At 42.5% G+C, this 70,553-nt stretch overlaps 6 protein-coding genes across 8 annotated transcripts in view; 3 read left to right on the forward strand and 3 right to left on the reverse strand.

Annotated features, from left to right (window-relative positions):
• Positions 1-1,199: 1,199 nt before the first annotated feature.
• LOC133964536 (E3 ubiquitin-protein ligase RNF19A-like) lies at positions 1,200-21,746 on the forward strand. Its single transcript, XM_062398690.1, has 9 exons — positions 1,200-2,199; positions 14,286-14,494; positions 14,578-14,722; positions 16,034-16,196; positions 17,401-17,515; positions 17,752-17,913; positions 18,238-18,451; positions 18,545-18,688; positions 19,167-21,746. Exons 1-9 carry the CDS (start codon positions 1,478-1,480, stop codon positions 19,951-19,953), a joined length of 2,661 nt encoding a protein of 886 aa, XP_062254674.1. The 5' UTR covers positions 1,200-1,477; the 3' UTR covers positions 19,954-21,746.
• A 97-nt stretch (positions 21,747-21,843) lies between these two features.
• On the reverse strand, positions 21,844-31,242 carry LOC133964538 (sperm-associated antigen 1A-like). Its single transcript, XM_062398691.1, has 9 exons — positions 30,780-31,242; positions 28,429-28,528; positions 27,800-27,952; positions 26,988-27,145; positions 25,632-25,773; positions 24,816-24,942; positions 24,463-24,621; positions 23,434-23,757; positions 21,844-23,269 (listed from the first exon to the last, which is right to left on the reverse strand). The coding sequence occupies exons 1-9, from the start codon at positions 31,162-31,164 to the stop codon at positions 23,141-23,143; spliced, it is 1,677 nt and encodes a 558-aa protein (XP_062254675.1). The 5' UTR covers positions 31,165-31,242; the 3' UTR covers positions 21,844-23,140.
• Positions 31,243-41,317: 10,075 nt separating this feature from the next.
• Positions 41,318-45,155, reverse strand: LOC133964430 (uncharacterized). 2 transcript variants are annotated; one of them, XM_062398507.1, is made up of 8 exons: positions 44,956-45,155; positions 44,198-44,231; positions 43,169-43,845; positions 43,019-43,064; positions 42,846-42,937; positions 42,425-42,535; positions 41,876-42,122; positions 41,318-41,673 (listed from the first exon to the last, which is right to left on the reverse strand). In XM_062398507.1, the coding sequence occupies exons 1-8, from the start codon at positions 44,961-44,963 to the stop codon at positions 41,473-41,475; spliced, it is 1,416 nt and encodes a 471-aa protein (XP_062254491.1). In that variant the 5' UTR covers positions 44,964-45,155; the 3' UTR covers positions 41,318-41,472. The 2 variants fall into 2 exon arrangements, with proteins under 2 accessions (XP_062254491.1, XP_062254490.1); XM_062398506.1 differs by having other exon boundaries at positions 43,160-43,845.
• Positions 45,156-45,511: 356 nt separating this feature from the next.
• fbxo43 (F-box protein 43) lies at positions 45,512-50,610 on the forward strand. 2 transcript variants are annotated; one of them, XM_062398512.1, is made up of 6 exons: positions 45,512-45,673; positions 46,642-47,489; positions 47,640-48,368; positions 48,826-48,928; positions 49,131-49,325; positions 49,951-50,610. In XM_062398512.1, the coding sequence occupies exons 2-6, from the start codon at positions 46,693-46,695 to the stop codon at positions 50,197-50,199; spliced, it is 2,073 nt and encodes a 690-aa protein (XP_062254496.1). In that variant the 5' UTR covers positions 45,512-45,673; positions 46,642-46,692; the 3' UTR covers positions 50,200-50,610. The 2 variants fall into 2 exon arrangements, with proteins under 2 accessions (XP_062254496.1, XP_062254495.1); XM_062398511.1 differs by having other exon boundaries at positions 45,513-45,673; positions 46,642-47,498; positions 49,951-50,608.
• A 301-nt stretch (positions 50,611-50,911) lies between these two features.
• LOC133964681 (regulator of G-protein signaling 22) lies at positions 50,912-68,624 on the forward strand. Its single transcript, XM_062398907.1, is given in 23 exon segments — positions 50,912-51,047; positions 51,128-51,156; positions 51,257-51,319; positions 51,415-51,597; positions 51,706-51,791; positions 52,222-52,431; positions 52,487-53,245; positions 53,435-53,596; positions 53,815-54,001; positions 54,342-54,464; positions 54,640-54,741; positions 55,310-55,504; positions 55,906-55,998; positions 56,344-56,528; positions 56,696-56,858; positions 64,142-64,306; positions 65,306-65,374; positions 65,745-65,903; positions 66,152-66,331; positions 66,426-66,602; positions 66,687-66,839; positions 67,079-67,178; positions 67,734-68,624. Coding segments are annotated over 23 exon segments (3,675 nt in total). The 5' UTR covers positions 50,912-51,025; the 3' UTR covers positions 67,844-68,624.
• Positions 68,188-70,553, reverse strand: part of LOC133965264 (intermembrane lipid transfer protein VPS13B-like) — a 304,206-nt gene continuing 301,840 nt past the window's right edge. The window contains 3 exon segments of the mRNA XM_062399726.1: positions 68,188-69,029; positions 69,689-69,769; positions 69,888-70,056. Of these exon segments, the coding sequence (XP_062255710.1) occupies positions 68,781-69,029; positions 69,689-69,769; positions 69,888-70,056 (499 nt within the window). The 3' untranslated portion in view covers positions 68,188-68,780.

The following is a 70,553-nucleotide window of genomic DNA, read 5'->3' on the forward strand; positions in this document are numbered from 1 at the left end:
TCATGCCACCCTCATGGAGACAGTTTCTGACAGTTTGGTCAGAAACTAAATGTCAGTAACTTGCTGGAGGTCATTTTGTAGGACTCCGGCAGTAGTCCTCCTGTTCCTCATAAGGCAAAAGACCGATACCGGTCCTGCTGCTGGGTCGATGCCCTTTTAAGGCCCAGTCCAGCTCTCCTTTTGGAACGGCCGGTCTCCTGGTATCTCCTCCATGCTCTTGAGACTGTGCTGGGAGACGCAGCAAACCTTCTTGGCACTGCCTGAACGTGTGGCCTCGGAAAAAAAATAAAACCAAAGAGTTTTAAAACCAAAAAAAAATAATACAATTCTATATGCCATCCTGGAGCAGCTGGACTACCTGTGCATCCTGATTGGGTTGCAGGTAAAGCCTCATGAATACCAGTAGTGACAGGGACACTCACAGAATACAAAACTAGAGAAGAATCATTATGGAAGGATAAGAAGAGAAACAATTGTCTGTGGTCACCACATATAAAACTGTTCCCTTTTTGGGGGTTGTCTGGTTTAAGCCTGTCCATTGCACCTGTTGTCACTTTCATTTACACCAAAGCAGATGAAATTGATTCACGATCACTAGTCCTTCTTAAATGGACAGAATGATATCCCTGAAGTCTACCTGACTTGGTGTTATACTGTGACGTTTAAGTGTTCACATACATTTTTGGAGCAGTGTCCTTTGTCATAGATTTCTTTGTATTATCTTATATTTCCATTTCTACCCAACTATCCTTGATCTATCACACATATTTGTGTCTGATTACTTGCCTGTACTCGACAGGCACTTTTTTCCGAATCCCACTTCAGCACTATGCAGTTAATGCAAGTAATGTTAGCTGTTAAACCTGTCGCAATGTTATTGTTACAATGGATACAGCTTGCTTGTTTATCCTGATTTGGGAAGTGTGAAGTGTGTAAATGACCTTAAAAAGGAATTGTTGTGAATAGGCTATGGGTAGATTGTTTCATTTTTGCAAACATCTCCCTTAACAAACAATGTATGTTGCTCTTTCTTCAACTGATAGCTTCATTTAACTTTGAAGAATGCCCATGTGTCCAACTAAATAATTGCATCGTATTTCTGTTCAAACGCAATCATACTATGACTGAATTATTAAAATATATATGATATATACAAATATTTTGTTCACACTTTGCTTGTCTTCCTCTCTCCAGGTTCTGTTGCATTACTTTCACAACAGGTGACCCCCACCCCTCCGCCAAAATCCGGCTATTAGATGTGACCACGAGGTTGATAAGGCGAAGCCACCATGTCTTAAACACAGACGGGCCCTCTGGAGCCCTATCTCCCCACCCTGGCCAATCTTCCTCCTCCCTCCTCCACCACCTTACCCCTTCCCCAATCCCCATCCCTTTCCCAGACTTCCGTGGACATGTGAGGGACAGGTTACCTAACCCTGGCTCCCCACTGGCACATCCCTCCCCTCCCTCCGGAGAAATGACCCTGCAGAAGCACCAGCCGCTGAGAGGTGGTAGTGGTGGGGTGATGGGTTCAGACCGGGACCTGAACTCCACTACTTCCTCCATCTCCCTGTCCTCTGGGAAAAAGGCCCCCAAGAAGAGGCGCCTCTCTTTGGCGTCTCTTTTCAGACCGCGAGGATGGGAGCCCAAATCAGGGCGCCAAAGGTCCCGAGAGCTCCAGCAACCTGGACCTAGTAGCCTTGGAGGGGTCGGTGGCATCGCCAGCATCGAGAGCATCCACTCTGAGATGAGTAATGACAAGAACTCCGCCTTCTTCTATGTGGCTGGGACCGGAGCTGCCTCTGCCTCTGCTGCTGCTGCTACTACCACCTCATCTGCCTCAGGGTCTTCTTCCTCTACCTCCTCCTCTTCCTCCTCCTCAAGGGGAGGGGTCGGTGTGGTAGCAGAGCTACTGGAGTGCCCGCTGTGCCTTCTGCGCCACTCAAGGGAGAACTTCCCTGACATCATGACCTGTCACCACCGGTCCTGCATCGACTGCCTGCGCCAATACCTGCGCATTGAAATCTCAGAGTCACGGGTCAACATCAGCTGCCCAGAGTGCTCAGAGCGCTTCAACCCGCACGACATCCGCATGATATTGAGTGATCGGGCACTCATGGAGAAATATGAGGAGTTCATGCTGAGGAGGTGGCTTGTGGCTGACCCAGACTGCCGCTGGTGCCCTGCACCGGACTGTGGGTAAGCATACAAATAGACAAGAGTGTTCTCTAGAATGTTTGGCTGTAATGACATATGTGAGGGTCACCTTCATTAGCTGATCAGCACACCAGTAGTACGAAACTAATGATTTAATTGACACTTGTGATTTGGTAAAAGAGGTTTTCTCAAAACTTTAGATGGGAATAGGTCCAGTTATATTTATTATACTGTATATCTTTAATGTTTTATCAAATGGGATCACAGGACTATGTGTCAAAAATAGCCAAGGAAAACAAAACTTGAAAGTCAGCTATTTCTTCTCAGATAGACTGATATACAGGCACGTGCACAGACATTTTTGGGGGCAGGTGCTCAAACCCCCAAAAGGGCACCCATCGCTAAAACTATTTATGAAATTAAAAATAATAATAATAAATAAATAAAAAACAAAGTAGGATATTTTCAACTTATATATATTTATTTTTGTTAAACTAACTCAAATTATCAATTTGAATAAATATATGAATAACAGGCAAAAACTGACAAAACAAGGCCATATTGAATAACCAAATAATATGTTAGGGTCATGGATGTGATGGGCTCCTCAGAATCAGAATTATTTTTATTGCCATGTATATTTGCACATACAGGAAATTGCCTTAGTGTGGTTGGTGCACTTTACAAACAACAAATTAAAAACAACAATATATACAGTTAAAGAGTTACGTGCGGTTTTAAGGTGCAGAGATTGGTAATAGTGCCAGTAATATAGGGTTATAAATTATGTGCAAGGGTGGGGGAGGGGGGCAGAGTCAGTGTGATGCGGCGTCAGTGTGATGCAGGGGGCTTGTTTGTGAGCCCCACTGCCATGGGGAAAAAACTTTTCAGGTGACGCAAGGTTTTAGTCCTGATGGCCGGGAACCTTTTTCCAGACGGGAGTCTCTGGAACAGGTGGTGAGCGGGATGGGAAGGATCAGCGATGATCTTGCCTGCTCTCTTACTGGTCCTGGAGTGGAAAAGATGACAGCCGGCAGGTCACAGCCGATGACCTTCTCAGCTGACCGGATGATCCGCTGCAGTCTGCCCTTGTCCTTGGTAGTGGAGGCAGCGAACCAGACGGTGATGGATGGACTCAATGATGGCTGTGTAGAAGTCAACCATCACTTTCGGAGGCATGCTGAATTTCCTCAGTTGCCGCAGGAAGAACATCCTCTGCTGGGCCTTCTTGATGATAGAGGTGATGTACTCCGCCCATCTCAGGTCCTGTGCAATGATCGTCCCCAGGAATCTGAAAGACACAACTGTTTTAACAGGGGAGTTGCACATGGTGAGAGGGACGGTTTGAGCTGGGCTCCTCCTGAAATCTGCTACCATCTCTACAGTTTTTAAAGTGTTCAGCTCCAGATGGTTCTGGCTGCACCAGGAAGCCAGGCTGTTTACTTCCTCTCTGTAGGCGGCCTCGTCCCCATTGGAAATTAATCCAATAAGGGTGGTGTCGTCAGCAAACTTCAGAAGTTTTACAGAGGGATGGCTGGAGGTGCAGTTGTTGGTGTAGAGGGAGAAGAGAAGAGGAGAGGAGAGAGCACACAACCCTGTGGGGCTCCAGGGCTGATGGTCCGCGCTGCTTCCTGTCGGTCAGGAAGTTAGTGATCCACCTGCAGGTGGGCTCAGGCACGCTCAGCTGTGTCAGCTTGTCCTGGAGAAGAGCTGGGGAGATGGTGTTGAATGCGGAGCTGAAGTCCACAAACAGGATCCTGGCGTAGGTGCCAGGGGAGTCGAGGTGCTGGAGGATGAAGTGGAGTCCCATGTTGACTGCGTCATCTACGGACCTGTTGGCTCTGTAGGCAAACTGCAGCGGGTCGAGGAGGTGGTTTGTTATGGTCTTGAGGTGGTTCAGCACGAGGCGCTCAAAGGTCTTCATCACTACGGAGGTCAGGGCGACTGGTCTGTAGTCATAAGGCCTGTGATCCTCTGCTTCTTGGGAACGGGGATGATGGTGGATGTTTTAAGGCAGGCGGGTACAACACATTCAGCCAGGGAGGTGTTGAAGATGTCCGTGAATATTGGAGACAGCTGATCCGCACAGTGCCTTAAGGCCTCAGTATGCTTCTCCGAGTCCGTTGCGGACTGACGGGACGGACGGATCGGATGGACCCTTTTTGATTTATAGTTCTACAAGCCTTTTTGTTGTGAAAACAATTCACCGCCAGAACAGTAGAAGGCGCAACGGAAGTCGAGCTTAGAGAAGCCTACCTCATGAGGTATATAGAAGAAGTCCACGCTGGTTTATTTACGTCCTCCCAGCTCCTCACACACAGTGAACGATGGCAACTAACAGAAAAAGGCTGTTGATGATGCGACAGTTTTTGCTGAATAAAGTGACTCAGCGGGTCAAAATGCTTGTGTTATCGTGTCTTAACGCAGCGGTTCCCGGTCTTGTTTCCAAACTGCGTTGCTAATTCAACAGCTGCAACAGCTTGAAGCTACACGGAGGCAGCTAGCTTCCCCCCAGCTTCCACACACAGTCAGCACGGACACCCAATACTAACTACTACCAAGTGTTTGCTTCTAACCTGACGGTGTTTGAGAAACAGTGTCATGACAGCCGTGGCATTAAAGTCAGCGGGTTTTTGCGCTGTTCCCACCCGTGTTAGCATGGTGGCTAGCCCCATTATGAAAGTTTGTTATAACCGTATGTGACCGTACACACATGCTGTAAGTGGTCTAGCCACTTAACACGCTGGCTTAACACGCTTGTCACATTAATCATAGAGTCGTAGTTGTGATTGTAGTTTATTGTGATGTAGGGAATGGAACAGGAAGTTTCCATTCCGAAATGCTGGCGTTAGCGGACCAATCACAGCCAAGGGCTATCCGTGGGCTCTCCGCCATTTCGACGTGTAGTTAGAAAAATGAGAGCTGCACGAAAATCTCTCCGAGGAGCCGCGGAGAGGCCCGGAGAGGGTGTTCCACGTTGGAGAAGGCGGTCCTATCTGTCCGTGTCCGTCAAAACGGAGAAGCATCCATTGGCCTTTAGTGTTGAGGGGGAGACAGCGTCTGGTCCAGCTGCCTTACAGGGGTTCAGTCTCTTCAGGAGCTTATTTACATCTCTCTCCTGAATTGAGAGAGGTGTGATGGGGGGTATGGATGTGTGATGGGGGGGATGGAGGGGATGGGGCAGTCTGGGGCCATTTTGTGGGGGGGGGGGCTATTGTCTTTGTCCAGGCTGGGGAGAAGAGGTGTGATAAATGCGGGGGGGGGTTGAGAGTGTCTATCGAATCTACAGTAGAAGTCGTTCAGTTCGTTTGCAAGTCTCAGGTCTTCCACAGAGTGGGGGGATTTGATTTTGCAACCAGTGATCACACAAAGGCTTTTCCAGACAGACGAGGAGTCGTTGGCTGCAAACTGTTGTTCCAGCTTCTTTGAATACTGTCGTTTGGCCTCCTTAATCTCCTTGCCAAACAAGTATTTAATCAGTCTGCACCTATCCATGTCCCCACTCTTGAAGGCCACCTCCTTCTCCAAACAAAGCTGTTTGAGCTTTGCTGTGAACCAGGGCTTGTCGTTGTTGTTATATACCCTGGTGCGTGTCGGAATACATTTGTCTTCTGAGCACCTGAGAGCTTTTGATTTGTCGGGGCCGGTGAAAAAGTAATTTCCTTAAAGTTCAGAACTGCAGTGATCCCGTGGTCCGAGTTGACTTTTTAGGGGGTGACATATAAAAATGTGGCTGTAATGTCACCTATAATCCACGTGACTGTTTTTTCCTAATTCAGTGGCGGTGAGGGTTTTGTTTAAAACTGGGTATTGGGCTGGATTTATACATGATAAGGGGATGGACGCTCCATTAGTTTTAAAAGGTCACTATGGGGTCTAATTTGGGGGTATAACGTGACCTTCTGTGGACACTGGGCAACTTCATTGGTCATAGCCGTTGCCGTGTTCCCCGGCGGCAGATGGCATCTGGTGTGGGTGCGGGCGGCCTCGTCCTGGGGGTCCTCCGCGATTGGGGCCTTGCCCTCTGTAGGGGTTAGGGTTAGGATTTGGTGGTGGTCCCTCATAATGGCAGTCTCAGACCCAATGTTCAGATTGGCCGCATATGTAGCATCCAGTATTGGAGTTTCCTCTTGTTTGACCTCTATACTGACCACAGCCGTACCCCCCTCTTGGTCTGAAGGGAGGGGGTTGAACGAATGGAGGCATGGTTTGATTGTCTCTTTCGATGTTCCTAGCCTGCACTACTGCGCCTGCTATTTCCAAATGTAATCCTAATACGGCAGCCATCTGATTAAGGGGCTCTTCCCCTGACCAACGACTCTGCAGCTCTTGGAGTTCTCTCCGAACCTCCAGTCGTGATTTTTCCACTTCTCTGAGGTTGTTGCTTAGCTCAGCCACCTCCTCCTCACACTGTCGCTTCATACTGATTCTTTCGGTGTCTGCACTTCGCAGACTTTCTCTCAGTTGGGTGTTTGATTGGCTGAGAGTGTCCCGCTCTTTGCTGAGGTTGCGTTGCAGCTCCATACTCTCTTTCCTATGGTTTTCTGCTGCGTCCTGAGTTTGGTTGGGCTGGCGTTTGCCGTTCATCACATCCTGTCTCAGTTGGTCTCTACTCTCCTCATTCGCTGTGAAAGAAGCTCTGCACTGGTGCAACTGTGCGAGAGCAATATCAGCATGTGACTGAAGGTCGATACTTATCTCTCGTAGACTCTAGATTTGACGTTCGTCCTCGCAGGCTGCGTCTTCCAGCTGAGAGAGAAGCTGCAGCAGGGTGGTGGGGGTCTGGACAGGGGCGGCGGCCATCTTTCGGGATAAAACACATTGGTTTTGACAGGACATTATTTATTTTTCTTTAGCCTGTTAATAATAATACCTCCAGAACAGCACACCCATCAGTATTCCAAGCAGAAGGGACAGACTCAGAATAAACCAGATCCGCTACCTCAGCCACTCAATGTTTTTGTAGCGCTGTGACATGTCGATGAATGTGTGTGTATTTTGGTTGGTCGGTATTGGTCGTGGTGGTATGTCAGGGGTGTGTATCTCTGTCTGTAAAAAGTTAAAATCAGAATCAAAATGCTAATTCAAAATCTAAATCTAATTCAAAATTAAAAACAATAACAAAGACAAAAATGAAACAAAACCAAAATCAATTAAATATTAAATAAAACCTAATTTAATATACAATTAAACAGTTGTAACCTGAGCTTTAACATCTTTAGGTTTCCCCAGGTGTAATACCCTTTACCAGCAACCAGTTGGTGTATAGAGGCCAAAATGGCAAAAGTATTAATTCAAAAGGTCAAAATTTTAGTATTTTGATAATTTCAGGCAGCACAGAATTAAGTTTAAAGTTTAGGTTGAATTTCTCATCCTCATATGACTGATTTGGTTCATCGCAAGCACATGAATGACTTCAGCTCTAAAAAATTAAAATAAAAAGTCAGTATTAGAGCATTTCAACAAGACTCAAACATTAATCCCTTTTTTGAATCAATTATCCTTTGCTTTCAGTTGATATGAAACAGTTGTTAGATTATGCTCACAGATATAATCAATGATTGTTTCAACATAAATTGTTGTGAAATAAAAATAAAAATAAAAGGGGTGGAGTATGGATTTATATTCCAAAGAAAAGAGATAGATTTTCCCTTCTCATCAAACTCGAGCAGAACAAAGCAGACCAGCTCTGTCTAGCTTCACAGGGCTCATTACATCAGAGAATCAAGTTCTCCATACTAAAAACAAAAACAATTATTGTTTCATTGTCACACAACCACAGTTGAGGATGACACTTTTCAAGGGTGTAAATGGCTAATAAATATCAAAAAACAAAGAAAGAAAATTCAAAAAACATTAAATTTTAACTGTACTCAGAGATGGACTTTTAAAGGACACATTAATGTGATTTTGTAAGGTTGGTTAATAACTCATCCTTGAAGTTATATTACGAATCAAATCAATAAATTGTGAAGTATTAAACTGGTGTCTACTATTATCCCTGCTGTCGGGTAAAAAATAAGATATTAAATGATCTGATTTTATGTAGAAATTTGGAGGCCTAAACCTTTTCTCCTTTCCTGTAATGGATTTGGATATATTTGAAAAATCTGAAACCACAAATTTCTGCCAAAAAAGTATTGAAATCCTAACACTTCACAGAAGCTGATGTAGGACGTCGCAGCATCTGTATATTCGTCCAGGCTGTTAGAAGCAGGTAGACCAGGTAGGGTTACTGATTCTCCCTCATGTGTTTTACAAGTTGATGGCCTGATCCAAGATAAAAGAGAGCTGCTACCCAGAGCTGCTTGCTGCAGTTCCCTGTCCTTCTGCTTTTGGAGTCTCTTATCTTTGCATTATGCTGCAAAATGTTCACAAATATACCACAATTTGTGAGCGCCGCGGAGCATGTCGCGCGAAATTCTCACAAGAACTCAAATAAATGCCCCGTCAGATCTCAAAACACATTTGGGGGGAATTGATGACAGAGAGAGTAATTTTTATTCTTAAATATTGATGAATGAAGAAAAAATTGGGCTCCAGCAGAAGGGCACTTTTCTCGTCCAGGACAAAAGGGCCAGTGCTTGAGCACAACTAGGGATCTATTTATATGTAGATTGACAAAAACTTGTTTGCTGTACCACTGCAGTACACAGTGTTTTTATCAGCCACAGCCTTGCTGCCTTTCACATCTATGTTTGTTAGACAAGAAAGCATGTATGTGTTTCTTGTGTAATAACAGGTTTTTTTTGGTTTCTGAGGAAACTACAGTGTCCTTTTTAGTTTTTCCTATTCTCTGCTCTATCCTTTCCTCCTGTTCTGAATCCAGTAGATATGATTGTGGGATATGTTGCTGAAATATTGTCATTTGTGTTATTCAGGGAATCGCAGGGTCTTGACAATTATTATATATATATATTAAGTCTATATATCAATTTAGGGAAAATCAAGACCCTTAAGAAGTATTAATCAGTTTTCATATGATGAACCGGAGTGAACGTCACGTTCATAGCGTACACAGAGCCGGGGCTCCGCCCCGCACCCTGCTCTCTCGCTCAGAGACACAGTGAGATCAGAGCTTGTTTGTTCTTAACAGTGGAAACAGTGAAAACAGAGTTTCTCTGGTCACAGCTGCTGCATAAGCTGCAGTTGGTTTGTACTGAGCTTCAGTTTATGTTTCCGCCTCCAGTCTGACCTGCTCTTGCGTTTTGTTTTAATATTTCGTCAACTAAAATATGTGTCACATCCTATTACGTCTACAGCCTGACGTTCTTCCCTGCAGGTCGGTAATCTATATTGTTCGACTCGGTAAACTAACCATGGATAAATCCCCAAAAAGATCAATCTGGGAGGAAAATAGAGAGTTTAATTCTGCGTGGACAGATTAATCTGCTTTCACTCCCCAACGATGCTGGCTAACCTGTATGCTTGATATGTGGCGAGGAATTGACAAACAACAAAAAATGTAATGTTTAAAGACATTTCCAGAGCGAGCACATAGCATCTGCTGAAAAGTACCCAGCTGGAGATGAGCAAAAAAAGCATAGTTCTGTGTTTTATTTGTTTCAAAGTAGGCCTAAACATGGGGGAAAAGGGGACAAAATGGCTCTTTGGATAGTAAAGGGATTGTTATTGAATCAGGACATCACACCCGTTTATTTTGCTTCACACCTCAAAACTTCTCTCACGACAACACCCCCTTCCGTTAGTACCCCCCTTCAAAACAAGAGTCCCAACCAATACCCTGCTTATAACAGGAACTACATATCAACCTTCCACAATAAAGCCACTAAATAAAATAGCTTACAGGTGTGTTGTTTTTTCGATGTGAATAGCATATTTGTCAAAAGTTGTTTAAAGTTTATGTGAATTCATATATTCTAGCCCTCACAACAGCGCAACAAAAAAATACGAGGGACGAGGCTCAAGCATAGACTGTATATTGGCTGGAGCGGCGTTGCTAGGCAACGTCTGTCTCAGAGATCGATTCGCGCTGCGGTCTGCAAAATAGTTTTATTATTTAAAGTATTATAAAAGTGCCTATTGCAGTATCAATTTACTGCTCAGTGTGTCTGTGCAGTGTTTCTCACACCACAAGTGGATTCTGACTGCCATATTAATTTCAATCTAGGCTCTTAATTTGTCTCTCAAAGTGGACCAGATTGATGCATCTTAACTTTAAAATGTACTATACAGTGGATATAAAAAGTTTACACACCCCTGTTAAAATGCAAGGTTTTTGTGATGTAAACAAATGAGACAAAGATAAATCCTGTCTGAACGTTTTCCACCTTTAATGTGACCTATAACGTCAACAATTCGATTTGAAAAAACAAACTGAAATATTTTAGGGGGAAAAATAAAAATAAAAAACTAAAATAATGTGGTTGCATAACGCCGGGTTCACACCGGACGCGGAAGCAACGCCGAAGCGAGGCGTGAGCGCTAATCCCTAGCGTGCCAGCGCTTGGCTGTTCACACCGGGCGCGGTAACGACGCAAAAGCGCCGCTGTTACCAGCCTGCAGTAAAAACGGCATTTAATAATTTTTTTCAAGCATATACTTACTTGTTGCTCCAAAATTAACTGCAACAGCGTCCCAACATGTGTCATTGTAAGTGTTGTCTATATACAACATGTTCCGAGGATCATACAATTCACTGCATTTCTCCACTTCAATTATTAATTTAATGTCATCTATGTTGAAGAACTTTGCTGTTTGCTCCGTTAAATGTCGGGTGTCGAGGGTAAATTCGTATTCTCGTCTCGACCTATGTGGAGAATACGTAGCCCCCCTCTCTCTCTCTTTACCTTTATGTCTGCTTGTGTGGCTGTAGTGGATGGGCAGAGGGGGACATTTAATAATGTGGTCGGTAAAAGTGGTAAAATTAAAACTCCTGGACAACAGAAGGTGAATACAAAGTATGGGATGCATATTTGATCTTTTATATCATATAAAATATGTCGTCAATATCGTTTAAAATCATTTTTCAGTGTGTTTCCTGTCGCGATATGCTCGCGTCAAGCGGAAAAATAGACTCGACGCCGAAACGATCGCTGCACGGCGCGAGGCAGCCGTGGCGCAACGCTATGCTTCAGCGTCCGGTGTGTTCAGCATAACGATTTAACATGGGAGTGGATGGGAGCCAGAGGCTTGGCGCTGCGCTTACACCTCGCTTCAGGGTCGCTTCCGCGTCCGGTGTGAACCCGGCGTAAGTGTGCACACCCTCTTATAACTGGGGATGTGGCTGTATTCAAAATTAACCAATCACATTCAAACTCATTTTAAATAGTAGTCAGTACACACCTGCCATCATTTACAGTGACTCTGATTAATCCCAAATAATGTTTAGGTGTTCTAGTAGGATTTTCCTGACTTTCTCTCAGTTGCAACTTACAGCAAGAGCCATGGTCCGCAGAGAGCTTCCTAAGCATCAGAGGGATCTCATTGTTGAAAGGTATCGGTTAGGAGAAGGGTACAAATAATTTTCAAGGCATTAGATATACCATGGAACACAGTGAAGACAGCCATCATCAATTAGAGAAAATATGGCACAACAGTGACAATACCAGGAACTGGACATCCCTCCAAAATTGATGAAAAGACAAGAAGAAAACTGGTCAGGGAGGCTTCCAAGATACTTACAGCCACATCAGCTGGCTGTGTACTACATGTGACAACAATCTTCCATCTTCTTAATATGTTTGGGCTATGGGGTGCGGTGGCAAGACAGAAACCTTTTCTTACCAAGAAAACATCCCAGCCCGGCTAAATTTAGCAAAAACATACATGAAGTCTCCAAAAAGCATGTGGGAAAATGTGTTGTGTTCTGATGAAACCAAGGTTGAACTTTTTAGTCATAATTCCAAAAGGTATGTTTTGTGCAAAAAACTACACTGCACATCACCCAAAGAACATCATACCCACAGTGAAGCATGGTGGTGGCAGCATCATAAGCCTTTTACAGATGGCGATTTATTCAAGGAAGCAATGAACATTGCTGGAGAGACTGTTGAACAAGACTTCTAAAACCATCTTACCTCTGAGAAATGGCCGTTTCACAGATGAAAATAATCAAATCAATGTACAGGAGCCGGTTTACTGACAGACTGCCTCAGACTAACTGTCTGTAGCTAAGAGTCAAACTACAAAGCACACACATTGTTAAAAGTGATGCTGCATAAAATGGAACTTAGAGCTGCACTTAGCTTAATTGCACTGAGAATTTTGTTTGTGCACATTACAGTTCTACTTTCTAAAATCTTATGGTAAACAGGGTAACTTATATGAAACTTCAGTGGATAAACCTTTATGGTTAACAATGGCACTTCATTTGATCTCCTCACTGCAAGTGTGTTTGTTTGTCTACTACAGTGTTATTATATATTATATAAATATTAGCTATTTTTGATTTAGTCTTAGTCTTTTGACGAAAATGCATTTTAGTTTTAGTCACATTTAGTCATTTTTATCCTTCTTAGTTTTAGTCTAGTTTTAGTCGACTAAAACAAATTACATTTTAGTCTAGTTTGAGTCGACGAAAACAAATTACATTTTAGTCTAGTTTTAGTCACATTTAATAGCCAAATTAAACTCCTTTTCTATAAAAACATATAGCTGCAGCCTAATAGCTTAAAATATATATTTAGTTTTAAATGTGAAAACAAAAAGTGAGAGCAGGTCAGACTGGAGGCGAACACAGAAACTGCAGCTCGGTAGAAACCAACTGCAGCTTCTGCTCTGATCAAGAAGCTGAGGCGCTGATCTCTGATCAGCTGAGACCAGAGAAACTCTGTGTTTTCACTGTTTCCATAGTTAAGAAGCAGTCGGTCACTGAGGGGCTTCTTCACGTGTACTAGCTCTGATATTGTGTCTGTGAGCGGGGCGGGGGGGCGGAGCCTCGGGACCGGTGCGCTATCTGGGAACGCACAGACACAGACACACAGACTTACTCGCCCGCTCCTGATACTTTATGACGGCCTGATACGATGATGTTAAACAAATTATTGTGACTTAGTCAACCACCAACATTTTCGTCTCGTCTCGTCAACGAAAGTTAAAAATAGATATAGTCATAGTTTTTATTTTCAAAGATCTGTTTTCGTTACGTCTTCGTCTCATCTTCGTCATGGAAAAAGGGTCGTTAACGAATATATTTCGTCATCGTTTTCGTCAACGAAATTAACACTGGTCTACTATGGACAAAATAATTTCCTTATAAAAATGTAGATTATGGGCCACATGACTTTTTTTGTGTTGGAATAAAAATAAGTAATGTAAAATTCTTCAAGCAAGACAGCTATGGTCTGTTTAATATTCTAGTAGCATTATTTTCTTCTTTGCATCAATTTGAAAGTTTAACCAAATCATTTTATGTAATTCAAATACAATTAGCCTAAGTATAAGGCCTCAAGATGGAAGTTCAATCAAGGTGATCTTTCATTTCAGAAAGGCCAAGGTTGGGGATCTTGGGCTTACGAAGGTTGGTGATAACTCTTTTAGAGTATACAGTGCCAAGTCTGCACTACCATGTCAATGTTATTTTTTTCTTTCTTGAAGAGCATAGACTTGTTTGAGAGCAGGACTTGTGGAGGACTGATATCACATCTGGATTTCGTAATGCTTTCACTCAAAACCATGTGTCAATTAGGCCCCGTTTCAGACCTGGTATTGACATGAATCCTGAGCGATCCGATCACAAGTACGTCACTTCACACCTGGTATTGGAATAGCTCCCTGCATTTGTCTCCTATGAACACTTGGGACTTGATCTCATTCCTCACACTACATTCTGTTCGCAAATGATGCTGTTTGCATCAATTTTCTGAGTCGTGCTTTTCAATGAAGTACATTTTTTCTCACTTGGGTCCGTTCACACCTTGACTTAGAGCTCTCCACTTGTGATTGGATCATTTGTGATGGATATTTGAATCAGGTTTGAACAGGGTGTGAGAGACGGACGTCTGTTCAGAGTATCACCTATGGGAATAAAATATGAGGTCCCCTTTTAATCGATCTTGTTCTTTAGAAAACAGGAAGCAAACCATTGAATAACTGAAAAAAGTTGAAAAATATTTGTTTAAGATAATGCATTTGGGTATTTATATGATTTGTTTGTCCTCTACTAGATATGCAGTGATAGCCTTCGGCTGTGCCAGCTGTCCTAAGATCACGTGCGGCAGGAAGGGCTGTGGTACGGAGTTCTGTTACCACTGTAAGCAGCTGTGGCATCCCAACCAAACCTGTGATGCAGCACGGCAGCAGAGAGCGCAAAGCCTGCGCCTGAGGACCATCCGCTCATCCTCCCTCAGCTATAGTCAAGAGAGCGGAGCTGCAGGTTAGCTGCCTACGCATGCAGGCGCACACACGCATGCATACAAAAACCTTGAACCCTATGAACATTCATTCTCTGTCTCTCAGCTGATGACATCAAGCCATGTCCGCGTTGTGCTGCTTACATCATCAAGATGAATGACGGAAGCTGTAACCACATGACCTGCGCCGTCTGCGGCTGTGAGTTCTGTTGGCTCTGTATGAAGGAAATATCAGACCTGCACTACCTGAGGTCAGTGAGTCCACACAAACGCATCGCTTTCTTAAAGGGATAGTTCATCGAAAAATTATAATTCACTCATCTACTCACGACTTACCGATGGAGGGGTGGATGAATATCTGAGTCCACAAAACACTTCTGGTGTCAGGGGTAAACTTTGTTGCAGCCATAATAAAATAGAAAAAAACACAAAATGCCTCCATACTCGTTTGGTGTCATCCAAGTGTCTTCAAGCCTCAACATTCATATTCAATTCGAAATTAGGTCATTTACACCGTGTTTTAAGCCTAAATGTCAACAGTAAGTGGCTAAGCTCGCTGCCTTAGCCACACAAGGGTGTGTCAGAGGATCCGTGAATGCACCTTGTAGAAAGATATCAGTAGAAATTAGGCTAAAAACATGGTGTTAATTACCTGGTTTGAGTATTATAAGAATGGACTCACCATTAACTTCAGTAGTATTGGATTCTGCTGCAACAAAGTTTACCTCTGAAACTCCAGAAGTGTTTTGTGGACACTTCACCCACACCTCCATTGGCATAGTGCAGGGTTCTTACGGTCATGAAAAACCTGGAAAAGTCATGGAATTGTAAAGTGTTTATTTCCAGGAATAGTGCTTCAAAAGTTTTGGAGAAGTCATTGAAATTTGTTATATTCATATTTTCATATCTTTAATTTACGCAGAGTTTTTAAATTATTTATATGCTTTTAGAAGAAATACGCTCAAAATGGAAGCAGGCATACTACCTCATACTAAAGCGAAAGTTTGTTTGGGAAGCAGGCGGGATAATGCACTATGCCAGGGAAATGTAGGTTTAACCATGGTGGCTACAAATGGAAAAGTACATGTCTTTTAATCAAACTATTGTCTCTCATTCATTTGTGTAATTTAAGGTGTACTGTATGCTTTGGAATTGTCATTGTTATTCTAAATACTACATTTTGTCGCTTTTTCATGTATACACCGAGATTTCACAATGTTTTGTCATGGAAATTTGGTTTAAAGATATTGAAAAGTCAAGGAAATCCATTGATTGAAATGTGTATGAACCCTGATAGTTGTGAGTGAATTTTCATTTTTTGGTGAACTATCCCTTTTAAGTACACATCAATGTACAATGTCCAATATAATATTTTTAGCCAATCAGTTAATTCTCATCACTGCCATTCAAGTTATGCCCAGGACAATAAGAACTGAACTACGTACTATTTGCTGTTGTGAGATTGTTCGTCATTTTTATTGGTGGCAGTGATTATTACTCTTCAAACTGTTGAGCTGTCTGGCTAAATAACAACAAAATGCATTTTTCTTTTACTCTTTCAGTCCATCAGGCTGTACTTTCTGGGGAAAGAAGCCATGGAGCAGGAAGAAGAAGATCCTGTGGCAACTGGGAACACTTGTAGGGGCCCCTGTCGGTATCGCACTCATCGCCGGCATAGCTATTCCCGCTATGATTATCGGCATCCCTGTTTATGTGGGAAGGAAGGTGAGGCTCGATAAGACAGTGTTTGTATTAGTATATTAAAGTGCCGATGCTCGTAATTCTTACTACATGCTCTAACACTTGACTGTATTGAGCTGGATGGATTATTATAAAACATTGGGCTCCATTCTCAATGTTTCGTTTTCATCATTTGGAAAGTTCCTGTGTTGTGGAATTCACCTTCTTACATAGAATTCCAGCAATACACTTTTACTGGTAAATATGGTCTACAGTGTTGCATAACATCGTACATATCACCGTTGTCAGTTATGGTAATAAACATGACCAGAAAGAAGTACTACATATAAATCATTAACCAACCAGTATGTCTGTTTCTCAGACTATGAAAGTTGGCTTAGGACATTTCCAACCTTTGCGTCTGTCTACACACTTATGTTGTATCACTCATCAGTTTAGGTCAGTAATTACAGTTTGACATTGCAATAAAATGAACACACTCAGACTCAGACGGCAGAATTCCCCTCCTTCGCCTGCCAAGAAGAAGGCAGAATCTACCAACTTTTTCCCCTGACTAATCCAGAGCAAATCCAGCTTTGATCTACTGACACATCTGAACCATCTGATTATGAATCACCTGCATTTAATGCACTGAACACATCTAGCTGCCCAGATGTGGTATTGATCGGTTTACTCCAAAGCCATGGCCATTTTTTTGTTGTATGGTCATATTAAATTACATTACATGTCATTTAGCCAACGCATTTATCAAAAGTGACTTACAATTACATTTAGGCCATTTTTGGGGGTTCAGCATCTTGCCCAAGGATACTTCGTCATGGGCTGTGATTCGAGCCACTGACATTCTGGTTGGAGGACAACTGCTTTACCCCCCTCAGTCACAACCTCTTACTTTTAAGTCTTGTAGCAGGTTTAGGTTTTCCCTTATAAGTTGACTGATGTATGATATAGTAGTCTTTTGGGGAGGTAAGTAAAGCATCACACTTCCCAGCAAAAGACAAGGAGGCAAACAAGTGGGAAAAGGAAGAACTTTATAAATCAACTAGAGGAAAGCTAGCTGAAAATGGATAATGCTTTCCTAATAATATGAGGCTACTAGACAACTGACTAATGTTGAACTTCTAACTCACTCTGAACTGGTCTAGTGTTCTTCTTATGTGATGATTAAATGAAGACCGTTTCTTTGAGTCCTTGCTGTAAGAATTGTTTGTTCCCTTTTCTCTATCAGATTCATAACCGCTACGAAGGCAAAGATATTTCCAACCACAAGAGGAACCTGGTGATCGCTGGTGGGGTGACGCTCTCCGTCATTGTGTCACCAGTGGTAGCTGCAGTCACTGTCGGTCAGTTTGTTCTCTAATACCTCCGAGCTCCTTCCTGTGTCTCTTGTGTGTCTCTGCCTCTGCTGTAACTCTCTGCACTCCTGGAGATCTTCATTGACATAATCTTGTTTGCCTTTGGTGTTTACATTATGCAAAAGTTAGTTTCTGAAGTCAGTTTGATGTCTCGAGAGTTGCGCATAAGGATGGTCAAGTGGAAGAATGCTCTAACCTTTCCCTGTTTCTTTTTCACCCTTCAGGCATCGGCGTTCCAATCATGCTTGCGTATGTCTATGGTGTGGTGCCCATCTCTCTGTGCCGTAGCGGAGGTTGTGGCGTCTCAGCTGGGAATGGCAAAGGAGTTCGCATAGAGTTTGATGATGAAAATGATATGAATGTTGGCAGTGGGGCAGCTGCCACGGGTAAGCAGACCCCTGACCACACTCGCATCCAAAATCCACCTTCTGTGATGATGCCCAAGTCAGCAAACATCAGATTGTTTTTTGCTCATTAGAGAGTCCTGATTTAATTGAATCTAGCGCAGGTTTCACAAATTATTTATTCTTTCACATTTTTCATTTATATGAAAATCCAAAAAAAAAGTGCATCTTCTGTTACAACCACTGCTTGGAGAAGAAGCCTCACAAGTCCACATTTGTTACATTTCAGTTCAAACAAAATTATGACAGTTTTATCATTTTTTTGTCTATTTGTAATGTTATTTCATGATGGTATCATCTCTGTAGACACTACATCCGTGGCAGACACACGGAACAACCCAAGTATTGGTGAGGGCAGTGTTGGGGGGTTGACGGGCAGCCTGAGTGCCAGTGGCAGCCACATGGACCGTTTGGGCGCCATCAGGGACAACCTGAGTGAGACGGCCTCCACCATGGCCTTGGCTGGAGCCAGCATCACTGGCAGCCTCTCAGGCAGTGCCATGGTCAACTACCTGAACAGGTGCTGAAACAGAAACATACACACATTAATGCAACCTTGGACCTTGTGGCGCTTCTTGTGTCATCTTATCTCCCCCCCCTCACATGTTGTCAGGCTGGAGGTGCAGGCTGATGTGCAGAAGGAACGCTGTAGTCTCAGTGGTGAATCTGGCACTGTCAGCCTGGGTACAATCAGTGACAATGCTAGCACCAAAGCAATGGCTGGATCCATTCTTAACGCCTACATGCCCCTAGACAGGTGAGCATGATTCAATTTTTATTACGATAAATCAGCATCTGTTCATTGGCAGCACTGATGTTGTTCTGTGTAGCTGGAGTCATCCCAGAAATATTTATTATAAAACAGATTGCAGCTGGTCAAACATGATGTTATTATAATGTGGTGCAATAGTGTAATTTCCTTTGTTTTCTATAAAGAGTGCCAGGTTTGAACCCATAGTTTTCACTATTGAGATCAGGGTTTAAACCATTATCCCCAAAAAATACTTTTTTAACATAGCTCCTGTCCCTGTTCGCGTGTTTAAATAGTGTTCTCTATTTAGTATTAGGGAAGTTGACAGAGGTAAGCAGTTGCAGACTTGAGAAGTATTAGTTTTCTGAGGCTCATTGCTTAATCATGTGATATGTACAAAGATGTACACTCAAATACAAACCTATATGCTGTACATACAGTTTATCTTTTTAGTAGCTTACATCTTGTCTCTGTACTCTTCCAGAGATGGGAACAGTATGGAGGTCCAGGTTGACATTGAATCCAAACCTAGCAAACGAAGGCACCACAGCGGCAGCAGCAGTATAGATGACGGTAGCCATGTTGGCCGCTGTGGCTGGACCTGCCCTTCTAATGGCTGCACCTCCTCAGAAGTCAAAGGAACCTCTACAAAGTGGGCCAAAGAGGTCTCTTGCTGCTCCTCCACCAGCTGCGGGGGACAAAAGAGTAAGGGCAAGCTACGCAAGAAAGGCTGCGGAGGCACAAAGATCAACGAGACGCGGGAGGACATGGATGCTCAGCTGCTGGAGCAGCGCAGCACCAACTCCTCCGAGTTTGATTCCCCTTCACTGAGCGGCAGCCTGCCTTCGGTGGCTGACTCCCACTCTAGCCACTTCTCTGAGTTCAGTTGCTCCGATCTTGAAAGCATGAAGACGTCCTGTAGCCATGGCTCCGGTGGAGGCGACTACAACATGCGCTTTGCCACCGTCAGCCCCTTACCTGAGGTGGAGAATGACCGTCTTGAAACCTGCCCCACTTCTTCATCGTTCTCGTCCCAGGAACAAGGAGCTGTGATCACATCCCACTCCCCCACATCCACCTCCTCTTCCCTGGGCCAGGGCACAGAGCTGTCGCCCCTCTGCTTCATCACAGAAGAGAATGTCAACATGGTTTGTCAGGCTGAGCTGGACAGCAAAACTGGAGAGAAGCTTAAAGAAACCAACAACAACCACCACCGACCGCAACAAATCCAGCAGCAGCCCAAGAGCTCCTGTATACAGACTGAAATCTAAAATCTCAATACCTTAAGTGCTGCACAGGTGCTGTTTTTATTCAACATCCTGTCCTCCAGTAAAGTAACAATCAGCTTACACTTTAGCCTGCATTTTCTGGTACTCCCTTGTACAGGGAACTTGTTATTTTGGGGATTTGTGTCCTTCATGAAAAACGTAAAATAGAACTCTGTGCCCACTGAGTGTTGAAAGGCTCGCTGGAAGTATTAAACGGTTACCCAAGTGCAGCCATGTGAAAATTATTAAGGTTTTTTAATGCAGATGCAACACCATACAGTAATCTTAATGTTTCAGCTCTTGAGGTTGACAATAACAGGGACCAGGCAATGTGACTCACTAGTTCCTTTTTTTCTCTTTTTTTTTTTTTAAAATGTATAAGTCGCAGAGGAGCCTTTAGGCTCCTTTCTGATATTATTGTTAGAATTTCTTCCTCCCCAGGATATATAACTATAATGACTGAGCTCAACATTGGTGAACAGTTTAGCACTAAAACAGACCTGTAACACATCCAATGGTATCTTTTAGATGTATGCACAGATGGCGGTATAGACCCTTTGTGGAAAATGGTGCTTTGCAGCCTGGTATCCACTGAGTTTGGACCTGTAGCCTGAAAACCCTTATGTGCTTTTAGTGCTAAGGAGACTGGGAGCTCAGCCTTTGTTTAGTTCTGTGAAAAGCTTTTGATGTTAGGTTTGGGGGATGAGCGTTGATTTGAGAGGTCTCTGGAAGGCCACAGTTGTCCAGATTTTAACATTAAGCAATGGGTTGGTCAGTTCTTGAAAATTATACAATGATTTTTGTTACTTTTCAAAGGTGATTTATTCAAGCTGGTCTGCCTCACTGAGTAAGAGAGCGCTTCGATATCTTTCTTTGTAAACTCATGGTGCCTCTAAGAAGTTGTTTGTGTCTCTCTCTCCACTGTGTCTTCAAGACTCCAAACAGCAACTTATTGTAGGTTACAGAATGTCTATCTGTGTAGGGGTTATGCATTTACAGACAGACCATACTGTGGTAGACATGGTAGATGAAAAATGTTCAATTGCCTACCAAAGACAGCACTCAGGCTCTTGTTAAATCTCATACCTTTGACTTGTCAGCTGTACACAGTGTGGTGCATCCTTTTACACCAGGAGATGAATGAAGACAAGACCCAGGATTATAACGAAATGCAGAACGCTGTTTCAAACACGCTTCACTAATGCTACTCAAATAACTGAGGCTGCACAACAGCCAAAGGCACCTGCACTGTTTACTATATTTCTTATTACATTGATATTCTGCAATGCACAAGGTTGATAGGGATTCATAGTTTTGTTTTGGGTAACCTTCTTCTACTGATTTTCCCGTTGGCAATCGGTGCTGCTGAGCAGACTTGAAGGCAAAATCGGTTTTCAGCACTTTTCTCTCTTACAGAGTGTTTTGCTGATGCCTGTCTTTACAGTTCAGTGGTTGGCTCTATTGAGTTCACTGAGTTGGATCAGGTGAACCTCTACCAGGTAGGGTAAAGCATCCTGAATGGTAATTTGACCGTAGCCTGCTCCTGTATGAGCCGTCAATTTGGTTGGGTGGATAAGGCTACAATCTACAGTTCTCCCTGATTCCATACAAAAACATCTGTTTATCATTCTTCACCAAAACAAAAACCTGTTCTTCATTCTAATTTGAACACAAGTGCCAGATATAATTTGTTATTTGTGCAGAATGGCTTAAGGTAATTGTATATATGTTTGGTAATTTGCTTTACTATATTCATGTAAATGCATATCAGAAAAATAAAAAAATATGATATATGATGTGTTGTCCTCTGTTTTTCAGGTTAATACAATGCCTCGCATATTTAAGGTATTCCAGCTTTAATGGTTATAACTTTCAAATGTGTGAACTCGGAAGGAAGAAAATCTGTTTCCAGTTTATTGAATAGCCCTCTGTTATTATTGTACACATTCTTACATCACTACTAAAATATAATTTAAAACCACAATGAGGAGAAAGTGGAATGTGTGATTATTGCCTGTTGCCCGCTGACTGATCAGCATGAAATACATTTGGTACAATAATGTAGAGCAGATAAACAATTGAAAACAAAACTTAAGCAGTCATCAATTTCGAAATGACTCAATTATTGAGCAGTTGTCAATAACATGGGTAGAAAGAAGAGCAGATGACACATTGTAAACAAATGATTTCATGTTAGTAAATATGAATAATTTCTGATAAAAATCCATTTGATAACTTATTGAATGACATACTCATAGGGAATATTTGTACACACTAAAATATAAGCAACCCACAGTGTGAAATACAAGGCACGCATCTCATTAAGATGCTGCTTCTTCTCCAATGTGTGCATTTCTGCTGGGCTGAATTGCTGTAAAAATGAGTGTGCAGATATGCATTGCCTTACAGGCTAATTTGGTAACAAACAGCATGAATGACTCCGTCGTCTTTTAAATGAAATTTTTCATCAGAGCATAGCTGAATAAACCAGAGCATCTGGGTCATGTAAGGTTACGAACTGTATTTGCTCACACAGCGCTGTCAGTAGGTACCTGTCAGAGAGATAATGTTACCATACGGCACAGAACAGCAGTAAGATGACAATACAAGACTATTTCTTCCTCAAGGAACATACAATACATACAGTCATATTCAGATTTCTCTATCTTAAGGTTTTGTCCTTCTGCATAGAACATCTACCTAACCACCTCAGTAGCAAATTACCTCTCTTGTTCATTTGCTTGGTATTTCTGAAACTTACCGATCTAGGTTAGTGGCAGCAGCTCAGTTAATAAATCAGAAGACTGACAGGGTTCAAGGACCAGCTCACAGCTAAGCACAGTTCTGGGAATATGAGTTTGTCCTGAGCAAAAACTACAGCTTGTAGCGTTACATATAGTTGTACATTGGACCCTAAGTAAAGGTCAATAATATCATGTCTGCCTGTGATACAAAATAAATCTGTATAGCAAAACGTTTCCAGACAGAACAATTTCTTATCCTGTCATTTACACATATGGTGATCATTTACAGTACAGATCAGTGGAGTGAATGTGACCCAGTGCCATGGAATTGCTCTGGGGAAACATTCTACAGCATCCTGCCTTTGTTTACTCAGTTCTTGTGCAGTGGTTTGCATAGACCATAGAGTTGTAGTGCTGCAGCAGCTCATGCAGCAGGGGCAGGAGGGTCAGATATATTTGTTGGCCAAGTTCTGAACATCGTTCTTAGTGAACTCTGTGCTCTCGATGGCCGACAGATGCTCGAACAGATGGGTGATGTGGAGACGTTCATCCTTCTCCAGAAGCATCAGCACAATCTGCAGATACAGCACATCAAACCTCAGTTGATGGAAACAATGTGGACAGATTATTCACGAAATACTTTAAATTGATAAACAAGTAACATTCACTGTGCGGTTATAGAAAATACATTTTTCAGAGTCAAAAAAGCGTGTTCCAATGAGGAGAAAACCTCTCTTACCGAGAACCTGTCCGTTGTGTGCAGATGGTTGAGGTGTTGGAAGACCAGATTGGGGTCTTTCTCCAGGAGGTGGGAGTCCAGCACCTGTACGATGAAGGTGATGGTGCGTCCGTCCAGCTGGCTGCTTAGGTACTGTGGAAGCATCTGCGGAACTGTGGAGGCCAGCAGGTCAGCACAGGCTGCAGTATTACTGCTACAGCGAGCTGCATTCAGAGCCTGGCCGAACTCGTAGACGTTTGTTGGATGAATGTTGATGGTTAGGTCTTCTCCTCTGCAGCTGCTCTCCGAGGTAGGAATGGCTGTCGACTCCTCGTCACCTTCAACCTGAGGAAGATCAACACGGGTGATTTACAAAAGAAGGACTTCAGTTGTGGAGAGGTTTTAAGCTCGTAATTTACAGAGTTACAAAAATGTTTACAGAATTCACTTTCTTTCTTATAAATTATTCGGTTGGGCCACCATGATCCAATCTGTGATGTGCTCTGGTCTTTCTCTAGTGTGAAGGTGAAACAAGTGAGACAAATCTTTGGAGTCCTGCTCACTGTTTGCAGTGTTCCATGTCTAGGAGTTGGTGCATGTGCATCAAGTCAATGGCTCCAACAAATACAGCTGTGATACAGAACACTGTGTGTTGCTCCTTTAATTTGGATATCTACTCTTTCCTTCGGGGCAGGTAGTGTGCAGGCTTGTCTGGACTTGATATATTACCCACACAATCATTAGTGGAGGGTGATGAGAGTGGGGAGACTCCGTTAAAGTTTCTCTATGTGCTTAGAAAATCATAACTATGATCCTAAAGCTGCTTTCACACATGCACTGCACTCTGGAGATCCTCTGGACATTCTCTGGAGGGGCTGTATGAATGAACGTTAATGTTGGGAGTGAGTGGCTAAAAGCTGGAATGTCAGGTGTTGATTTGCAGTGAGTTGATATAAAGGCTGCAACAGTGAAAGAGTAAGAACTCAAACCGGACATTCTAAGTCTGTGGGACAGGTAGGAAATCGGCATCCCCAGTACATGTGTGTATACCTCTGTAATGGGGACAGTCTTTCTGGACTTGGCTTGTGAGTCGAGGGCAAGACTCTGTCTGAGCAGGACTGTGACTTCCTCCAGCTCCCTCTCAGCCTCCTGCAGGTTGGGGTCCTGCTGCAGCACCTCCTGCAGGTCAGAGGTGCATGCAAGGTAGTCCTGTTTGATGCAGAGACAAAATATAGCTTTACACATAAAACCAAAATGTTCAAGCGGGTTTCAATATTTTAAGGATTTTAATTATCTTTTTCACACTTTTACGTTAAATTAATGGATTTCCTCTGACCCCCCCTTCAAATGAACACATCACTTTATGAACTTTGTCATTAATAGACTTTGTTCAATCTGGTCACCTTAAGGCCTTTATTGGCCAGGGCTCTTCTGTAGAAGGCTTTCTTATTGGTCGGCTCTAGTTTCAGTGCTGCGTCACAGTCCTGCTTGGCTTCAGTAAACCTCTCCACCTTCAAGTAGCATAGGGCTCTACACACAAACACAAACACACACAATTTATTAAATTGATCAGTTGTTACTCAGATTAAATGAATTAATTTCATATACAAATACATGATAAATGTATACTATACATATTATATATTGTTCTCGGGGCTCAGCAGCTGTGTAATAGAAGTAATATATGTGGGTTTTCTCTGGTTTGGCTAACAAAGCCCAACACACACAATAGGACATTTTTCCTCAACATCACAGTTACCTCTGTGATATAATCAACAATCTGTGCCTGATTAAGTTGAGTGTGTGAAAAGAATGAAGTGAGACCTGCCTCCTGCATGCACCATGCTTTCTGTTAGACAATCCGTTTGGTATTGGCTTCAGGAGAAGTTGGGATAAACAAAGAGCTGAAGCAGGCAGCTGCTTCCTGAGCCCTGGCTGTTCTACTCTTACCAACATAGATCTGGATTTACAGCAAGGGACAAACTGATGACTAGTTGGGATTCATTGCAGTGCTGAATGCACCATCTGACAGGTGACAGCTGTGGATGATTGATCAGTCTGTTTTAATAAATACAAACCATTGACTTAATTTTTCCAGGTGTTTTGTAACATTCCTGCTTGATGATGAAATACACCATGAGAATGTAGACTATCACAAAACCGAGAGGAACAGAAAGTGAAAGGACCACAGGAGTGGCCGTGAGAGTGAAGATTCAGACCTGTTGGTGTAGACTGCACACTCCTCTGGCTTAAGTTTAAGGCATTCATTGTACTTTCCAAGTGCGTCCTGGTATTGGCCCTTCTTCACATAATCATTCCCTTCTTGCTTCAACACAGTGAAACAAACTTCTGCTTTCCTCTCTGGAAGACAAAGTCAAGGGGTGATTACGTGCCACTGCTTATTCAGACCAGTTCAACTCTCCGTTCTGATGAACCCACATTGACACTTAGCAACTAAATTGAATTTCTTACAAATCCTAACGTAGGGCTATGCGTAAGTCCTGTGCTACAGAGCTTGAAGGTTTAAACAGATCAATGTTGTGCTGCCTGGACATGAGGAATGAGATAATTCAGCAATCAATCTGCTGCCTTCAGTGTCTTCAGGGAGAATGACTGTGCCAGCAGCTCCAGTCTTTCATTAGAGTTTCAAAATAATAGCTGCAACATGGCCTTGGGAATAAAGAAACTGCATGGTCAGTGAACAGAGGTAACACGTCCATTTATATAAAAGTTAGGCCTTTAACCTCCCTCTCCTCCATAGAATCTCATGGGGTGTGATAGAGAAACAGGAACAGAGAGCATCAGCTTATTCTGTTCAGTTCCTCTATGTTGATGTGAGCAGTGGAAGAAGAAATATATTGATCCTTTAGTTGAGTAAAAAATATGCAAGAATACCCCTCTCAAAGTAAAAATTCGACATTGAAAATGTAACTTAGGTAAAGGTTGGAAATAACCCAACGTAGAAAAACAGACCCTGTGAGCACTACACGGTTATATCTTGTATTAACAGATAACGCCTTTATGTGTACAAAACTTTCATTCATCACTTTACTGTGGGATTTTATGAACCAGTGTGTTATGTCATCTAAAAAGTGCTTTACATTTTGGAAAATATAAAGAATAAATGCTCTGTAATATGCTTACTAATATCAAAAATAAATATGAGTAAATATATATTAATATGTAATACATATAATATATTACATATAGTACACACATGACTGAAACAGAGAGAAGACTCAAGGTCTTAAAGTCTGTGTTTCTAGATCAGGTGCTACATGTTTCCTCCCACAGTGCAAAGACATGTAGGTTAGTTTAACTGGCAACTCTCCACTGCCAGTGAATGTGTCTCTATGTAACAGCACTGTTATTGACCTGTACTTGAGGAATAAGCTGCTGTAAAAAAAATGGATGATTGAACCCAAGCTTTTAAATAGTGCTCTCATTTAAATCTTTTTCACACTGTCATTTCTCAACTCAGAAATAAGCTTGGACCCAAGAAGAAACAGGGCTGACTGTTCCATGTGTCACACTTGTATTTACTGATGTATTACTTTTTCTTCTAAAACACAAACCTGTGTCCCTGGCAGCCTTTTCTGCCCGTGCCTGGAGAACCTCAGCACTGGGTGGCTCCTCTCTGCGGTGGTGCTGAGCCGACAGAGGCACCAGGGGAATCTCCGAAAGTTTCTCCCTCCACTCTGGACCGTCCTGATCAATTAGTAGCCTGGTGATCCTGGAGGAGGTGCCAGATCAGTAAGTTGGTACTTGGATTTTACACTGGACACTGGACAGTCCCATATGAACAGGTTATTGGAATGGTTCAGAGAAAATAAGCAGCAAATGTATATGGAACTAAAAACAACATTGTTCAGTTTACAGATAAAGTACATGGACATGTATTAAAGCTTGGACCCTCTGGTTCTCCGAAACACAAAGCAGCCAGGTGAGTTTCTGCACTGCGATACAGAGAACACATGCAGGGCCATATTTATCCTTTAGCCGGGACTGTTGACACAAGCTAAACACATTTGCCAGTAATTCGAGTGTATGTGTTTGTTCATTTGATTTGGTTTAATCAAGTCTTGTGGTTAAGGTACAGTCAATTCTCTAAATTAAAAAATTAGAAGAAAATATTCAAAAAAACAATAATGGATAGTAAGGACACTTTTTTCTTTGATTTCTTTCTCTGTACAAAAAACATGGTACTCACAATCATTAGAGTGGCTGACATTTCAATATAGCCTACAGACAAAGGTTGGCTTTGTGTTGCTATCCAGTGGAAGTCAGAAATGTGAATATGAATGGTAAAACTCATTCAGGTCTTTGTTTCAGTGCTCTTGTCTTCCTGTCCTCTGCAGCCTCGCAGTCAAGAGGTGAAGGCTAATACCTGTTGACGCTGTCATGTGCTGCCTGCACACTGATGTCTATCTGCAGGACAGTCTTGTAATCCACATAGGCCGTTCGATAGCGCTCCAACGACTCATAAGCCATGGCCCGGCGGAGGAGAGGCTTTAGGAAGAATGGCTTCAGCTCCAGAGCTCTGATTAGTATTAATAGATGGGATGAGATAGAAGTAAAGGATCAAGTCTGCAGCTTCGGTTATAGATGCTGATGTTTGGTAGTACTTTCAATATATATTCTTCTGTGTAAGTAAATATATACCTATACATATATACCTAAAGTTGATAAAGGTGTACAGTTGTAGTGTTGTATCTGTAAGTACACTGTCACACATTGGTTTTCCTTAATTTTTTCATTAGAAATTTAGTTAAAAGCAAACATACTAAGTATTTAGGCTTTCAAGAGAGAGGTTCCCTCAAGTAAACCTGTGATTTCTGCTCATAGGACCGCTTCCGAAAGTGAAATCCCTCACAACCCAACCAGTTGCAAATCTCCTCATAACAAGTGATCTTCTACAAAAGGATAGGGCTGTTTGATTATCGGGTAAGAATAAGTGACCCACAGCAGACATTACTTCCCACTTGTTTTACGAAACAAAATAACAAATGATCTCACCTTGTGCAGTCCTGTATGCATTCCTGACTGTTGCCATCTTTCAAGTAACAAGCTGCTCTGTTAGAATACAGAATACATAGATCCTCTGGACTGTCAATCTCTGCACAGGGAGAGAAATATCATCACAAATATATCAAACATATAAAACACACTTCATAGTTTCCCTCTAGATATATGTGTCAGAAACTCTAATAGGCTTCAATCAATCTATCAATCAAATTCTATTTGTATAGCCCATATTCACAAATTACAATTCATCTCATAGGGCTTTAACAGGGTGTGACATCCTATGTCCTTAACCCTCAGCAAGAGTAAGGAAAAACTACTAAAAACCCTTTTAACAGGGTAAAAAATCGTAGAAACCTCAGTGAGAGCCACATGTGAGGGATCCCTCTCCCAGGACGGACAGAAGTGCAATAGATGCCACGTGCAGGAAAACATCATCAAGATTAAAGATTAAAGTCTCTAGCAGCATTTGATGAGGGTAAGCATCCCGAAGGACAACCCCAACATGACATGCCAAGCAGTCCCGCCGCAATCACAGGCAGTGGCAAGCCTGCCTGTGGTTTTAAAATTCCTGCGTACGTCTTATTAATTATTTATAATGTTCGGGTTGTTGGCTGAATCAGTTAATTATCACTAACTGAGGAACTGTTGAAACATGGGAATTCTGCTTCTGTTTATTTTAAATTGAGAAAATCTTGTGTGTATTTGTGATCCTGTAATTATGGAATAAAACATGGCAAGTATAACTTTTCAAAACTCCGTAATAATAAGAAAATAACCTAAAGTTGTATTCACACATTTACAATGCAGAAATTCCTAAGTTCCACCAATCTTCCTGTCTGAGTAACTAGGATGTCTATCTTTTCTTCTGCTCCAACAACCTAATATGCCTTTTAGAGATGTATGATTATGAGCACATGTTCCTAGTTCTCATTTGTTTCCAGGATTGACAAGATGAAAAACCAAAGTCAGTGAAATCCAATGAAAAGATTGTCTAACAAGTTTATAGACGTTTTCCTTAACAACTTGCTCTCACAGCATATTTGCTTTTCTCTCTACTCATCTTATTCATTTATTTTCGTCATTACTAACGTGGGCAAATCAGATAGCCCTTCACTAAAGTCTGAGTAACATTCTTCTATAATCTTTACGAACTATGTCATCAGAGCATGCCACATGATATCAGAATATGGATTTGGACAGTTTGGGAATAATGACAATGATGACTCTGCAAATGCTCACACTTAGACAGCTATGTTATTATAACACAGTGTGTTAAAGGTATTAACTAGGCCATCCAAACACTTGATGTTTACATTTAAGTTTCTTTTAACAGTCTATGTGCATGTTCAGTGGGTTTAACAGGGTTGCCAGAGTGTAACTTCTTTACTATCCTGAGCTGTAATCTGCACTACACATAGCCTTCAATACATCAGTCAGATGATGGGCCGTGGACAATGTTTATGTCCAATCACTTAACCATCCTCTTGCACAGTTGGCAATGAGTGTATTATGGTGAGTCACAGAGAAGTATGTTTGATGTTGTGTCAGGCCTGACGAGCAGCAGTTTCTCTGCCTCCATCAACCACTCTCTCGCTCTCAGTAAGAATTATGGATGTGGTCCAACAGGTTCATTTCAGAGTGAGTGGTGAGCAGTCATGTGACCTGGACAGGCTGAGCTGAGCTGAGAGGCTTAGCACCAGGCTAAGGCTAAAACAGAAACACTGTCCATTTGCAACACAACAGACACACTGTGATGCATCACTTTAGGGCTAGTCTCTACATACATCACCAAACAGCCTTTTAACTTGTTTAGCTCTTTTTGAAATCATTTAATCACTTCATTACTGCATGTATATGAGGGTGGTGGAAGATACTGTTTAGTTTTTTTAGGTATTCACAAGAAAGTACATTTTGACGTGTGTGTTTGTTTTTGACAAAATATATACTGGAGTGTGATTAAAAGGAACTAAATGTAAATTAAGCCACTAGTATTATATTGGCAAGGTCATGCGAAACCTTTGACTTACAGTAGCACTCACCAGTTACAGTAAACAATTTCAAGTGCTTTGATGACTAAAACCATGAAGCAACATATATTTAAATATGGCTGACACTGGTGATCAACATCAGTCAGTTGTATTGAGGCTGTTTGTGTCAGAATGTTTATATCACTGTGTAGACAATGAACATTATATGTTAAGGACATCGAGGCACATAGTTATCTTTTCTATGGTGTCATACATCAAACATACATTGATGTGCTCTCTACATAACTGAACTAACAGTCAATTTAGACTATTGTTACAAGAAAAGCCTCACCAAATAAAACTCCTGAAACCTACCTGAATCAGAATAACCCTGGATGGCTGTTGAGTATTTATCCAGTGCATCAGAAAACTGTCCATTTTTAAACAGCAGATTTCCTTCGTTTTTTAGCCGCGACAGGGGTGGGGGCAGGGCTCCACACGGGGCATCTAGGTTGATAGTTTCCCTTGCAGTTCCTCCAACTGGACTCCCCTTCCCGCTGCTGCCCTGGTCAGTGTGGACTGAAGCTGTCGAGCCCCTCTTGCCTGTTCCATTGGCTACCTTTTCCTTGGACTCCTGTGGGACTTTGTACTTGTCTGAGCTGCCTCCTTTGCTCCTCCGGTGTCCTGTGTGAGAGTTGCTGGACTCACTGTGTGGACCCCCGTCACCTCTGCTGTGGGGCTTCTTTTGAGCGTTACCCATGCCTCCCCTCTCGGCAGGAGAAGCAGAGCTCTCCTCTGCCACAGCCTGGCTGGGTTCAACCAGAAAAGCTAGAATAGAGAGGAGAGGAGGGAGAGGCAGAGAGAAGAGGGGTGGGCACACCCACCGGAAGGAGTCAGTGGTTACATCACAGTGGGGGAGGTTTGGCAACACAAGACACAGCCACTTCAAAGAGAGCGTTCCAGGAAACAGCCACTCTTGACAGTGAATGACCAATGTTGTGGGTGGGGCAGGGTGGATAACCCACATACATAGTATGTCACGTTATGCAGGGCAGAGTTTCCTCTCTCTGTGCCACAGCAGAAAATAGCGACACGTTTTCTGTAGAGCGTGAGTTAGTAGTTCGAGGGCTATTCCAATTTTATTCTGGCTCTTCACAGGTTTTAGTCAGCTGACACTTTTTGAACAAATTAACAAAACATTTTTAAATATGACGATTAAAGAATTATGAATGAGACATAATCGAAGTGCTAGCTGGTCTGTATTTATATAACACATTTTTGGTTTTGATGACCACTCAAATTGCTTTACAGTACAGGTTTTGAGTGGGACATTTTATTGTCAGCTCTGTCTATAAAATGATACCTATCCAAATTACGTTAATTATATCTTTTGCATCTGTGTAATACAATAACAATGCCACTTATTGGCTGATAGATGCATTGGTCAGACTCAACTGTATGACTAACCAATTAAGTCATTTTTCCCTAAACAGGCCTATTGATTTAATTAATTTGGTTCTTTGGTTGTTAATTTAAGTGTGCCAGCAATAACTGTTGCATTAGGGAGTGATAATCATTCAGCATCAATTAATGGCTTCACAGCAGCAAAAATGCTAAAATAGGGAACAATCCCCTAATTTAATTCAATAGATTGGATAGAAACAGATTTGTAGATGGAGGTTTGTATGTGTGAAAATCAAGGATATAGATATTTATTATAGTCAGTGAAAATAACATACCTTCTGCTTTTGTGTCATCGTTGCTGTTGTCATATTCCTCCTCTTCCTCTTGGATGAGAATTTTTTTGCCTTTTCTCTTTTGCTCTGGTTGACTTTCCATCAGCTTCTCAGTTTCGAAAAGGAGTTTCTGTACCACAAATAATACAAAAATATTAGAATTCATCAACAGCAGAAAACCAACCCAGTTCAGTTAAGTAAAAGTCAGCCCAAGTTATACATGCAATGATGGTACAATCATATATATTATATATTGACTATTGAAATCATTGTTGTCCTTCTCTATTTACAGCAGTAACAGAGTGCGAATGATGCACTGAATATAATTCCCTGATCTCACACAACTACACTGACAAGAGAGCACATTTCTCCAATATTAGCATCGCTACACTGGCTTCCAGTTAAATCTAGAATAGAATTTAAAATTCTCCTCCTCACCTTCAAGGCCCTTAATAATATAGCGCCTTTTTACCTTAAAGAGCTGTTAGTACCTTATAAACCCGCTAGAGCACTCCGCTCCCAGAATTCAAGCCTACTTGTCGTCCCTAAATTCTCTAAAAGTAGAGTAGGAGCCAGAGCTTTTAGCCATCAAGCCCCTCGGCTGTGGAATAATCTACCACTTTCAGTTCGGGAGGCAGTCACCATATTTTCGTTTAAAAGTAGGCTCAAAACCTTCCTTTTTGATAAAGCTTATAGTTAGAGCTAATTAGTGCGCCAGAACGTTACTTGTTCTATTTTATGACACATGACACACGGAGCTTCTCTTTCCAGCTTATCCTTCCTCTTCTCCATCCCTATCCCCCTTCCCCGGAATCCCTTTGCTTTATCACCCGCAGATCCAGGGCCTCTGTGGCCGCACCATGGATTGCGGTTTGTGGATCGCGCACCGGGGGTCGCGGTGTTGGATCCAGTGTGGCGGATTCTGAGTCATGTGGGCTGATCGTGGTCTAGATGGTTGCTGAGCATGGACTGTGCTTGCAGCGGGACTGCTTGGCATGTCATGTTGGGGTTGTCCTTCGGGATGTCTACCCTCAACAAATGCTGCTAGAGACTTTGATTATTGATGATGTTCTCCTGCACTTGGCATCTATTGCACTTCTGTCCGTCCTGGGAGAGGGATCCCTCACATGTGGCTCTCTCTGAGGTTTATACATATTTTTACCCTGTTAAAAGGGTTTTTAGTAGTTTTTCCTTACTCTTGCTGAGGGTTAAGGACAGAGGATGTCACACCCTGTTAAAGCCCTATGAGATGAATTGTAATTTGTGAATATGGGCTATACAAATAAAATTTGATTGATTGATTGATCTAGTGGATAAGGGGCTCCTGGCAGGTAATAACTAACTAACTACTTCGCTGACTTACTTTGGCTGTTACATTGTGAGGCTCCTCCATAAGAACTATCCTCAGGTCTTCAGCAGCCAATTCAAATTGATCCATGTGCTTGTGCACAGTGGCACGACGTAGCAGGGCTGTTCATAAAAAATATACACATTCATACATTACACACACTTAAGTTCTTGTATGCTGCTGTGTTTAAAGTTATAATTATAGCACCAAACATAACATTTGGCATGATAATAGGTCTGTTTGCAAGCACTATAATAGGCTATTCCAGTTGAAGTTCATTAAAAAATGAAAAGCACCTTTCACATTGCCTGGTTCCAGCTCCAGAACACGCTGGCAGTCGGAAATTGCATCGTACCAGTGCTTGAGATTGATCTCGGCCTGGGCTTTGTTGTTGTATGCAGCCACAGTTGGTAAAAGGGAAAGGCTCCTATCATGGAAGGCCCCCCAACAAAAAAGATCTTTCTTTACAATGGACAAACACTTGAAGGTACAGTTGATGGAAAAAATCACACTTTCAGTCATTGTGATTAAATGCCAGGCAAAATTATCAATCCCACCTAAGACACGTGAAACACTTTCAATAATAAATGATGTTGTAAAAGTAATCTGACCTGGAATAGTAAACAACTGCCTCCACATAATCTTTGACTTTGAAAGCTTCGTTGCCTTTGTCCTTTTCACGATTTGCCAGGAAGAGCTTCTCCTGTTTGGTCAGAACTGGACGGACAGTTTTGGAAGAGACCACAAATTTCACAAACATACCCACACAACTGAAGTATACACAATGCTTTGCAATGACCACAAAAAAAAATATGATGTTATACAAAATACATTACATGATGCATCCACTTTTGTCTTGAGTTTAGAATGTCCTTTGGGTATAATGGCTGGAGGATTGTTGTTGTTGACCACATTCCCATCAATCCTTTCACATTCTCTTTCCACATCAAAGCTGGAAAAAGAGCAAACTATATTTGTCTATTTGATAATCTGCAAAAATTATTAAAACATCATCAACACCTTATCTTAGTTAAATGGTTTTGTATTTATTTAGCGCTTTTCTAGTCTTGATGACCACTCAAAGCTCATTACAGTACAATTTTGCATTCACCCATTCACACACACACATTCATACAGTGCATTTATTCGCAGCACTTTGTTATTCTATCGGGGGCCATTCGGGGGTTCAGCATCTTGCCCAAGGACACTTCGACATGCAGATGGCTCAGACTGGGGATTGAACTGCCGACCATCAGGTTGGAGGACGACCACTCTACCCCTCAGCTATGGCTTTTTTTTACAAAGTAAAACTCTTGGGAACATTTTGTGTATAGTGGCTGCAGCTGCTGTAACAGAGTGTAGAGACAAAATGAATTACCTGTCCCATTCTCGATAATCACGTTGAGGAGTGCATTTTGTAGGATTCTTCTTTTTCTCAGCATTTAAAGTCTATGATGACATAAAATTTCATCCAACAGTTTTTTGTATGCATACATGTCCATCGTTATGTACATTGGTGACAACAACTGTTACCTCAGTAAGTAGAATGGAGCAATGAGAACCTCTTATTGGTGGAACATTTTTCTCCAGCAGATCATCAAACACTGTCTGTTGTTTCAGTGAAGTTTCAGTCTTTTTGGTTTCTTCTTGCCATGTCTGTAAAAACAAAATCTTGTAAAAATCAATCAATAAATAAATAAAATACACTACCTCGCATCTCATACCTTCAACTCCTCAGCAATTAGGCTCCACTCATCTTTTGAGAGGCTGGCTGCTGTTGCGACTAAGTTTTCCTTCCTGAGGGCTGGGCTCCTAGGGTGCAGTTTGTCCAAGTGACTCTCACAGAACTCGATCAGGTGAGGATAAATGCCCTCGTGACCAGACCTGTACACAAAGTATAACAATGTTTTCTGAAATCCTAATAGTAGCAAGTGTATCAGACTTTGTATCAGCTATTTACCTAGGTCGTGCCTAACCCTTTAAAAAGTTGTAAGTTGTATATTAGATTCATATATAATCTATGTGATAGTGAACAATTATCGAATGGATATATAGCTAACAAACAGAAATAATGGTAGAAAACCTGGCAATCATATACTTTCTCTTCACACCTCAAGCTCATGTGGATTATACCTCAGCACTTTCAGAATCTTCTCCAGGTATTTCACATTTTTGCATTTTTCAATGTAATTATAGTCCAGGTGCTCCACAGGGACACTATATTCAACGATGGTGGATTGGCTTTGAAGAGCCAAAACTGCATCTGCACTCATGCCTGCAAAGAATTTTAGATACTTACGAGTCAAACACTTCAATCAATCAAATAGTACAACAAATCGACAAGCACATATAGGGATCATACATGGACATAAGCAGGCAAATGCCAATGCAAGCAAAGGAGTAAATAATAAAAATAGAAATTAATTAAATGAATGCAGAAAGTCGTTTTCTGTAATTATTTATTCATACATGGCAGCCAGGCCTTGGCTGCACCAGACAGAGAACAACTGGTGGTGGAAGGACATGTCGTCCTGTTTACTGGATGAAGTTAGCTTGGCAGCTCTGAATGATATATAGCTATTGCTAGCTTAGAAAACGGAGCTAACCCAACGTGATTGTTAATTAGGCTGCGTTGTCTCTACAGAACGTGCGCTTCGTATTTGGGTCAAAACAGACAATCTTTACCCATAAACTGTTAATAGTGACTCAAACAAGAGAAATGCTACCAAAGTTCAAATAAATAACAGTACCTGCTGCTGTGTGTTGAAAGTCTTCTCTGAAGAGTGGGCTGTGTTACTATGGTAACCACGCAGGGCAGGCCAAATCATGGCAGCGGTAACTAGTATAGGCACTTCCGGTGTCCACCGAAACTGCCAATGTAAAGGCCGCTGACTATGATGCCAAAATGTTTAAAGGCTGCTTTTGCTGCCACACTGTTTGGGCCAGCTGCCCCTGTGTCCAAACGTGTTTGGCATCTGCGTCTGTTGCCACATTGTGTGGCGGCAGTTGTCACTGCCGGCACACCGTCTGAGAGCAACAAAAGCTGTTTGTGATTTATTCAGTAACATATATACTGGTTTATGAAAGTGTATTAGATAGTGTGTTAGCTCTTAGGGGGTTTCTTGATTCACTCAAAATGAATCAAGAAAAGCTCAAACTCTAAGACTATTCCCAGTATCAGTTACAGTGTGACTGATACTGTGCCTGAGTAAACTGTGATAAACCAAAGATCAATCAATCAAATTTTATTTGTATAGCCCATATTCACAAATTACAATTCATCTCATAGGGCTTTAACAGGGTGTGACATCCTCTGTCCTTAACCCTCAGCAAGAGTAAGGAAAAACTACAAAAAACCCTTTTTAACAGGGTAAAAATATGTAGAAACCTCAGAGAGAGCCACATGTGAGGGATCCCTCTCCCAGGACGGACAGAAGTGCAATAGATGCCACGTGCAGGAGAACATCATCAATAATCAAAGTCTCTAGCAGCATTGATGAAGCACAGTCCATGCTCAGCAACCATCTAGACCACGATCCACCATCCAGACCAGACGCCACTTCAGTCCTCAGTCACCGTCCACCGCCGCCCACCAGGAGGACCCATCACAAGCCACCACTGCGGTCCTGGTCCACCACCCGTGCCCAATGCCAACGCGACACAGGGTCCGCCACCAGCACCACGATCAGCCCACATGACTCAGAATCCGCCACACTGGATCCAACACCGCGACCCCCGGTGCGCGATCCACAAACCGTAATCCATGGTGCGGCCACAGAGGCCCTGGATCTGCGGGTGATAAAGCAAAGGGATTCCGGGGAAGGGGGATAGGGATGGAGAAGAGGAAGGAGAAGCTGGAAAGAGAAGCTCCGTGTGTCATGTGTCATAAAATAGAACAAGTAACGTTCTGGCGCACTAATTAGCTCTAACTATAAGCTTTATCAAAAAGGAAGGTTTTGAGCCTACTTTTAAACGAACAGATGGTGACTGCCTCCCGAACTGAAAGTGGTAGATTATTCCACAGCCGAGGGGCTTGATGGCTAAAAGCTCTGGCTCCTACTCTACTTTTAGAGAATTTAGGGACGACAAGTAGGCTTGAATTCTGGGAGCGGAGTGCTCTAGTGGGTTTATAAGGTATTAACAGCTCTTTAAGGTATAAAGGCGCTATATTATTAAGGGCCTTGAAGGTGAGGAGGAGAATTTTAAATTCTATTCTAGATTTAACTGGAAGCCAGTGTAGCGATGCTAATATTGGAGAAATGTGCTCTCTTCTCTTTGTTCTCGTCAGGACACGTGCTGCAGCATTTTGGACAAGCTGTAGAGTCTTTAACGACTTCCTGCTGGAGCCTGATAATAATGAATTACAATAGTCCAGTCTCGATGTAACAAAGGCGTGGACTAGTTTTTCTGCATCTTTTTGTGAAAGGACATGTCTAATTTTTGAAATATTACGCAAGTGGAAAAAAGCGGTCCTAGAAATTTGTTTTAAGTGACTATTAAAGGATAAATCAGGATCGAAGATCACTCCCAAGTTCCTGACTGTTTCATTGGAAGCAAGGGCAATGTCGTCTAGCGCAGCTATATCATTAGATAATGCATCTCTAAGGTGTTTGGGGCCAAGTATTATAACCTCTGTTTTGTCTGAGTTTAATAAGAGAAAATTGCGGGTCATCCAGGTTTTTATGTCCTTGAGACATGTTCGAAGTTTAGTTAATTGATTACTTTGTTCAGGTTTTATTGACAAATATAACTGGGTGTCATCCGCATAGCAGTGGAAATTTACCGAGTGTGTCCTGATAATGTTTCCTAGTGGAAGCATATATAATGAGAATAAAATTGGGCCGAGCACAGAGCCCTGTGGAACACCATGATTAACTTTGGTGCGCACAGATGACTCATCATTAATTTGCACAAATTGGGAGCGATCAGAAAAATACGATTTAAACCAGTTAAGGGCGGTTCCATTAATGTTAATTAACTGTTTTAGTCTTAACTGTTTTAGAGCTAATTTACTATGTTTGACATTTTTCTTTTTTAGAGGCGCTATTGAGTCTAATGTTAATCGTAATGAGTCTGCAGAGCTATCAACGAGGTGGTCGATCTCAATGGAGCTCAGGGTTTTAAAGAATTTGTTGTTTATATCTACTGCTAATACGGGTTTAAATGTAATTGGGATTATTTCCTTAAATTTAGCTACAGCACTATCAGGTAGACATCTAGAAAATGAATTTTTTATTAGTGGCATATATTCAGTTATTGAAAAATCAAAGGTTATTAAATTATGGTCTGATAGAACTGGATTGCGCGGAAGTACTGTTAAATTTTCAATTGCGACACCGTACGATAATACAAGGTCAAGTGTGTGGTTACCACAATGAGTAGGTTTGTGCACACACTGACTGAAACCAATAGAGTCTAGTATTGAAATAAATGCTACGCTAAGGCAATCTTTATTATTATCAACATGAATATTAAAGTCACCAACAATAATAATTTTATCGGTCTTTAGGACTAAGTTTGATAAAAACTTCAGTAAAAAACACAGGGAATTCCTTTAAAAATTCAGTATAAGCCCTGGGAGCACGGTAAACTACGGCAAATATGATTGGCTGTTGGTGGTTCCTGGATTGGCGTGGAAGACTAAGAACCAGACATTCAAATGACTTGTAGCTGAGTTTAGGTTTAGGATTAATTGATAGACTGGAGTTAAAAATAGCAGCAACTCCACCTCCTCGCCCAATTTCTCTAGGAACCTGTGAATTGATATGACTGGGGGGAGTAGATTCATTTAGACTGACATAATCATCAGGATGCAGCCACGTCTCAGTGAGGGACAATAAATCTATGTTGTAATCAGAGACTATTTCATTAACTAAAAGAGCCTTTTTTTCCAGTGATCTAATGTTTAAAAGACCACATTTAAAAGTCTGGGTTTCCTGTATTGTTTCAGAGGTTGTTTTAATTTGTATTAAATTTTTGTGTGGAGTTCTCGCTCTATTATTGTTTAATTTCAATAATTTAATCGGACGGTGAACAGACACAATCTCTATGGGGTTTTGTGACTGATCCAGAGGGAGCGCAGAGAAGTGTTTAGCACTGCAGCTCTGCTTCCTGGTCCCAACTATGGGTTGTCATGTTATAGACTTAGTAATATTCCTAGATAAGAGAGCTGCTCCATCCCAAGTGGGATGAACGCCGTCTCTCCTAACAAGACCAGGTTTTCTCAAAAAAGTTAGCCAATTATCTATAAAGCCCACGCCGTTTACAGGACACCACCTCGACAGCCAGCGGTTAAAAGACAACATGCGGCTAAACATGTCATCACCTGTTGTATTAGGGAGCGGGCCAGAGAAAACTACTGTGTCCGACATCGTTTTAGCAAAAGCACACACCGACTCAACATTCAATTTAGTGACCTCCGACATACGAAGCCGGGAGTCGTTGCTGCCGACGTGAATTACGATTTTATTGTATTTACCTTTTTTAGATTTAGCCATTAACTTAAGTTTAGATTCGATGTCGCCGGCTCTGGCCCCTGGGATACAATTAACTGTGGTCGCTGGTGTCGCTAACCTGACGTTTCTCAGAACCGAGTCGCCAATAATCAGAGTTTGTTTATCAGCGGGTGCCTCGCTGAGTGGAGAGAATCTATTTGAAACGTGAGCTGGTGGCTCTTTAATCGTGGGCTTTCTAAGTCTAGCACTATGCCCCCTCTGGAACGTCACCCATCTGCCCTGGGCTCCCGGCTGCACGGGACTAGTCTGGGGACTGCTCGTTAAGGCTAAGCTACGTGCTAAGCTAGGTGGCTCCGCGGCTAGCGGGAGCCGGCTAACTACAGCTAACGGAGTTTCTAAGCTGCTGAGCCGAGCTTCTAAGTCAAGGATAAGGATATCAAACAGTCAGCAACAAAGAACTGGTTCCATAATATATGACGTGCTCATCAGTGTTGGATTTTGTTGGTGATTTGTGTAGTGAGAGTTTTATGTTACAAAATATTGCTCTGCACTTACCTTGTTGGTATATTTAAAAGCTTTGAAAGTTTGTCACTTCAGAAGAAGATATTGATTCTAACATCCCCTTTTCTTTCAAAGACACACAACCAGAAAATGAGGTTGAAGGAGAGACACCCTCTGTGCCCATGGTGATGCAATGGATGACTGGGCAGGCACACAGGCATTTGCTTGTCTCAGAGAGACAGAAATTCAAAATAGCCATAGTATTTGACCACAACTGTCTAGAGCACATGCCAGGCCACACTGTATGTTATCCTGTTGTTAGTGCTTGCACCAACACTGTTACACTTCCAACAGCTCATCTGGGGGATTACGAGTCCTTTAAAACCAACTTGCAAACTGCCATTAAATATGGTGCAAGCTTTGACAGACTGTAGCTAGTAAACGATACTCTGATCTAGTTTACTCTGTTCTACTTAGTTTGTTCATCTAGTCTTTTCCTAGCCATGTCTAATAATTCTCTTGTCAGTTCAGTTCCTGCCACTCCCCCCTTGCCATGACATCACCTCGTGTTTGTGTTAAATCCTGTTCTAAGTAAGTGTGCGTAACAGACTCCAAACCTAATATTTTAGCGTTTTAAATAATGTCAATGTTAAGTCCAATTGTCATTGCGAAGAGTGTATATTAATGTGGTTCACAACAATATGGCACACATATTGACAATGTTCTGTTCTGATTGAATAAAAAAATATATATATATTTGCACTAAACTATTTGAGTTGTATGAATACATATGTGAATTGCTAAATCCCTTAATTTGGCCTTAGAATGCTGTTTTTAATTACAGGCAAGTCAAATTAATATAAACTACAACACTTTTACTCAAATTGGGCTTTATTTGTGTATAATTCACATAAATGCTGGTTGAGAAAGTAAAAAACTTGCTTCTTGATAATAAGTTAGAACTGCCTTTGTTAGAATCTGAGGTAATTATGGCAGGTTGAAAAGATGCATGTGTGCATGTCAGAATGTTAGAGTCCGAAAGCTGTTCCAAGAGCCTGCAAGTAGATGTCCCGACCAAAGGATGAGGACTCTGTGGTGGGGTTCACTAGGTGCTGTAGTGCAGCAAGTCTTTCAGCTGACAGGGGACATTGGATGTCTGGTACAATAACTCCATGCTCAGTGTTGTCACTTTGCTGTTCCTGAGAGGGTTGCTCCTCAGCTTGCTGGATCTGGAATGACCAATAAAAGCCATCCATACATCAGACATCAGATTACTGGAAAGTAGAATTATCTTCTACACCCATATATCAGATCAGAGATCACAAACAGTCTTCATGCCCTGTTTATATTAAGATGGTGTGTTTTCATTTAAGTTTTGCTTCCCGCATCGGACCCTTTTTGCAGGTTAGTCTCGTATGACCTTATACATACCTCTACCAGGTCTGGCTCTGGCACAGGTGCTTGCAGCATCCCGATCATCCATAGCTGATTCGGTGTCAGATGTCCCTCTGTGCTTAAGGGGTGACAATTCCAGCTCTCCGTAAAATGCTGCAAATCTGATCGTAGTCGTGGTATGAAGACATAGCCCACACAGAAGAGGTGGACAGCAATGGACAGGTCAATGAAGCCCTCTTCCTCCAAACTGTGGAGCACGTCGTAGTACGTTAGGCGTTCCACTCTAAAAACGAGCGAGGGGATACAGATGAGACAAGACCGTGTAAGGCTTTCACAACACTGAATTAAAACCTGAAAATGTCCACTATTAAAAAGCAGCAACACCCGAAAAACTTATTACAATCAACTTCAAAGCATTTCCCATCTTTATTTTTAGATAAATTTAGAACTGCAAAATGACTTTATGGCATAGAAGATTTTGAAAACTGATGGGATTTAATATTAACATTCATACATTTTACCCGAGGGGTTGGTTATATGCATTCTAATATTTTCTGAAACAGTTGAGCTCTGGTATTCAATTACCTCTGGTTATGGACGCTTTTTCCAGCAATAAAGCTGCCACGGGCTGTTCCTCGCACAGTAAACATGCATCTAGCGATGTCTACATTTTCAACCCCTTGATCGGCTCGTACTCTGAAAGAGAAAGACAAGGTACAAAATAATATATTTTACTGTGTTAGAAACAAGCATAATTTCCACTTATTTTTTTATTACAACAGTCTCTTCTATGCCACTGGAATAACTAAATGAGTGTAGGTAAGCCCCAAAATGTCATTGAATTGAAGCAGAGAAGTGATCAAACATTCATTACCAGTCACCCCAGCTGTTGGGAACATGGATTGGTATTTTGTTTGTTTTTAAATTACTTATTTCACTTCATTTCTAAAATTGTGTGTGTTGACATTTTATTGTCATCTTCTGAACACTAATTTAATGCGCTTGCCTTGATGGCCATCCATTTTTCCGAACTCCATCCATGAAGAATCCAAAAGCCGTCTCTGCTCTGTTATTCCCAGCTGTGTCCAGGTAAAAGATCTGTAACGAAGTGGGACACTTGTGTAGTAGTTCACAAGATAAATAGTGAATGAGGGATTGAAAAAAACAAAAAAACATTACCTTCCTTGAAAAGCCATCAATTGCTCCAAAAATCACAATGTTGTACCTAATAAAAAGGTAATATTTATACAGCACTGATAATACAATTGGGTGACATAAAATCACCAATGATTAGAAATTGTTCAGTAGGAGAAATAACACCTTATTAACTTGTGGTTTGTGTCGATGTGGACAAGAGACAAGGGAGCGGGAACAGAGTATGTCCGTCTTGCAATGCAAGACAGCTGGACCATCCTGGCAATTATTCCTGCACCATCCACACGCTGCAATGACATCTTTACTCTTCTCCACGAAATCCGATGCCCCATTGCTTGTAGAGATCCTTTCACTAGCCTGTAGCCAGCATGGGGCATTCTTGCCTTTATAGACCTAACCTTCTGATCTAGCACATCATCTGATATGTCAGAATAGCATTTTCTGACAGAGAGGTTATGCTCTTGCATCCGTCTATACAGAGTTGACCTTGAAATGCCATGGAGGTCAGTCAAAGAAGTCAGTGGTAACCCAGAACTGAGTAGATTCAGGAGGGTTTGACTTTCTATGTTTAGCCGGGGTCGCCCCACACTCCCAGTCCATTCAACCACAGCTACATCATCCAATAGTGGAGGGACAATACTCTGTGAGAGATAAGTGCTGACAACTTCAGACAGCTGTTGTAGACTGCCTACAACACACTCAGGAAGGTCAATATAGGCTGCCCCAGCTCGAACAAACTGCAACTCCTGAGAGCAAACAAAGTGCAGGTATTCAAAGTCAATGGGTTGCCTGTTGATGACAGAAGTAAGTCTATCCCTGACTCTCTGCAGGAGCTGCCATCGCATGGGTTCCTGCAACAAGGTAAAACAAACCTAAGATAACATGAAAGTAAGATAACAAAAAGATAGTGGTTTCACACATACAATTTTAAGCTTGCACTTATTAGTATAAAACTCGATTTTGCTGCAAGAAATTTCATCTATCATTTTTATAATCATAATATGCTTATATTAAGGTGCATAACATTGTAATGTGATCATACAGAGCATAGCATAAATGTTATTAACAATTGATTCCGGTAATGCACAAGCTGTACAATACTACAGGACAATACTGGAAAACAAGTAATATTTGATCCCTTATTTCCCACAATGACAACACCATGAACAAATATAAATTTGAAGAAATGAGCCAATACCCTACCTGGGCCTGTGATCTGCCGGGTTGTTTTTCCATTCTGGGAAACAGAGAAAGTATTATTAGCTATGTGTTTAAGCCATTTTCAATAATACCGTGTCACTACACATTCCCATACTTATAAAGCTAAGTAACCATAAAGCCATATTCCCAAAGGTTAATTTTGGTTGGTGGCCCAAAAGTTGGTTCATCGAGATAAGCAGTAGGTGGCGCAGCGCCAATCAAACCTCAAACGTTGAAAAACAATGTAGACAACACGATGGAAATATGACATTGATGTTTGTTTCATGTATTAATTTGAGGAAGGTTACGGTCTCCTCATCGCTCCACACAGATCTGATGTTTTTCGTCTGCCGCTATTATTAACATTGAAAACGCACACAAAAACATGTGGATGGAAACCCAGACAGCTCAGCTAGCGCGACACCTAAGATGAGAAAGTGACTAACGCTAACTAAGCTGGCTAAAGGCTGATCAAATAATACAGCACATCACAAATATAACATAAGCTAACGTTAGATCGTTGAACACAAATAGTCCTGTTAACTAGTAGCTACATGCACAACGTCATGCAGGCTAATAGGCAGCCTGGGCACGTAACGTACCTATGACTAGCTAATTGAGCTAAGCTAGCAGCTACAGGCTGATAAAATAATATGTATTTTTTTAACCCATTACAACATCCACATATCGTTAAACAAAAGCAATCTACATGCACCAGTTGAAACATAACATTCTTGCTATTACTATGACGGAAGACATACCTGCGCATTGACTTTCTATCCTCTCGGCTCCCGAGTCCTGCTCGTTCTCATCATGGACTTCAAAACTCCCTCTCTCGTTACTAACTGTGGGTGTTGCCAAGCTGTCACTCCGATCGAGACTGGCCAATAGAGACGTGTCTTACATCTTTCGGCGTAGGTCCCGCCCACGAGATTCAGCTCAACAGCAAGCAAAGCTTTTGGATTCGCAAGCAAAACTTTAGGATTCCCATCAAAACTTTTGGATTCGCAAACAAAACTTTTGGATTCGCAAACAAATCTTTTGTATTTGCAAACAAAACTTTTGGATTCCCATTAATACATTTTTAATCACATTTATTTAACTTGCAATAAAACATTTTTTGATTGCAGTGTTGATAGTTTTGCTCTCAAATCTATTTTTTGATTGCAGTGTGGAAAGTTTGCTCTCAAACCTATTCTTTTTGATTGCATAATAAAGACACAAATCTACCTCCATACATGAGTGGCAGTATCTGTTGCTACCGGAAGTGCCTCTACGAGCTTAATGTCTCTCCAGCTGCACGCTGAAGCGGAAACACGTGACACCGTCCACAGTGGGCTCCAAATTTGAAAAGGTGGCTGCTCGGTGACGGGGCCAGCATGAAGCAATCACAAATAAGGACGAGGGGCGCATTCTAACTTCTTCAGCTGATCCCGACCAAACAGCACTGACTTCACATTGGCCCACTTTCATCTACAAGTAAGTTGTTATCCTTTTCAAAATCCAGGTATAAATGCACAATAGTTTGTGTTTTTATTCAGTTTGGTGAGCCATTACCATTCAGGAAGCGTGTCGTTCCCTACTATGTTGAATGTATTGCACACGTTATGTGGTGTAAAGGTAATTGTATATAAGTCGATGCAAACACCAAGCTGACCTGTTGTTATTAGGTCTATGTGTTTATATTGTGTTTGCTACACGCACGGAGTTTGTTTGTCAGCATGTGGATTTCTCATTAACGCAGGTGTCTCACATCGTGCTCATTACCCTAACGCGTTTGTTACGTAACAGTACGTGTTTAGCGTAATTTAAGGTTATTTGTCAAGCCCATTTCAAGGCTTTAGATCTAATGCTTGGTTGTCTGTGTATAACGTCATTTTGCTCATCAGAACGTGCACACTAAGATGAATAGTCACCCAATGAACCAGCAGCTGTCTCGTTAGCTGGTGTTGGCTCAGTGTTCACTGGGAATAAACGTAGGAATCCCGGGGGTCCACTGGAGGCAGTGGAGAACGAGTCCGGACACGTTGAGTTGGCGGCTCAAGCTCACTTTATAGCGGCATCACAAAGAACCCGCGCATTCAAATCAACAACAAGCCCTCTCATAGCAACGCTGATGAAGCAGACTGTGAGTTTCTGTCAGGATCTGATTCAGACTGACGCCTCTGTAAACGGGGAACCACTGAAGGACTGACTCCACTTTTTTCTTTTATCATCTATCCCAAAAAAAGAGCCCTAAAATGGTGCCTAATTAGAAACTTTACAAACACATGCAGCAGGGAAGATGGCTTAGCTTTGTGACAATTAACTATGTTTTTACATAATCTCTCAGGTAACACTGACACAATTATGAGTTAGTAGCCAGGCAAGAACGCTGAATGCTGTGCTGTGTTATTTAATGCCATGCTTAAGTGGACATATTATTTACTGTTTTTTTTTGTGTGCAGGTCACCTCACCTCGTGGTTCTGGGGAAAAATTTGCACATCAGAGGAGGGAAATGCAGTACACACCTGAATCCAATGTTTACCCTGCCAGGTGCAAAGAGCAGCACTGTTATGATGACTGCTTTGACAGTGGATACTCCGGGTTATTCTACAGTCCACAGAGCATCAGTGGAGGGGACTTCTGTAGGTCTTTGTCACCTGTTGAATTCAATAAGAAGCCCAAAGAGAACCTCAGACTTCCTGTCACACCGAAAGAGAGGAGCAGAGAGTCGGCCAGGTTTTTGTACAAGGACTCCAGGGCAACACAGCTGCCATCAACAGTTAGTTGGTGTGAAACTCCAAAAGTGTATAAAAGAGATGCCTCGCTGCGACACAGACTTCTGATGTGCAACCCGAACACAGATGTCAAAACTGACAACACAAAATCACTGAGCAACAGAAGGACTGAATCTTCCACCATCAGTATCCAGTCTGATCACTGGCTCAGTGCATCCTTGGACTCTCTAGACTCAGTGATGGGGGCTTTGGCATCAAGCAGTTTAAACCTAAAACAGGACCTGCCTTTATCTGGCAGGAAACGCCGTGTCCTGTTTTCACAGATGAGGACCTCCACTATTGAAGATGGTAAACTCCACTCTGGTCATCCTGCCAATTTTGAGAGAATAGGTTCCCTCTCAAGTGCAGATTTCAGTAAGAGCTTTTCTGCCTCTGATCAAATGATTATTGAGACTCCGAACTCTAGAAAATCTCTGCCTGTCTCATCCAAGGAAAACTCTCAATCACCAGTCAGTGTTGTGAAAAATGACCTCAATTACTTCTTTTGCACTCCATCCTCCTCACATACACCCAGGTACATCAGGTACATGTTTTTTTTAAGATTTGACTTTCACAATGTATTTTTAATTTTTCCAGCCAAATACTTGAAGCTATGAATAAAATAATGTTCTTTTCATTAATCAGAAAGCATGATGGCATTAACTCCCTTCTAACCCTGCAATAGGTTGGTGTGTGAAGACAGTGGTTTCAGTTCCCAAGACTCCTCAGTGGACCACGATGGCTCATTCCAGGAGCTGCTGCTCGCTGCCTCCAGAAAAAACTGTGAAACCCCAAATCTGGCGGAGGCAAAGCGGCACTCCCGTTTGCAGCGTCAGCACAGGCTCTCCACGCTAAAAGAAGGGGGCTCTCAGTCAGAGGAAGACCCAGCAGACAGAAAACATGAACATCTTAATCTGTGCCACAGCTCTTCTAAAGATGTTTTTGCTGATGATGCTACTCCTCGCAGGGTTCTCTCTATTAAATGTGATAATAGTTTGACTTTTGATGGTTTGACCTATTCAAAACCAGATTATGCCACCCCTCTCAGAGCCACCTCCGCCATGCCAGAAAACATGGAACCTTTAGGCACAGCTGCTTATCCAGATGTTAACCCTCTCAGGACAACCCCATTAAATCTCTCACTGACTCCAGCTTTGCAGCTTGTTCATGCTATGTGCCAGCAGAAAGCTCAGATGTTTGCTGGCCAAAGTCCAAGCCTGAAGGAGCAGTTGAAGTCCACAGCAGCACTGGCCCAGACCCCTGTGACATTTAGGACAGCTATGCCATTGGCAGGACTGATTGGCAGGAAGATGGGGGTAGGAAAGGTAGACATACTCACAGAACTGAAGAAGAGGAACCTCAGGCACATCCTCGCTGTCATACTCAGTCACCTTGCCTCTGAGAGCATCCACAGGTGAGGTCATGTTTTAACAAACTTTACTTATCACTTCTATAAAACAAACAAAAGCTTTTCTACTCATTAATTGTATATCTCAGCACATTCAATGACGAAATAGCTCAATTCCCATCAGATTTATCTTATGCTACTGTCGCACATGACCATTTATGTTCAAAATCTTATAGTGTACACAATAAGTTGTACAGAATCCTGTCAATTTAATACACATTTAAATGTATAATGGATGCTTAACTCAGACCAAAGTACAGGACATTATTCTTGTCCAAGTAGAAGATGTATGAAAGCTTTTAATTAAAGATCTGTATTTCACCTTCAAAGTTTTGACAACTTGCTTTTGTATAGTTTTATTAATTTAGTGTAGAACCTGATTATTTCTCAAACCATCAGGCTTGACGAGGTGCAGTGAGTGCTGAAAATATTGGTCTCATACCTGCATTTGTTTATTTGTCAGGTGTGGTCAAGTGTGTAAAAGCTGGAGTGAAATTATCCGGCAGGACAAGCGGGCTGCCTTCAGGATTAGAAGCTACCTGAGTGAAGTGACTGCCTCTCTTGAGGTAGGAGATTTGCTATATTAGTTACTATTGGCTGATAGTCACTATAGTGTTGTCAGTATATTTCTGTGACAATGTGCCTGTTGCTGTCTGATTCAAGCAGTAATATTGCATCAGCTGTGAAAGGAAAAACATCCATTGTGACATTAACATGTTTGTGTGCTGATTTGAAATAACCCTCAAACTTTTTGCTTTTGTCCTTCAGCTCAGTGGTGCAGTCCATGTCCCTGATGCAGAGACAAGACTGACTCTTCTAAAGAGGTCGGCCCTCAAGACGGTTCAGGCTCAGTCCAGGACTTCAATCTACTGCACCCCGCAGTCAGGAAATAGAACTTCAGTCCAACTACAGCACTGTGTCGTACAATCAGGCAGCAGCAGCAAACGAGAGAAATATCTAGAAGTGAGTTTAAAACATCACAAAGATTTCCTCTAACATTTATTATAAAGTCTTCTCTTAGTCATAACTTACTCTTCAGTCATGGTGTTTTGTTCAGTGTGTAAATAATCCACAAAATCCATCCATAAGACTAGTAATCCACACTCTACCAGGTCATTTTTCAGTTTCCCTATGCACGTGTGTGTGTTTTCAATTAAATGACAACAACCTTTCAGTATCTTTTTAATATCTGTACTTGCATGGTCACCTCCTAATTGACAGACAACTTCACCTCAGTCTAAATGTAATCTCTCATTAAACCAAGCGCAATGTGTCAGCTCTTTTTGTGCATTGACTTACATTGAAACTTAACATGCCTAAGAAATATTTAGTGATTGATCCCTTTCAAAATCTGGGCACCTGGCAACATCTCCCCAAATGGAAATGTCGTTACTGATATAAACATACACAACTTAAAGCTCGAACATAGCATTTTGATGTTGCATTATTCATTTTCAATTAAATGCACTAAAGCACACAGCCTGAACAAAAATCATGTGTGTTATTATTGGGATGTATTAAATTATACATTGAAATGTTCACAAAACATTTACTTTGAGTGATGTTATAACTTTTTTTTTTTTTTCAGGTTGCCAAAACTCTCTTCAATGATGAGTGCCTGAAGCCCTGCCCTAGATGTCAGCATCCTGCTAGATGTCACTCGGTGAAAGGGGAAGGTGTGTGCAGTAGAGACGACTGTGGTTTCAAGTTTTGCACCGCTTGCTTGTGCACTTTTCATGGATCTAAAGAGTGTGGAAGCCAGTCTGTTGGCCGTCACAAAAAGGACATACTTCTTCCAGGAAGTGCTCAAAGTCGTAGAAACGTCAAGAGACTATGAGAAGGGAACTCTATTCCTTCTTGCTATGCCAGAGTCCATTAAGCACTTTTTTTCACCTGCATAATAGGGAGAATGACGCTTTGCAACAATGAAACTGATTTGTTGCCAGTACATTGTTCTGTGCTCATTATTTTGTCTTTGTACCGTTTTTCAACTCAACTATTTCTTCTGAGTTTGAGTTTTTAATTATGAATTTGAAGGAAGGCACCCAGCAATACATTGTTTAAAATTTAGCTGTTGGTGTAATTCTCAATATGGTGTTCAAGTGTAGATAATGTTTTTTTGAAATTCCTGAGATTTTCAGCTTTTACCTATGTCTTTTCAGATCTGTTTTTAAATAAATCTTGTGATTATTTTATTTTTTACACTCCTGTGTCACTTGTCTCATTAGCAGAGCTCCATGTTCTCTGTATGAATAGATGAGTATTTGCTGCCATCTAGTGGTCTAATTGCACCTCGTCTTAACAGCTACAACAAAGTACATGTAAATTGTTTCCTTACTTTTATAACATGTAAACAAACTTCGATAGTCTTAGTAATGTAACTTTTAAAACTAAATTATAATAAACGAAGGTTAAGGTCTCGAAGCAACAGAACAACAAATGTATTTTTCCTGGTTTCCTCTAGTTAAACATTTACCGCCCCCTGTGTTTTGAAATGAATCCACTTCCATAGCAACCTAAAGTTTGTCTGTAATTACACTGAGGTTGCTGTCTGGCTCAGTGAGGCCTTATGTAGCTTCCCGACCTGACTTTCTGCACCTGTCTCAAACTGCTTTTCAGGCAGTTGTATTTTGAACTAGCTGCTATCTCGTTAGTTGGTGAACATGTGTGGACTAGTTTCAGCAGGTAAGAAAACTAATAAGTTATATGTACTAAATATGTTTGAACAGATGTTAGTTTAACTTACTTTAACCTTTTCTTCAAAGAGTTACCACATCTTAATGCTGACAATTTTGTGAGTATAAGTATTAACGGTTCGGAAGCTCATGATTGTCAATCAGTTTAGATTATTATATTTTGCCTCTTTCAGAGTTAAATGTTTATTTTCTATACAGGTACACACTCTGGCCACTGATGATGTATTAGCTCACTTCTTCAATGATTTCTTAAGTCTGCCGGTAAAGTATAAATGTAATGTATAACTTAATATATATTGTAGTGTTATAGGATATTTTCAATAACACTTAAACCCTTCTTAAACATCTTGTCCCAGTCTTTTCCTGAGGCTGTGCTGTACAACCAGGAGATGCATCTGTTTGAGCTGGTGAGCGGCGCAGCGGAGTTTATCTCCAGAAGAATCATAACCGTTCTGAACCACAGCAAATCCCAGCTTCTGACTGGTGACCCCTCAGTGCTGACCAGAACTCCTCCTTTGGACAACCACTTCACTGTCTCTGTAAGCAGACAGTTATTAATTTAAGTGAAAGTTAATAGCTTGAAGAAGACGAGCAGAGGCATATGCTGTAGCTTTTTAAGGTTGACTGTGTTTCCCTGACCTTGGCAGTATCTGGACAGAAAACAAGGAATCCAGTGGATCATGGAGGAAAGATTGCCACTTTTTCTTCAGAGTGATTGCTACATTGAATACAGGTACTCCACATGCTTTCAGCTTGTGTATGCACCCACCACACATACAGAACAAATGTAGTTTTACCTGCTGGAATGTACATTGTTTTAAATATTTTAATGTTTAAATGATGTTTGACCATAACTTGCTCTATATTTTTACTATCTTGATGTTGAGATATGTCAGTCTCTGACTGTGTCTGACTCCTGATGGATATATTTTGCTACGGTCTCATTGCCTAGATTAAAATAATTCTTATAGTTCTGTTTAAGAACTTTTCTCTAATTTTTTTCGTCCATCTAATCCTTTATCTAATCCTCTATGCATCTATTGAGAGGCCTTATGGCCACATCCCTGTATCCCATGCTGACCTGTATCCTTCAAATGGAAGCAGTGAAGGAGAAATAACAGTCACATTATTGAATCAGTTCAATTTGTTTTGTTTTTTTTCAGACTGGCCAAGTTGTTGTGTCAGTGGGACCCAAACATCTGTATCCAGACAAGGAGGAGCAGCCCAGGTCGAATGCTTCTGTCAGCCACACCAATGTGCTGTGCCGGTCATTTTGACAAAGAAAATAACAATGCACAAAAGTCTTTTACATGCTCACATTCTCTAGAGAACATTTCATCCAAACAAAGTACTTACCTTGTTACCTTCTATCTGTACATATAGAGTTTTCTGCTAGTCATGAAGCTAAAGACTCCTATGATGTCTTTTTTTCCCTTCCCTTTTAGGGTCAATGACAAAGTACAACTTGACGTATCTACCTTCTGACCAGAAGGAAAACATTAATACAAAATGCAAGGAATCATCCAGATGTTTCTCCAGCTGTTCTGAGCCAGAGAACCCATGTACCTTTCCTGCTTTGTTCTCATCATGTTCCTCCTCCTCTTACCTTAAATTTAATAAAACCCAGGAACCCAAGAGCACACAAATAGAGCTGTACCTCAGCCCAGAGATGCAATATCTCAAAGAATCCAGGGGTCAGAGTTTTGAGTCTGTTGAGGCACAGCTGGAGGACCTGGCTGCCAAAATAGTTAAACAAGAACTTTACAATGCCCTGAGCGTTATGACTGATGAGAGCCAGGGAAACATTTCTGACTGTTTCAACAAGTCAGCAGAGCAGACAAACTGCACCAGCAAAGGGGAGAAATTGTGTGAATGTGTTTGCCAACATTCAGCTAACGGAGGCAGAGAGCCACTCGAGGGGATCCAAGCGAAAGTTCAAGAAGACAAGACGGTGAATGCAGTGGAGGAGAAGACAGAATGGGATAAGAGGAATAGGGAGGTGGGGAGTTGGGACAAAGACCAAGGAAATGTCTGTGATATTGGTTGCCATGTTAACTGTTGTCTGGACAACAGACCTGGCTTGGATGAGTTCAGGCAGTTTTTGCAAGGAACGCCTGGAGAGAAACTGATTCATTTCTGGATGGACATAGAAAAACTGAATTCTGTACAGCCAGAGCGGAAGAACAGGTGAACATCAAGCTGGTCTTTTTTCACTGAACAGAAGACCGTGATTGCAATGACTGTGATCATGGTTTGATGCAAAGATCATAACACTATAGATAGCTACTGCAACTCCCATATAAATACAATGTTTATCTTTAAAAAATACAATGAAAACAAAAAGTATAAAATGTGATCCAACGCCCTTTTTTCCAGACACTTGGTCCTGATGAAGGGCCGGTACCTGCTGAGCAGCAGTCCCAGTAGTCTGAACACAGACCTGCTCTCCACACTGGGACTGACCACATCCACCTGCTGGACAGAAGAGAAACTGTGTTCAGTTCAGCCCTGCCTCATTGATGCGCTACTCTACTACTGGTGACTGTCACGGTTCACTGTGTTTAGCTTCCTAATAAAAGTCTGTTTGTGTGTATCTGCCTGTCTGTCTGCCCATATATGTATATGAGGAGACCTTTACCTTAAATGCCCTGTGTGTTATCTCCTTCATCAACTGGTTAAAGCACATATTGTCATGTAGTTCTACCAACGTTCTGTGCTTTATATAGACCATGATCATTTCTTCTTCTTCCCCACAGGGCTCCACGGTTCTGGAAGTCTCAGTCTGCTCAGGAGGACCATGATGACAGCTCCAATACGAGGCTGTGGACAGAGTGGGGGAGAAGGCCTCTGTCAGGCAGACAGCCTCACCATGACTTGTTGACCCTCCCTCTCCTCGCACCTGACAGATCCTTGTCCCGACCCCCCACCACTGTCTATTCACAGGTAGGAACAGTGGGCAGATAGATTCGATAGGACTGAATGAGTGAAAGGTTAAAGTAGTAAGCATTTTGTGAAACGAAGTTCATCATAGTTCATGGCATACTGTTAGTAATTTATCAAACAAAAAATAGCAACCCACTGATGAATTGTTGAAAAACCATTGTCTGCTCAATCAACGATGAAAATAATCTATCAAGTTGTGATCCTAGTTTTAAGATTTTTTTATTATAAATGATAGCACAACATTTCTTCTTACCTCAATCTCAAAGGAAACTTTCAATTAAAAGGTCAAAGCTTGAAGAACAAGAACTGTCCAAATACTTTACTGTTTATATTTCCTCAGTCATATTGTAGCAGAAGTCAATTACTGGGAAGCAGAAGAATGGAGACCATGTTACAGGCTCTCTATGTCGACTCACGCGCCGGCTTGTTCTTCACACACTTCTGTGTTCAAACTGGAAACCAGGTACAACAACAGCTCCTCGATTTTAATGCAGGAATAACATATAAATTCTGTTTGAACCATACTATTCAGCTATGACTGTTCTACATCCAAGATAGTAGATAACATCTCTAAGTCACAGCGGAGAGCAGTTCAAATTGGAATGGTCAGACACTGTGATTTCTTTGTCTCATCTCAGCTGTGGGAGAATTCAGTTTACTTCTGGACCGACCTACAGCACTACCAGGAAATGTTTTACCAGGAGGGTCTGGATCCCTACAGAGTACAGAGGGAGGCACAGGTCAGCACGCACGCACGCACGCACGCACTAATTTCGACAAGATATTAAGTCGGTATCTGCTAATACAAACAGTGTGATGGAGAGCTGCGGTTATATTAGCTTGAACACTGTCACCAGTCTTATAAATTGAAGCGCAACTCAAGTCAATATCTTACGGGGGACTTTAACTATTACCGGAGTCACTTTCAGGTAAGATATCTGTACTTTCACTCAAGTATGGCTTTCAAGTACTTTATACACCACTGCTCTTTAGAGAGATTTAAAACCCCATGAAAACAAGAGAGTTCGATCTCGCCCAGGTCTACGCCAGTCCAGTCATCTAGAACCGCTTTGTGTGGCTACAGCTGGACCGGTGTGGTATGGTCCAGAGTACCTCCCAGTCAAATCTATTTTCCTTCGGTAACTTTAGTCCACCAGAGAAAGGAAGTATGGATGAATTTTCCATGGTATGTCAGCCAACAGGGTTGACATTGATGTGGTGTAAAGTAGTGAGCTAGTGAGTGAATTGAGTATGTGAGCACTGAACAATGATGATGCAAGTGGTGGTGCTGTCCTCTCCTCTCCTCAGCTCCTATACTCCACATATCTGTCAGCCTCTGCCAGGAGGAGCATTGGCGTGGATGAGGAGGTCAGAAGGAAGGTGTACGACCGACTAACGCCGGCTTTTGAGGAGCTGTTTGACGAGGTGGAGGAGAATACACTGAACATCTTGCTGCAGCCATGGACACTGCTGCTCAGCAGGGACAAAGAGTCCTTGAAGAAGGTAGCTATGGTACAGCCACACTTTCATTCACTCTGTACCTAGTGTTTGCTTTTTTTGATGAGCAGTCATTAAAAAACATTTAGTAACACCTCTTGCTCCATGGATGGAGGGCATTTATTTAAATATATAAATATATATATATATATATATTTTTTTTTATGTTCTTTTTTGTCCCACTTATCGTCCAACTCCGCAAAATAACTTATGTATTATGATGAAAAACCAAGAGAGGGGAACATTTCGATATTAGAAAACCGATATTATGCATTTCTGCTTCACAAATTACTTTAAATATCAATTGATGATTCAAATAGTTGAGTCAGTTGATTTCCTTCAGAAGTACATGTTCATTAATCAGCTATTGATTGCAGCTCTAACTGGCTCCATGTCTTTGTGTGCAGGTGCATGTGCAGGAGGAGGTGCACAGGGTTGAAAGTGAGGAGTACAGGGAACTCCAGAGTGTGTATGAGGAGTCAGAGCGTCGACTGAAAGAGGTAGAGTTAGCAACACACTCATGGAATGATGGTGCTAGGCTAACCATAAATAAACATACTCATGTGAACATAGAACAGCTCATATGAACATGAATGTAAAATGGCCTCTTTGCCTTTTGCCTTTGCTTTGTAACAATGAAGATAATCTTTTGCCTCAGGACATTTTTTTACTTGGCATGAGTGGACCATTTACATTGGTGTCATACAGCTGTTCTATAGCTGAAAGGACCCATTTGACATTAGAATGTGTGGAATTGTGTGATTAATGATTTTTATTTTGACCACTTCTTTTTTCTCCCTGTCACTTGCTCTCTGCCTCCTCCTGCTGTACTCTTACATGTACAGCAGTCCAGGTCCATGCCCTCTCTCTCTCCTACTGTTTCTTCTACTTCCTTTTCAAAGGGCCCCAGAGCATTGGACTCTTGGTCCAGAGTGTCTCCAAATTACCAAGGTTACCGTCTGGGTTCCTTACTCCGTCAGCACCATGAGATTGGACACTTCCTGTCTTTCCTTCAGAATCAGAATGCCAGGTCAGCTGTGTGACACATATATTTCTATTATTCAGATTTACAATATCCCCCCACAAAACATATAGATTAGTATACTTTAAAATGTAAAATGTGCATAAAGTATATAGTACAATGCACTGAAGGCTGTGTGAAAATTAACATTGTGTTCTAAATGTATGTCCGCTCAGTATTCATCTGACATGTTGGCTGGATTTGGAGCAGTACAGGAGGACTCCTCAGAAAGACAAGGCTGTCAAGCAAGAGAGGTCGTCACACATTGGAACCAAATACCTCAACAGGAAGTACTTCTTTGGCCCTGAAAGCCCTGCCTCCACAGAACAACAGAATGACGTACGTCACCTCCATAATTTGAAACACAATATGTTCAGTATTATGAGTGTAGGATTTGAATTATTGTTAACATTCTGGGAAAGCAATCCCGAGAGCTGAGAGACACTTGGTACCCAGGACATGACAATCCCAACATTTGATGTGAGCTCCAGCTGAGGCTCAGCGTCCACATGTGATAAACAGAAGTTGCTGAGGCTCTCACTCACACTCTGACATCCTGCACACTCGATGACAGTCCTGACAGCACACTGTCATTGGGGGGCAGGGATAAGACGACATGGTTAGAATTAAAACAAGAGAAATTACTGGAGTGTGTTTTGGATCCCAGGAAGAAGAGGACAATCCGCTAAAGTAACAGTTACAATAAGATTAAATCTCTACTGACATATATAGTCTGAGATTGGGTTTCTGTATCCTAGGGTTACTTCAGGAGGGCATGGTGTATTAAGTTAGGAGGACTAGATAAGACATGTAGCAGGGAAACCTTATTCTCTTTTTCAAGACATTAAAGGTAGCAGCTTAGCTGTATTTGTTACCGTATGCCAGCAAATAGTGTCATGTCATGTGTGTTACAGGGAAAACATTTCCTAAGGCCTACACTAAATTGATTTTAAGCATGATGTTATTCAACTTCATTCAATAATTATATAGAGTAATCATGTTTTCAGATAGTTGCACTAACAGGCAAGCATTTTCCATTCATTATCTAGGCTGACAGCCTGCCATAATCCAGTTTGTCACAGTTATATATTGAACCAAAACTGTTTTTCTCTGTTGCTGTGTACTGTTGTGTGCAGGGCTATTTGCCTCATGCTCGCTCATGCTTTGCACTCTATTACCCATGAAGTTGTTACCCTCCATGCATAATGTCACAGCTCAAGCTGAGCTATCTCTTGGTCGTTTGCATTTGATTGAAGCTGGACTAGCTTGTTTCTTAGTTTTCACACTCTCAATCACAGCAGGCGTGTACAGGAGTTCCCTTGTACTGTTTTCAAATTAGCTGAGCTACTCTATGATTTCTCTATGATACGGTAATTGCAAAATGGGGAACTGTGCCTGGCCCAATAACACATTGACACGCAGACTGGGGGAGCTTGGAGTTGAACTGATTGGTGGACGACCTGCTCTTCCTCCCGATGATGAAGCCTGATTTAATTGTGTTCTCTAAGGAAACATTCACTGTACTTGTTGACATGGATTGAACTCTGCTGCAGTACCTTTATCATTTGTCATCCTCATCTCATAAAATGTCTCATAGCATCATAATCCTTATAGCTGCTTATTTGAATGAAGATGCCAGTTGTAGTGCTTCTAATTCTGTGTGACGGGGTCTTGCTGCTGATCTTGTGTTGGTTTACGTCTGCATGAGCAATATAAAGACTGACAGCTTTACTGCTTTGGCCCTTTACTCCTTCAATCACTCATTCATCCAGTCGCAGACTGGCCCCCTTTCATCTGCTGACTCCTGCTCCAGTGCCATGACTGGTTCTCATTTCTGGAGCCTGCATATGAGTGAGGCAGGCATGCCTGTGTGCGTGCCAAATGAGATGAGAGAAAATATAAATGAAATATAAAAAGGGAGAGATGGCCAGATCGATGATGAAGACAGAAAGCAGACAGGGAAGATGAAGAGAACGCAGCCATTGTGAGAGCACAGCAGGAATAAGAGAGGAGAGCAGTTTTCAGCCGCATTTCTGGGGGGACATTTTTCATGTGTTCTTAGAGTGGTTTTATAGGAATCTTTACATTCACATCAAACACACATGTGTAGCAAAGCGGTAAATGAAAGGTTGCCCACAACGCCACCTGAGGAATTTCACCTCAGGAATAAACTATTGATAATATGTGCAACAGCACAGGTTCGTTGGAATCACTTGGGGCATGAGACGTGTTTAAATCAATAATAAATCAACTTTAATAAACACAAATTCACATCGTCAAAACACAAAACAAACCTAACACTTGAGTTTAAAATAAGTAACTAACTGGACAGGGCTGTGACTTACCACGGCGACGAGAACCAAACAAAAAGGGGAAGGGACTAAAAAAACAAACCACCCGTGACACAGCACACCAAACAAAACGGGTTGGGAAGAAAACTCCCTCCACCAGGAATTGGGTCGCCGCCTCCGGGCCACAGCACCTGACCACAACAAAAATACTATTAAAACAAGTCAAGGGTTAAAACACTTTTGAACAAACAAACAACAAAATAACACATACAAACACAATAAAACTAAGTTAAATGCAACTATAAAATATGGAGGTCCCCCTGGACGTGTTCCCTCCACGTGCCGTGAAGGCGTAGCGTGGAGTATAGATCAAGGGTGTTGGTTCACAAGGACACGGAGCTGGTCAATTCATGAAATAGTTTCTGTGATATTAAAATCAACAATAATAAACCAGAGTTTCAGTAGATGAACCCCAAATTCAAGGGGTGCCAGAACAGCAGGTTCCAGTTCTGTGTACACGGGGCTGCAGGGCAACGATGAGGGGGCAGGACCTCAACCACCGTGTCAGGCCAAGGCGGTGTCTCCGTAACCCGGAGGGAGGGAGATTTGTTAGCCGCCGCTTAGTCCTGTAGCATTAGCCCGCTGGCGCGCGCTACCGCACTCGTCTTCCCTGGTGGAGCGACTCCACGCTGAATGCCAGTCCGGCAATGTGACAAGTCAAGTGTGCCGACCAAGGTCCCGGAACGAAACAACAGCGCCAGGGAGACGCGAGTACGAGTGGGCTGCTGCCTTAAATAGAGGCCGACAGCGCCCCCCTTGACGGGGAGGGCCCATGCAGGCACAGCGCCCCCAGTGGCAGGGAGGGCACCCACATCTGGCCACATTTATCCCCCCCTTTTTGCATCGTCGGCCCGACGATGGCCAGAAAAATAGAATTAACACCAAGGCCTAAAAATGGCCAACTGAGCATTGGACATCGGGCCTAGGGGTATATTGTTTTCCTGAGGTTGTAGGTCAACAGGGCAAGGAAGATGGTGGACATTTGAGTGGTGCCCTGCCGTGGACCGAGCAGATCGGCGCAGGGCCAACTGACCGTGATCTAGCTGCTCGGCTAGGAACCCTAAGGGAGCTGATAGGGAAGGAGGCAAATAAGCAAGAGGTGTTGAGATACTGGGCGTGTTCTCCAATGGGATCAGGACAGGAGGGCTTTCCAGATGCCTGGTACGTGGAACCACCGCAGACTGTGGACAAAGGGTTTCCTGAAACAAAACCCACAAGTCTCCGGCATTAGAGGACTCATCATCCCGTACGGCCAAGGACGGCGGAGAGGGCAGGTTAGATGGAGAATTTGCAACCTCATGCGGGACCACGGCCTTGACCATGTCCCGATGTACGCGTTTAACCTTCTGCGGGTCATTCACAGGGGTAACTGTGTACACTGCTCCATCACCGCAGGGAGCCTTCACAACCTGATGGACCTGGGCATTCCAAAGGTCATGGATTTTATGTCGCCCTCTAACACCGTGGTCCCTCAGGTACACTAATTGGCCTACTGTGAAAGGTAGATCTCGGACCTGCTGATCATGCCGCGATTTTCTTTTACTAGCAGCAGCCAACAACCGTTCACGGGCACCCTCGAAAGCAACTCTGAGTCGAGCTTGGTGTTCGACCACCCAGTCCTGCACCCCGCCAGGTACTGGGTCTTGAACTCGACCCAAAAGGAAGTCCACAGGAAGCAGAGGTTCCTGCCCAAACATTAGAAGGAACGGCGACTCACCAGTGCCCGAATGAGGTGTGGTGTTATAACAAAACAGCACCTGGGAGAGACAGGAGGCCCAATCCCGTTTTCGTGAAACTGGCAGGGTACGAAGAAGGTTATGAAGAGTTCTATTAAACCGCTCGCATTGGCCGTTACCCGCAGGGTGGTATGGGGTAGTACGGGATTTGGTGACCCCGTACAACGAGCAGAGCTGGTGAATCAAAGAACTCTCAAAAGAGGCTAACCTATCTGACACTGCGGGGGCAACTGTATGGGAAGAGACAGTTACTAACGTTGACCTCTCCTCAGTTACTCCTGGAGGCAGGCTGACAACCTGGGCAGCGTTTAAAACGCCCAAACTAGTCCGTGGGTAAAGGAGAATTTCAGTTGTCCCAACGTTGACAACTGGGACATACACTGTACCCCGGACAACCTGAATAAGGCAGGGTGACACTAGCAACCCGGCTGGTAAACCTGACTCAGGTTGCTCAAACAGAGCGCTTTGTCTAGTGAACTGTTCTGGACAGGTACCAGCAACTAGTTTCATCACTCCTCCAGGTATACGCACCGCTTGTTTGCCTCGGACTCTCACAATGCCAGTGTGGCCCCCTGGGGTCTGGGCGTCAGACTGATGGCACTGCTGCAAGGCCGCAATAACAGGAGCAGGTGCCTGTGACACTGAAAGTGAATCAAAAAGAGAAGGCCCAAATTCACCGAAAAGCTCTCGATAGCATTTGCGTATCACGTTCATTCCCAAAATACCAGGGACAGAAGACGCAAAACCACAGGGGTTTTTGACAACAAGAATCCCGCAACGGGGCATCACCTTGCCACATAGTTCCACATCAAGCTCCAGATAGCCTATATATGGAATGGCTAAACCGTTCGCTGCTCGGAGCTGTAGCCAGTGACAAGACTGAAGGCGCTCGTGGCCCCAAGGTGCAAACTGCTCCAGAAAGAAGCTTTCAGTGACGGTGGACACCATGGAACCAGTGTCCACCAGGCATAAAGCAGTGACTCCTCCAATCAATACATTAATGTTTGGACATGCAGAAATTAAGTCAGCACCTACACTTTCCTGTGAGTCTGTGGGCTCCCCAACTGTGCTGTGACTCCGCAGCTCAGTGGGTTTCAGTTTTCCGATCGCCTAGTGAAATGGGACGGTGCGGTGGGGCGTGGGTTCGACCCAGCTGCTGAATTAGCAAGGCGTCGAAATGGAGCCCGCTCACCCTCACAATCCCGAGCAAAATGTCCAGGCTGTTGGCACCTTCTACAGATTAAAGGACCACTATTAAAAGTCTGACCTTGGGAGCGGGGGGCCTGTAGAGAGGCTACGGTCTGGGTGAGCTGGTTAAGCTGCTCCTGTTGATGCTTCATAAGGTCCATCAACTCACTCAACCCTGGCCCCGATGAAGTAACAGGAGGGGCAGTTTGAAAGCGACCCTGCACTCCATATTGAAGACCATAAGCTGATGGCAAGGAGGAGCTACGCCCCCTATCCCCCCCTGGAAGACCTTCCCTCTCCCACCTAATTGCCTCACCACGAAGCTCCAACAAGGTGCCAGTAGGCTGGCGTCTAACCAGTTGCTTGAGTTCCCGGCGAAGGGAGCTATCGAGAACATGCTCCACAAACTGATCCCTGAGGAGGACATCAGAATTAGGCATCCCATCAGGTGCACACTGCTTAACCCGTGCCATTAAGGCCATGAGAGCTAAGGAAAACTCCTGCAACGTCTCTCCTTCGAGTTGGCGTCGAGAAAAGAAAGCCTGTTGTAATGTGACGTACGACTGAGCACAGCCATATAGCTCCTTTAATATAGCAAGAACCTGTACTGGGTCTCGCCGCTCTGCACTAGGGCGAAACTTAATTTCCTCCTTTGCCTCTCCCTCTAAATGATCAAACATAAAAAGGGCCTGGTCAGCAGCAAGAAGATGGCGAGCACGCACACATGCCTGTATCTCCTCTATCCACTCAGTTATTCCTAGGCCTGCCCTGCCATTGAACATGGGACACTTACGGTCTCTAGGAACCACAACCAGTCGCTCTGTGACAGCGGCGGCTATGTTTGGAGCCTGACTTGCTGCAGCAGAGGGAAAGAAAACAGCCTCACCGGGGTCCAACAGAGATGCAGCACGCGCCTGGCGAAGTAGTTTGTTGTCTGCCTTAAGCTGTGACACGGTCTCCCTAAGCTGTTGCATCTCCTCCTCCATGATGAAGTAAAGCTGCACCGAGGCCTGACAAAATGGCTCGTGGAATGAACTCGGACTAAAACACTGCTGTTCTGGCTTTAACACTGAATACACAACACTCAAACTATGAGAGGACGCCCATCAATAAATAGTTAAACACATTTACAGACCTTAAAGTAAAACACGTCTCTGCCCCTTTAGATGTGAAATCCTGCCAGCAATGCCAGAATGTAGCAAAGCGGTAAATGAAAGGTTGCCCACAACGCCACCTGAGGAATTTCACCTCAGGAATAAACTATTGATAATATGTGCAACAGCACAGGTTCGTTGGAATCACTTGGGGCATGAGACGTGTTTAAATCAATAATAAATCAACTTTAATAAACACAAATTCACATCGTCAAAACACAAAACAAACCTAACACTTGAGTTTAAAATAAGTAACTAACTGGACAGGGCTGTGACTTACCACGGCGACGAGAACCAAACAAAAAGGGGAAGGGACTAAAAAAACAAACCACCCGTGACACAGCACACCAAACAAAACGGGTTGGGAAGAAAACTCCCTCCACCAGGAATTGGGTCGCCGCCTCCGGGCCACAGCACCTGACCACAACAAAAATACTATTAAAACAAGTCAAGGGTTAAAACACTTTTGAACAAACAAACAACAAAATAACACATACAAACACAATAAAACTAAGTTAAATGCAACTATAAAATATGGAGGTCCCCCTGGACGTGTTCCCTCCACGTGCCGTGAAGGCGTAGCGTGGAGTATAGATCAAGGGTGTTGGTTCACAAGGACACGGAGCTGGTCAATTCATGAAATAGTTTCTGTGATATTAAAATCAACAATAATAAACCAGAGTTTCAGTAGATGAACCCCAAATTCAAGGGGTGCCAGAACAGCAGGTTCCAGTTCTGTGTACACGGGGCTGCAGGGCAACGATGAGGGGGCAGGACCTCAACCACCGTGTCAGGCCAAGGCGGTGTCTCCGTAACCCGGAGGGAGGGAGATTTGTTAGCCGCCGCTTAGTCCTGTAGCATTAGCCCGCTGGCGCGCGCTACCGCACTCGTCTTCCCTGGTGGAGCGACTCCACGCTGAATGCCAGTCCGGCAATGTGACAAGTCAAGTGTGCCGACCAAGGTCCCGGAACGAAACAACAGCGCCAGGGAGACGCGAGTACGAGTGGGCTGCTGCCTTAAATAGAGGCCGACTGCGCCCCCCTTGACGGGGAGGGCGCATGCAGGCACAGCGCCCCCAGTGGCAGGGAGGGCACCCACATCTGGCCACACATGCAACATCTGCACCTGCTGAGGCTTTGAATGTATTTCTACTGTTTATTTTTCATTGTGTGTGTGTGCGTGTGCGTGCGTAGATATTGTACCTGGCTGGTGGGCTGGAGCGTCTGAAGCTGAAGTGTCTCTCAAACCGGGTTGTTGCAGAGATCCAGGACATCATGAGGAATCACATAGAGAAAAAATGGCTGCCTGAGTTTTTGTCCACCGCAGAGTTTACAGAGCGACAGAGACACAGACCACAGGTAGAACCACCTCTTACCACTTTCAATGTGTACAAGACTGCCAGCTGAAAGGAAACTATTTGGATATTGCTGCCCTGGATAACAGTGATTATTATCCATATTGCGACATTATGACATTTACAAATTGTTAGTGTCAGAACAAAGTCATTTTAGGTGCTTTAATCATAATCATTTTTTGATCCAAACACATACATATTGTTTAGCTATAAATGTTTTTACATCTATTGAAACATCTATTGAATTCAATTCTTTGACATCGCTGTGACCTTATCTTCAGCATCATCTGTAGAAAATCTTTCCATCAACCTTCGACAACATGTCAGAAATGAACTACTTTAATTTGAACATTATCTAATTAGCAAATGTTAGCATGCAAACACATATGATTATGAATGTGTTACAAAGTTAAACAAGGCTATACTGTTGCCACAGCTACTGTCGCATATAAGTATTAGATCCCTGCTGCTGAGAGTGAACAGAGATAAGAAATTAGACACACGTAGGCAGCCCTGCTATTTGAGAAACCACTACATTCTGTCACTATCCAGTCGCACTTTCAGGTGGCCTCATCAAGTGTCAACACAAACACAGCAGATTCTGCTGCTCTGCCTCATTATGCTATCAAAGTTGCCCTGTTTTGTCACACGCATCCTGTTGGTTGACGTAGTTTAGCATTACTCTCAGGAGGAGGAGGAGGAGGAGGAGGAGAGGAGGGGGCAGTGTGGAAAAGATGGTGCAGAGGTGAAGACAAGGACAGAGGAGGTTGGGAGACAGACGTGACAGCAGAGAGAACTTTTTAAGAGGAGGTCAGAAGAACTGAAGACTGGGTTAAGGTTAAAGGTTTAAAAAAATCATCAAGAGCTTCAGTTACTCACAACGCCAAAGAGCAGCGTGCAGTGTAGATCAGAGAGGTTTGAGAGGTATTCAGTGTCCCTGTTAATCTCAGTTTACTCAGCTTCTGACTTTTGACCTATCTGTGTGTGTGTCTACGTATTGTAGCATCAAGAAGCAGGCAGGCTCTCACAGCACGTCCACCACCGACGCGGATCAAGGAGAAAATCCTGGAAGGTAAGAAGAAATCCTCTGGGGAAGCTGGATATTTTGAAAGGAGAGAAAAAAGGCGTTCTCTGGCCAAAAAGCATGTGGGATTTAGTTCATGACTTGGCTTCAAGCTCTTGCTTTGTTAAATACCATTTTGGCCCTGTAACCCAAATTGGATCCAGGATAAATAAGATTAAAGCATCAGCATAACCAACTTTCTTTAAACGTCTTTGAAGTTTCCCACGCAACTATGCAGCCTCCACAGTAGAACTGGGATATTAAACATGAGCATTTCACTTTTTAAGCAGGATATTTACAATGTTTTCGAACTTGTTATAATGTTGACACAATATTTTTTGCATGAATTCTTTAACAATCTCTGTTTCGTGCCCTGCAGGCCAGCAGCTCATGGATGAGTTCCTCCAAAGAGATTCTCCTGTTTCGACAGATCCTACTCAACCCTGTCACTTGTACGCAGTTCCAGCAATTTGTTTCCCTGAAGGGAGACTTCCTGGAGAATGACATGCTCTTTTGGCTCGAGGTCCAGAGGTATAAGGTAAAAAAATAAATGGTGCAATGTACTTGTTGCAGTTTGGATCTAATTCTAATCTGAAGTTTTTGTCACATGGCGTTTTGATTTCTTTCATCTTTCTTTTCTCCCCTATTTTCATTTTCAATTTAAAAACTGCTTTCTTTAACTTTGCACAACCCTCAAATCAGCTGATTAACACATCATTATAGGAGCAGTGGCAATATTAATATTCTACCTTTAATTTCTCCTGTCCCCTCTCCTCCTGTATGAAGGACCTTTGTCACTCTCACAGCGATGAGGCCACCATCCAGCAGAAGATCTCCATCATCATCAACTGTTTCATACACTCGTCCATGACCCCCCCCTTGCAGATAGATATCCCTCCTGAACAGGCCCAGCAAATTCTGGAGAAAGGACGTGAGCTTGGCCCTTACATCTTCAGAGAAGCACAGGTTGTGTGTGTGTGTCAGTCTGTGTCATTGTGTGCCATTGTGTGTGTTCCTTTATGTGTGCTTAATACGAGGTCTCTCTGTTCTGTTTATGTAGATGTCAGTGTTCAGCGAATTGCTGAAGTTTTGGCCCGAATTTCAAGAGCTGTGCAGCAGTGTCGAAGAGGAGCATCTTCTTCCTCTACTGCAGGACAAACGAGTCAAACACAGAGCCAGAGTGCGAAGACAGAGGAGGAAAGTGGAAGAGGAGGAGGATGAGAGGAGGAGAGCTTAGGTGAAGAAAATGTGGTTGTATTTATTCAATATTAACATCTGTGGTAGAAACAAACTCTATTCAACCTGAAATCTTTTTGTACAGGAAGAGTGGAAGACACAAGAATCAAGTTTTAAAGAAGCAGAAGACATGGACAGTGACCCAGCTGATACAGAAGAACCAGAGAGAAGAAGCAGTAGAAGTGTAAGAAGGGAGTGGAGGACACAGAGCAAAGCACTGTCGTCGGCCACTCAGCCGGTGAGGAGCAGTCTGATGTTCATTTCTAGGAAACATTGTAAAGATGTAGCTGAAGATGGGTCTGTGTGAACAAAGGAAATGAAACGATTTAATTTGGTAAACATCTGAAAAAATTAAGATAAACTGAATTACAGCATGTCGTCTGACCAAGGCTTCCTCAGTTCCAAACAGAGAAACGCAATCCTCCATCTGAACTGAACCGTTTTACAATCATTAGATGTGATTTGATTGTTTCTCAGCTGTCCTGGTCCTACTCCAAATACGTGGCAGCTCTGAATAGAGAGGAGGTGCTGCTGAGGAGGAAGAGTCAGCTGGAAGCTTCATTTGCCACAGCCTCAGGTAAACACACAGATACACACACAGAGATACACGAACATGCACACAAACTTCTAGGAAAGTAAGTAGTTAGGGTGAATTCTGGAAACCATAACACTGAAGTGACAGTTTGTTGTTCCCATGCTAAGATTCAAGCTTTATTTCCAAGGCTCTGATATGAATCAACACAAGGAAGTCAAAGCTTTGTTAAACCGACCCCCTCCCCACACATCAGGATTGTCTCATTATCTGGCCAAATCAGTCACTTCAGCCTGTTCATTAAATGTCAATGTTCTCTGCAGGACTTATTAGGAGTCCACATTGCATGAACATGTAAATGAAGCGTGGCATAACGCAGGACATAGTTCCAGTCCAATGAAGCAAAGTGCAAATTGTGTTTTAATAGGGAGTTACAGATGAGAAATCCTAGAATCAAAGATAGAGATCATCACTTCGTACAGGAGGTCTTTTAAGGTCAAAATTCTCTGATGCATGAATAAAAACTTGTATGTCTCTCCAGGGACTGAATGAGCTGCTGCTTAACACCCAGTGATTTGTGTCTTCCGGTCTCCCCTGCAGACTCCTCCTGCTGCAGCGTCAGGTCAGCAGACAGTCAGCTCAGCCACAGACGGTCACACCGCTTCTCCAGTGCAGAGAGTACAAAGTGTAATAGATATAACAGTAAGTAAATGGTGCTTCTTCAATGGCTTCACACAACATTCTGCCTCCAAAACAAGGGTCCCTCTCATGTTGACTGCAGGAGGCGTGAGCAATGAAACCAAAGTGTAAGAATGGCCTCCGACACAGACCGAGGCTGTTATCGGAGCATATGAGTGAAAACTGATCTCCTACTTGAAATCTGAGGTTGGGTTCACCAATGATGTAAGAATGTTTCAAAGCTAGTGTAACAAACACCCACTGACTCTTTAACCTCCGTTTAACTGCTGGGGTTTGAAAATTAATGATTGTCTGATGGAAATCTATACTGGCACAAATATTTATGTTCATTCAATAATAGAATCACACTTAATAATATGTTGAATAATTTTTAATAAAACTTTCTATATTAATATACATTTATATACATTGAACACAATAGACTTAATTAACACTCAAAAGTGCACAATATCATGTTGGCATCAATGTAAGGTTACAAACAAAAATGTTTAACAATTATGTCACATCTATAAAAACATTTTGGTTGACAGCTGGATTCTTGAGCTTCCATCAAGATGTAAATAATATTGTACTTGTACATGAGACAGTAAACACCAAGACCTTATTTTGTAGAGTGAACAAGAGAGTTTAGATAGAAAGGAAACAGATTGATGTCTCTATCTGCAACACTGAAGAGGTTTCACAGCGACTGAACAAGTCCTTGGTTTAATTTGACACATATACTTGTTTAGTGTTGGCTACAGTCAAAATGTCTGAGCAAAAAAGAATGTTGTAACTTATGTCACTTTGATTTACAAAAATGTTACTTTAACTCAACAGCTATGTTTGCATAAATACATTTTTCAGAGCCAAAGTAGTGTGTATCCAAAAATATTTAAGGCTGAATTTAAGTTGAACCAAAGGTCTTATCTAATATAGAATTTCAGAAAGCCCCTGACTGAATGTGTATCAGTGAAATCCAATGTGCAAGGCTTTATTCTTTACCATGTGGAACTTGCTGACAAACACCTTGGTGAAGGCAGGATCCACCAGGTAGCGGTAAGACTTGGTGACAGTGGGCAGTGGCTCAGCCAGTGTCACTGGCGGCTGCAGCAGGAGAGAGGCAGTGGAGGGGGAGAGGAACTGGGAGGCTCTTGTCACGTAATCCACCAGCCGCTGATACTGCTGCTCTGACAGACGCTCACGAACACCGTCCCCCTTGGGGAGGACACAAACAGGAACACTGTTACACTGGGACTAATACAGTTCATTCTGCTGCATAAGGTGTCCTATTGTATACCATCAAGGACAGTGGTTGCCTTGAAAACATATTTTAAGGAAACAAACATCAGAGCTGTCGATTTAATGTAATGACAGAGAAACTGGTGAAAAGAGCTGTTCCACCAACATGTAGAAAAGATTTGTATCAGTGACAGACCTTGTTACTAAAGATTTTTCTGACCCCTTTACACTAACATGACCCAAAACTGCATAGGGAAATATGTTGGTCTTCAGACCCATTTCTGTATTAGTAATCACTATAGCAAAAATTAGGAATAAATACTAAAGCATAAAATAAAGTTAACTGAAATAAAATTTAGAAAACCGCTCTATCTCACAATGTCAAAGAAAGTGAAAGAAATTCCTGGATCCACACCAAAATGTGAGCTTGGCTCACAGACATGCCCACCCCTTCACAGAATCACATGGAAAGTGACTTTTGTGTAGTCCTGCTAACAATTACATGCAGATGAAAACATAACCTCTATGGCAGAGGTAAAAATAAAATCAAAGCATACCTTGTTTCTGAAAAATATTGAAAATACTTGGTACATAATGTACTGACATATCTATATTATTGTTACTTTCTGCCTCACCTCTGTGTCACTTGTGACTGTCTGCTGTTGTAAAGTGAGGATGAGCTGGCCTTCCTGTCCTCGCTCCTGCTGACACTCCACCTGCAGACAACAGGACATTCAACACCCACACTGCCAAAGAAACCTTCGGTGGACTGTCACAGGAACTGTTGTTGAATGTGGACAGGAGATTTATGATGTGCTTACGACCATCAGTTACCTCTGTGATGGGGAAAGCCTGCTGCTGTGTGTCCTCACTGAGACTGACCACAAACAGCACCTCAGAGGTGAGCAGCAGACAGCCGGCGTGCTCCTGACCTGAGCCACTCACGATGGTCACTTCCAGGGCCATGTGGAGCTCCGGTCGCCCTAGAGACTGAAGCATCTTCCTGTAGGCACAAGAGAACAAGCAGAGATTGATGTACATTAAAAACAAGTTATGACATAACTGGAAATATGGTTAAATATGAAAAATGTAATGTTTAATTACCCGGACACTGTAGGGAATAATCACATCCATATTACCCCACCATTTTGAATGGCTAAAGTGTGTACATATAACTGCACATATAGTAGGGCAGACCTCCTAACTTCTGACACACACTTTCCATGTAAACACAAGTGTCAGACTAACATTACCCACAGATACAAGTTACCGTGTGTGTGCATACATCCTGTAATTTACATTTTTAGCATTTTCTCTGCATGGTTCCTATTACACATGCATGTGTAATAGGAAGGAGGAACTGAAGTGTTCACTCATGTTCCTCTGACACTTTGTTTACTTTGGGGGGCAGGTGTATTGTAGAGCAGAGGTTTAAGCGGCTACAGTAGTGACAGTTTGGTTCTGCTCTGTGTTGCTCTGCTCTAACTGCCTGACCCCTCT

This window comes from Platichthys flesus, chromosome 11 (genome assembly GCF_949316205.1).
Source record: "Platichthys flesus chromosome 11, fPlaFle2.1, whole genome shotgun sequence".
NCBI classification, from domain to species: Eukaryota; Metazoa; Chordata; class Actinopteri; order Pleuronectiformes; family Pleuronectidae; genus Platichthys; species Platichthys flesus.

Excerpts from the sequence above, each read along its gene's own strand:
- fbxo43 (XM_062398511.1), top strand. The coding sequence starts at position 46,693 with ATGCAGTACACACCTGAATCCAATGTTTACCCTGCCAGGTGCAAAGAG. Across the intron at positions 47,499-47,639 it reads CATACACCCAGGTACATCAG|GTTGGTGTGTGAAGACAGTG; the intron begins GTACATGTTTTT and ends ACCCTGCAATAG. Across the intron at positions 49,326-49,950 it reads AACGAGAGAAATATCTAGAA|GTTGCCAAAACTCTCTTCAA; the intron begins GTGAGTTTAAAA and ends TTTTTTTTTCAG.
- LOC133964430 (XM_062398506.1), bottom strand. Across the intron at positions 43,065-43,159 it reads ACAAACCACAAGTTAATAAG|GTACAACATTGTGATTTTTG; the intron begins GTGTTATTTCTC and ends CCTTTTTATTAG. Across the intron at positions 41,674-41,875 it reads CAGAGCCAGACCTGGTAGAG|ATCCAGCAAGCTGAGGAGCA; the intron begins GTATGTATAAGG and ends TGGTCATTCCAG.
- LOC133964538 (XM_062398691.1), bottom strand. The coding sequence starts at position 31,164 with ATGGGTAACGCTCAAAAGAAGCCCCACAGCAGAGGTGACGGGGGTCCA. Across the intron at positions 25,774-26,987 it reads AAAGGCTGCCAGGGACACAG|AGAGGAAAGCAGAAGTTTGT; the intron begins GTTTGTGTTTTA and ends TTTGTCTTCCAG. Across the intron at positions 23,270-23,433 it reads ACACAACGGACAGGTTCTCG|ATTGTGCTGATGCTTCTGGA; the intron begins GTAAGAGAGGTT and ends CTGTATCTGCAG.
- LOC133964536 (XM_062398690.1), top strand. The coding sequence starts at position 1,478 with ATGACCCTGCAGAAGCACCAGCCGCTGAGAGGTGGTAGTGGTGGGGTG. Across the intron at positions 2,200-14,285 it reads TGCCCTGCACCGGACTGTGG|ATATGCAGTGATAGCCTTCG; the intron begins GTAAGCATACAA and ends GTCCTCTACTAG. Across the intron at positions 18,689-19,166 it reads GCCTACATGCCCCTAGACAG|AGATGGGAACAGTATGGAGG; the intron begins GTGAGCATGATT and ends GTACTCTTCCAG.